Source organism: Wolffia australiana, chromosome 10, assembly GCF_029677425.1.
Source record: "Wolffia australiana isolate 7733 chromosome 10, ASM2967742v1".
NCBI classification, from domain to species: domain Eukaryota; kingdom Viridiplantae; phylum Streptophyta; class Magnoliopsida; order Alismatales; family Araceae; genus Wolffia; species Wolffia australiana.
Window position 1 is genome coordinate 14,811,849 of NC_135844.1, and position 69,775 is coordinate 14,881,623.

Below are 69,775 nucleotides of genomic sequence, written 5' to 3' on the forward strand. Positions count from 1 at the left end.
TTATTTGACAAAATTTATCTCCCAACTCAATGACTTGTATAGGCTGAGTATGAGAATGAGCCATTAGTGTTTATGTATTTTTGTGAACAATTATCCCCCTCACTCAAAGCTCCCCACCCTTTGCACCAAGGACACAAGGTTCCCAGAGTTATTTTTAAATATTATGGTAACTATTTTAAAGGAAACAATAAAAATTCCCGTGAACAGGAGTCCATTTGCAGTTTAACACTAACTGATAAATGCCGTTCTCTCCTTGCCTCTCCCTGGTAATTCCACGTTTCTCGGATCTTTTTTGAAGATCCGTTCTGTATCTTTGCAACTACAGAATACAACTAGAACACTGCAACTTGGATGTTGAGTGAGACTAGTCAGCTCTACAGACAGGCATCAGAAAAGGTATCGTCAAGAAGACAGCATCTATTCTCTAATCGTGCGTAACAGGTAGTCAGGACTTAAATGCCTGTTTTAAGCTACTTAAGGATGATGGCCTTGGACGATTGGCTGAAATCTAGTGAAACAATTATTGTTTGCGTTGAACAAATTATATTATTGGTAAAATACACATTATTCATAATTTTATCATGAGTAATTTACAAAAAATCTGTTGTTCTTTGTTCTTCATAATGTTTATACATTCAAATGAACTCATCTACATCAGTTAATATAATCACTTATTTTACTTGTACGGAGTATTATGATAAATTTAAAGTCATTGATGGGAGAAGTTGACTTAACTGAAGTAGATGGTTGATTTTTCTTACGGTGTGTCATATTTGAAGGCAATAGAGACACAACCGATTCATGGGATGAATTTTCAAAATAATCATTGTCCTCCAGGTATGAATAAAAATCAAATAAATTATCTCATATGCACTTGAATTGCCAAGATCTGGACTTTTAAAGAAACCTTATTGGAAAACATGATTGTCCATTATGAGCCATGTTAAAGAAGCTGAATGGTTCAATATGGAAGGAATGTATCAACCACCCTTTGGAGTCCTACAAATATATTACTAACTGGAAAATCGAGAATTGTATTGGTATATGACTTTAAACATTTTACTTTAATTTTAAACACTGGAAAATATCATCTCATTAAATACAATGCTTAGAGCTTGATACACTACTAAATCATGTTGTTCTCACCCTCCCCCCCTTCATTGGAACACATATACCTGAAATAGAAATGATTTTGGTCCAATAGGTGAATTCAAAATAAAATAAAGGTTTTGCAATATTGATGGGCTACTGGGATGATGAAGAGAATAATTTAGCCCTGTGCGCACTTGAGATGCCTGTTGACCTTTTCACTTTAATTCCAAGCTGGTGGGTCTTGGGTTCTGCATTGTCTCCTTGAGAGCTTCAGTGCCACTTTGTCATTGGCCAGCACACCCTAGTAGTCCCTATGCCAGCTTGGTTGCCAATTTGATCCCGTCTATGTGGGAAACCCACATATTTAAAAAGCATTTCTGCTTATTTCTTTCAATACCTATTTGCTTCTCCCTTCTCTACATTATCTCCATTATCTACATTAATAACTATAATCAATACAATTATTAGATTAAAGTGGTATTATCCATCAAAGGTAAATAAAATAAACTCTTGCCACAATAATAGTTATTCAAATTACCTCTCATTCAGTTCCTGCGTTAGAATTTTTTAAATTATCTTCAAAACAAATCATTCGCCCTGATGAATTAATGAAATGCATATTATCATTAAAACATAAAAATATGTATCATGATTTAGATGTTTCAAAAATCAAATAAATTTATGCACTAAAAAACTTTAACATGAAATGAAAATCATCAAAGACTCTTTACCTGGCCATTGTGTGTCACATACCATTGATATATAACGAAATTTAAGAAAATTTTTTGTTACTTAAAATTTGGGTCATCTATAATGTTGGAAGCTAAGAGGGGGGGTGAATTAGCTTATCTTCTTTTTGTTTACCTAGTTAGCTTTTAAGATTCCTTGATTTGACACTCACCTTCTTTCTCTCGAACACTTAGATTTACTTGGTTCCTCGATCCGCTTAGTGATCGAGTCAATCCAAGGCCCCCCTTCGAGTCCAAATTAGGACTCAGGATAATCTTACTAAGGATCCTCCCTTGTAAGGTACCCTAACCCAACTTACAGAGTTGCTTCTGCAGAGGAGTCTTCCGATGGCACGTCACGTTCTTTGGTGCACGAGCTTCAACCCCGAACCGCCTTCGGGTAGACCGTCACGAACTCTTCCTCGTACGTCCACTTCCCTCGTCACCGTCACGTCCTTGGTGCCACCAACGTCACCTCCCTGCCTTCTTGATCTTCGTCACCTGTTCAGATTAGTGGAAGAAACGATATATCGCTCCCCGTGATTGATCAAAGGTCAATCACCGCTCTCAATGATGTATGAATGATCAAACAAACTAAGATTCAAATGTAATATCAAGATAAATTCTGAAAACCTGTTTCATAAGTACTTTCAAGATCAACAAATCAATTCCTCTTAATCACTTTCAAAAATAATATCAATCCCTTCACTATCCTTCATAAAATCTCATAAAAATCACCACTAACTCAATGATTGTGGAGGAAACTATCACCCTATTCTGTAAATAAATGAATGATGAAAATCAAAAACTTCCCTTATCAATGGAGAAGCACAGCCACACTGATTTCAGGGGAGAAACTTCACAAGAAGCAGCACTTTCTTCTTCAAGAGTAGCACAAGAGAGATATTTTTCAAAAGGGATACCTCAACCCTTGCTCTGAAGGGGTATTTATAGGGGTAAGGGGTAGATTGTAAGTTTCTGAGAATTTCAAAAAAAATTCGAGCTCAAAAGCAGCTGTAATTAATTTTTTATGATTTTTCAAAGTTTTATAGAAAGTTTCCTTAATTAAAAAATTAATTATAGTAATTAATGCTAATTAAAGTAGTTAGGTTTAATATAGGAATTTCAAAAGTCGAAAAAATACGATTTTTAGAAATAAGAAATGATTTTGGAAAGTCAACCGTCGGACCCGACCTTTGGAATAAATCGAATTTCCTAATTCGATTTTTCGGGTCCAAAGTACATTATATATAAATAATTTATTTCTACATTAAGAGATGACTTCTGGCGCAGTGGTAAATCACTTCATTACTGAGGCGGGAGGTCTTGGGTTCAATCTTTAGTAGCGGACCCGACCTCGGATTTAACTGGTTAAATCCGCCCGTCGGGTCCGCCACTAAGGCTAATGGGCTCCGCCCATTTAGGCCTTATTGGGCCCTTCTTAAATGAACTAAAATGCCAAAAATTTATTTAGAAGTCAATTTTGCACTATTTAAAATACTTTTAATTGTTTAAAAAATTTAGAAAAATATTTATAATATTTTTAAAGTATTTAAAAATATTTCTAAGGCTTCTGAAAATAATTTCAACATACGTTAAATATGAAATGACCTTTTAAAATATTTTAAAGTATTAAAATAACATTTTAATACTTTAATACTATTTTCAGAAATTTTAAAAAAAATTTTTCATTCTCCCAAGTACTTTATGATTATTCTAGTTTATTTTATAGTTTTAACACATTTAAAAAACATAATCTTAAAATATTTTAAGCTCTAATTATAAATTAGTTTCTTAATTATAAATTCATGATATTAATGTAATTTAGTGTAAATTAAAACACAAAAACCTCAACATATAATATTATGGGATTTAAAGATATGTGTTTCTAGAAAGGGGCTAGAAACTGAAATATTAAGACTAAGTAGAAATTTTATTTTTATTGTTTGTATCATAGCTTAGAATTTTGGGCTCTTCTGTAGAATTTCAACCATCATCAATGTTTCTTATTTTCCTTCGCCAGTTTTAATTTTCACAACATGCTGCCTCACATAGAGCTTCATATCTATTAAGGATTAATCATTTCACAACTTATGGGATCATCAACAAAGATTTGGGTTTTTGGTTTATGCCATATACAATTTCTAAGCCTTGATTCTGGATCATTATATGACTCCCATTTGACTCCCAAATGAGAAACTAATTCTCCCTTCTTTCATATTAACATATTTATCATCCCCCATCCTTTACTCATTTATACACCTAGGTGTTTCATGACACTAATCATATGGAGATGAATGCTTTGATTTACTATCATCAGAACTCAGAAGAATCATTCATCCATGATAATTACTAAGAAATTATTAAGAAAAAACCTGAGGATTTCCATGGTGGATAAAGATAAACTTTCCATGCTCCATTACTTTGTTCATGCATAAATGCATATGCATGAAACTGAAGAATCAAGATAGGGAAACCAAAAGTTTTAGCTTTTTTGAGAGCAAACTTATCTTGATTTCCCATTTGGAAAATTTAAAGTGATCCTAAAAAATCACATAAATACTATTTTATTGAACACATTCAAATTATATTTAGAAAAATATGACACGGACCTACTGAGAAGAGAAACTTTAGGATATATTTTTTCATTTATTTAGTATACAATTGTCCAAAATTATTTGTATAATTTCACAATAAATAATCTACAGTAAATATATGGTAAAAAGGGTCGACCCACAGGCCTGCATGAATGAAGACAGCAATAAGGAGATTATAGGAGCAGGATGAAAATAAAGACAAAATCAGTTGTTCCAAGTTAGGAATTTTGGGGTTTTTTTTCACAAGATGTCCTAGGATTCTAGAAAGAGATGAAATAAATTGAGTCAGGGCACGACTTGGATAAGTATACTCGTGTATTGGTTGATTTATAGATGTGGGTATGTGGAGAAGGAAGATGAATAATATGTGAAATGAATCTCACTTGAAATAGGAGGAATGAGATGATACACGATGTATGAAATTAATCCAATTGGCTCTTAAAGTTTATCCTGTCCTGGGTTCAAGTATTTTGTCCCTCAAAGGCAGTTTTCAACAGAATAGAGAGGGGCGAAAAAGAAGAAATGACTAAAAAAATACTTACTCAACATTTAGAGAAGCAAGGACATAGAACACAACCTTGTGCTTCTACGCAGCCTTTGATAGGAAATGTTCGAAAAGAGTAGAGATATAACAAAATACCATTTGTAATGAGTACTAATATCCAAAATAGTTTACTTTGTTTTTTCTATTATTTCTTGAAGAAAAAACAAATTAGAAAAAACTTTTTTCATGAGGGTGCCATATCATCAACCAAAACGAAGAAAAATTTATGAATCATGAGAAATTCCCATTCGACTTGGAATACTTATTCCTTTGAATGTCTTACTTCCATTTCAGTAAGGACATTTCACAAAATGCGTAGGATGGATTATTTTATGAATTTCTATTTTTTTAAAAAATATTCATGAATTTTATTTAGTTGGTGATAAGGCTTTTACAAAAATTCTACACGAACAAGGAATCCATTTTGAAGAGTACATTCTATCCTTGACCCAAAGAAAAAGGGTTTGGAAGTTAGATTCTTTGAATGGATCAAGAACATTTTGAAATGATTCCAATTAGGAATCTATATAGCATGTATAACATATCCTAATTAGTGAGGATATCAAACAGAATGTGCTGGATTCAAAAATAAAATCTTTGACTTATTATGAGTAGGTAATGAAGAGTGTGAGTGAAGTAGTGTAGGAATAGTTCCATCTCACATGATGGGTATCCGATCCTGCTTATGTGTCTAGTTTCTTAATAAAATAGAATTCTAAGGGGGATAGGAGTATGCAAATCTTCAAATCCTAAGCACGACATCTATTCTATACAAGACATATTTAGCCATTTTTTCTTTGTTACATATATTTATCTCCATCACAGCTTCATCCTTGCATACCTTACATCACTTCATCCGTGCAACTTATTGATATAGTAACTCATCTCATCTTTATCCCTTACAATTTATGATACATGTTTCTTCCAAGTCAGTCTCTCTCTTTCTCTCTCTATCTATCTATCTCTTTATCTCTCTCTCTCTCTCTCTTATTTTAAAAGTGATCTCCCCATGATACCTTCTTATTTTTTATTAATCTTTCCATTTTTCACTCTTCCTCTGGCCAACCTCATTCGGTTGCCTGATCCTCTTGATGGCACTACCCTCTCCTAAGATGAGAAGTATGATATCATGTTGATGCTCATACACTCCTATCAGATATAAATGAGTAAGGTCACTTTGAATATCATGCATTTAACAAAGTGCTGCATATTACATGCATTTCCTCTTGAATTTGAAAATTTCTGAGGCAGTTTGGCACTAGTATTTTTTACCCCCTTAGAATGTTCAAAAATGCATTATATACGTACATATATAGAAGTGTCCCACATGCTTACATTTGTGCTTCCATTTACTTGGAGAATTCTATTGATGATCATCCTCGGATATTTTTTTTAATTTACCCGTTGCTATCAAATATTGGGACTAAACTATTTATGTAGTATTTAGACCTATACACCATGATCTGTACCCACATTTGGCCCTTCTTTTTTAGGTATCTATCATTTGACTTTTTATTCACCCTTGAAGTAGGTGGGAACGTCATCACCGACATTTTTGTGCATTTTTATTCTTGTGCTTACATAGGACAGTAATAATTCATATCCCCTACTCTCACTTTGAAGGAAAGATTGTGGAGATTCTCTCTCAATGTAGCAATTGTTGAGAGAAAGTGATCTTGTTGGCGAGTGATGTCAGACCCACTTTTTCACTAAGATCTATGTAGTCACACTTCTTCGTGGTAACAAACGTAGAAAGAATGAGCTATCTATTATCATCTTCATTAAGCTCTGTCCTAGATAAGATGGATTGATTTGCATGTCCCCTAGGCTGAATATCTAAATTGCCATGTAATATAATCCTTTTGCGTTCTGATTGATATTTTAAAAAATACTTCTCTCATTACTCTTTGGTTTCAAAGACGAATGGAAAATTCAAGGATAACAGAAGGAAATTGGTGAGACCTATGCATGTTCACTAATAGGTAGTATAACGATTTTTACGTGTTTATTCACATTAAATTTGTTATATATGTGTTATCGAGCCTAAAATGATTAAATCCATTTTGAGAATGGTTTTTTGAAATTTCTGAATTTTAAAAGTATTTTTAGGGATTTTCTGACATTATACTTTGGGAGAAAAAATATTTTTTACTTGGAGATATGATTTGTCCTGAATTTTTTGACATTACATTCATAATGTCATAATAGTTTATTATTTATATTTTGAAATTTATATGTAATTTCAGTTAATGTATATTAACAATTAAATCATGGTGTATATTAAAAATTAATGTAATTTAAGGTTTTGTTTCTGTCGTGGCATGTGTCATCATTCAATTTATCAAGTGGAAACCATTAGATGATGTCTGATAATTATTGGCATCCACTAATCATTAAAACAAAACTTTTATGGCATCGTAATCAGCGATGCCATACTGACATTACATACTAACAGTTTTTTATGCAGATGATGATGTGGAACGATGTTTTTTCTGCACAATAAATGCACAAAAAATAAAAGTATTTATTGTGCAATAAATGGGTGTGCGGATCGAGGATGGAAATTCTTTAAGAAACCAATTTTAAATACTTTGCATAGCAAAAAATGACGATGCTGCATGACATATCACAAGCTGAAATTTTGAGGGCTTCATCTTTGTCTCCTCTATCCCTCCATATGGTTGTACCTTGAAATTAAGCCCTCAATATTTGTAAGAAAATCCTTAAAATTATTTACCCCAAGAGAAGGAGATTGAAAGAGAGTGAGATTATGAAGGTCCATCAAGGATGTTCTTGGTTTCTAAGTACTTGGAGAAGGTCAACAGAGAAATGGGGAGGCTGATCTGCATCATAAAATTGCATCGATCCTAGCAGAACATATGGATCTAAGGCTAGTAGCTTGCCTTCTTTTTATCCTTCATCGACACATTCACTTAGGTAGATCCATATTCATTTCATCTTTTCCATCCACATCTACTATCATCTACCTTTGTCTATCACCTACGTTACATATCATCTACGCTGTCCTGTTCTCATCTTATGCTTTCCCCTCCATTTGCCTAATATACCCTAAACCACTATCTTCCTCCATCTCATTCCTCACTCATATCCTACATCCACTATTTTCCCCTTACATCTTCACCCATCTTACTCTCTCAGTTCCATCCACTATATTCATTTAACCTTTGACTATTTATTAACCTTTGACGTGGACATCTTTATCTTACACCTAGCACCTCTCCTTTCATCTTGCCATTACCATCACATATCTCTTACGGTATATGTATCCCTTCTTATCCGATCCGAATGACTACATATAGATAGTTAAACCCCTAAGAACCACTCCTTATGGAGATGACCCATACTCATCCGCTATCTAGTACATTTATTTGGGTATTTGTTTATTAATTTTATTGATTAGACTCAAATCAACAACAATGTAAAGTTTACTCTAAATTTGAGTTTATTAGTATGTATAAATATTAACTCATTTATTTTTCATCTGTACATACATATATCTGTTGTTAATCATCAAAAGAGTAAAAAATAAATTACATTATGAGGCCTAATTTATCAAATTTAGTTTGTGGGACTAAACACAATTTATTCTCTTTAGTTGAGTCATTCTTTATATTTTCTTGTATTTTTGTTAAATTTTGTGATATTTAAATATCAAATACCAAGTTATAGATGAAAATGGGACTCAATAGTTAGCTTAAGCCACATCTTGGGTCATAGTAGAAAGAGTATATTGAAGGAGAAGAAAATTCACAACTTTTCCCTCACCAGAATAGATGATCATTTTTAAGATTATGATTCTTCACCATATTGTGTAGAATTCATTATATTTAGAGTTTCATATTCACCTACCAGTTGCAATATCTCCAGCACATATACCAAAATCGTGGAGGAATTGGCATGCATGGATTTCCATAAATATATGTGATGCATCAAAGCTGTGTAGCCCAACCAAACAGTCCAATATACTAAAACACAATAACCTTGTCAAGGGTTTCAAATATGAATGTTAAATTTTCCATGACAATAATCTAAGAAAGGTTGTCCAAGTGAAACAACCAGCTCAATTTTAAAGGATCTCCCATTCGTCAAAAAAGTTGTTCCTTGTTTTTAAAGACCCATCATTATTTAAAGATGAGTTAATTGAACAAGAGTTGAATGATCAGAATAGTACAAACGTCTTTTTACAACTATTCAGATTTGTTCATCTTGTAGAACATGATGCATTTAAGGGCAGCACTAGTACACATCCTGGTGTAGGGGATCTTGGAGGTTATGGGACATCAGCTCTATTTGGCAAGAGGCGGCCCTTGAAGTGTCAAACCTTAGAGAAGGTAACGGATGTGCTCGGTCGCCTTATCTGTCTCACTACCTTGTCATGGTATTGGGTTGACACTGATGCATGGAAAGAATCATGTCTATATTTATAAGTCAAATTTTGTGGGCATATGTTGGTGTTTTAAGTTATACTTAACCAACAATATTTTATATAAAAGTTCACTAAGTACTCTATAATAGCTATAGGGTAAGTAGGGAGTCAATACACATTGAGGCAAGACTTGAATTTTAAAATATTATTGAGGTTCAATTTTGAGCAAAAATGAAAAGAAACTAACTAAAAATTTTTACAAGAGTTTTCCTTATTTTATTTGGAGCTAAAAAGAGTAAGTATATATTTTTGGATTTTTGGTCATATTTAACTATCAATGTACAATAATTTACATATTAAAATTTCTCAATTTCACTATATTATCAGATACCACGTGGTTTAGTGAGCGATAAGGCTTATAGGAAAGGAAGGACATGTCTTGATCAGCCCTAACGTATTGGGTTGGAACCAAAACTTATTGAAAATTTGTCATCTCAATGACTTTATAAATTTTAGATGTTTTGGATTTTTTAGAGACCAAAAAATATGTTATATAGTTTGAATTTATATCCAAATCTCAAATTGAACAAATGTTGTGAAATATTATATGTATCATGGGGTAGATTACAGATGGTCGTAATGCCCCGGCTCACTACTCGAGAAAGCACAAGCCCAACCTTGATGCATACCATGCTGGATCGTGTGCTTGTTTCTAAAAACCAGGCCAAAAAATAATAGAATTCAACTTTTCACACCGTTAGCTTGGATTCTGAATTTTAGGATAGCAAAAATGGTACACCATAACCAATTTACGATCGTCACGTACAATGTTCTTCCATTCTCATAAAAAATGAACTCACATTTTTCCCGTGTATTTTTTCTTTTTAATTTTTCTATTTCATGCAACTGAAACACCTAAAATCACCAGATTTGGTATTTTATAAATTCAACCTCACTTTTAAAACATACATGCATGCTTCCATCTAAAAATGCATTAAAATGGATTAAAAATCACAAAATCTATCCATGGATTAATATTTCTCCATCGATAAAAAAACCATATATTTTTGTCAAGTGATCTTGAGTTATAAAATTGAATGTTTGGATTAATATAATTACAAGACATATAGACATAAGTAACCATCTATAGCGAGACAGTTGATGGTGAGATTATCTAATGTAAAAGATTTAAGATAAGGTAATTTACAACTAAGGTTTAGGGACTATCCCAAACTTTATCTAAGTTCAGTTTTCAGTTTGTACCTATCATTCCAATTACCTAGATAGATTTATATATTTTAGTAAACATGTAGCTTAATACATTGTTGATAGGATTTATTGAGGATTTGTGTTTTTCTGATTAAGTGGGCTTACGCTTGGTTCACCTATAAAATTTATATTGAGATAGTTCAAAGTTGATGATCTAGACGAAAGTAATTCCCCAAATGGTCTCAGATAATAGTCCCAACCTGTCTTCAAATACAATAACATTCCTTATATCATGTACGTATTCCCTACTAAGATTTATATTCCCTTTGTATATATTCACAATTTGGTTTTATTTACTTTGAAAATGAAAGAATATTGTATGACTTAAAAATTTCAATCATTGAATTTTGCTTATTATGACAAAGATAATTATTTTTTCAAATTTTATTTTTTACAATATATTTCTATTTTTCTTTGTATTAGCAGTTTTTAAGTTGTGATAACAGAATATTTGATTTAAATGGTACATTATGAATGGATAGGTTCATAGATGCTGAATAGGAGCCCAATGGTGAAATTTAAAACATACCAGATAATAAAATGTGATAGATATATGTAAGTTATTGAATATGAAGTTGAATCAATAAAAAAACACAAACTGAAGAAGTTCATGACTCAATTCGTTGGTTTTTTGGGATCTAAATATTAATAAATCAAAGCACTTAACTAGGTGGAAATGAAAGCATAAGGGTTGTTTTCCTAGGACAGGAGTATCGTAGTATCTAGTATGACTGGGATAAAAATGATTATTAGATGAGGAAAAAATCGTGCAATAAGGTTTTTATCTAAAAATTATAACTATGATTAGTAAAGTTTCTACAATGCATTAATCAACCAGAATACTAAGGTGTGATCACCACTCAGTTAGTAGTAAATTTATAAATACTCCAGAACTAAATTAATGCTGACAGATGATAACTCCATTAGTTTTTCAATTGTGTTAAAATTTAGCACAGTATGCAACAACGTGGCATGATTGATGAGCATGCTCTGGAAGAATCATTGTTACTCCATAGGTCAAATGAGAGAAGCCTTTAAAGAAGTACCATAATCCCCAATACTAGAAGCTTATTATAAATTCTCAATCTCGAACAATTCCGTGTAATTTGATTTGTCAAAGGTAAGGGGCCCCAATTGAGGGTGGAATCAACTTCACCCACTATTGCTCTCCAGTGATATTCACAGTCTGCATTAGTTGGTTGAAGCCCCCCCTATCCCAGTAAACCTGTGGTAATGATGAGAGAAGCTGTTTTAAAAAATAACAATATCTCTTTATTTGATTTTTTTTATAGAATATCAAACAATCACATCTGGTAACTTTTATTAAATCAAATAATTATTAGGGATTTCATAAATGCAATGAAGGATGTTTTTAAGCCTCTAAGTAAGTCCCCCATGTCGATATAAACCAAGATCTTCAAGTGCCACACACCCAACATCAACACAGCTAATGGGGGAGCACCTTCATGAGCAATGCCAATAATCATCGGCATGTATGAGGTCAACTCCACTACATCAACAAATTTAGATGAGTACACTTTAGGGTCCATCCTGCTTTATGCCCCTAAAACGTCTAATACAACGCTAATTTCACTTATAAATAAAATGACCCCCTCGTTCATGCGGTTTAGGGCACGGCTGGATCAGTCCCCAGCACATATATATCATTAGGTAAAAATTAATTCTCCCAAGCCAGGAAAAATATTTAACCAGTAATTCCACCTCTGTATAATTAATGAGGACTCAAAAAAATAAGTCCCCCAGGTCAGAAAAAAAATCTAACCAATAATTCCACCTTTGCTTAACTATATTTTTATTTGGATATACTGTTAATATTATGAACTGTTCTGAAATGAGAATTTGCCAAAGTTCTTCTGGAGAACATATTTAACTCCAACACATAAGTTCGGCCGCATTTGAGTTCATTTTTTCTCTTGGCCGAAAACCAGGAGAAGAAAGAAGACTGTAGAAATGAGAGTTCTGTTCTTGAAGAAGCTTCTGGGTTCGTCGAGATCGACCCATTTGTTCACCATTTCCGCTGTTCTTCATGCGCTGGGCCAGGGACATAGGTGGCCACTCTAGCTTTCATTTGTTCTTTTCAAATGGGTATCAATGAATTGCACGTTTTCTGTTCCATCTGACATTCAAATCTTCGTAAAAATTGTTTTTTTTCTGATTTTGCTGCTCTGTCATTGGAAAATTTTCTCCGACTGTGACTGTTCTTCGGTTCTGTGAATGGGAAAGCTTGAACGTAATAAAAGGGAATATCATTTCATATTTGTCTCTTCTGTCAATAACACTAGTTTGGACGTAGATGTTACTGTTGGAGCTTGATGTGCCGAAATCGGCTATGAACAGAAGTGGGTTTGAGGGAAGCAAAGGAATGAGGTTAGGAAAAATGAAGATATAAGAACTGGAAACAGATTTCGGTATGTTGATTAGCTAAGTGATGTATGCTTTCCAATAAACCTAGAGATACAAGAAGCGAACCAGAAAGTTTCCTAATTATGCCTGACTTATGTGTTATGTTATTCAGAATAAGAAGAAATACAAAATTGAATCAGGGTGTTTGAATTATGACATTTCTGTTACAAAGGTAACCGCTGTATCATGCTGGAAAAAGTTTTATCTATATCTGTGGAGCTTATTTTTCTCAGTTGTTAGTTTTCCGTTCCAGTTATTTAAGCCGACTGACGAATCATCCGTAGCTAAAATTCATTCTCAAACTTGGATAATTATCTCATAGGTGTTGTTTAATCTAACGAGTTCGTTATTTGTTTCTTCTCTGTGATTTTTTGGAGAATTACAGTGCGCATCTACCTCACTGTCATCCCAGGAGTCAGAAACGACTGTTTTCCCTAGGTAATCTTTATTTAAAAATCACTGTATTGTATTACTGCTTTCGAGAAAAACTAGAATAAACTGTTGGAAGTACGTATCTGAGTTATTAGCCCTCTGTTTTTCTGTGTGATTGACATTTCTTTGGAGTTAGTCCGTGCTGAGTTAATCTGGTGACTCGTCTAAATGCATTTCTCAATTTATGCATTACTCTTACTCTTTCTCAACTTTCTTTTATAAAAAAGTGCAATAATTTTCATTATGTTTTTGATTGAAAATTTTCGCTCAAAATAAAGTTATTTTAAACTTTATTGCTCCACCTTATGAAATATCTAAATAATGTTGAACGAGAAAGTTTCATCTTCTTATTGATTACTAAGGTACAAAAAAGTGGTTGGAATAATTCGGAGAAAAGTATGAGGATGACACAGATCTATTTCCAAAGGTTAAATTGGTATATAACCAAACCGCGACAGAAGAGAAGAGTTTAACGTTCAGAGGTTAGATTGGTATCCAAAATTTTCAGTCACTGCTTGAAATTAAATATTCAGGGCACCGTTTGAAGAATGAATGTTTATCTTTGGAAAAAGGGGTTGAGCACTGTGCATTACTGGACCTATTGTTGACATTACTGTCTCCTTTCCTTTCTTGTATTCTTTCTCTTATTAGCCCATTAAGGGCTCTATCTCTAATTCGCCCATTAGGGCTCCCTATAAAACCCCTTGTAATCTCTTTGTTTTATTATCAAGAATTAGTTTCTTGTTTATATGGTATCAGAGCCCTAACCCTAATCCTAATCCGAGTTCCTGGGTTCGACCGTGCGCTCCGATCTCTGGCGCTTCTCCGTTCGCCAAGATCTCGCGCTCCGGTTGCACCTTCGTCCGCCAAGATCCAGCCTTCAGCGCTCCTCCGGTTGCAACCTCCTTCCAGCCGTGCTGCCCTCTTCCAGCGGTGCGCACTCTTCAGCCGAGCGATTCTTCGGCCGCGCAGCCTTCTTCCGGCGGCGCAGCATCCTTCCGGCGGCGCAGCCTGCTTCCGGCGGCGCGCAGGCCTTCGGCCGCGCACAGCCGACGGCCGCGCAGCCTCTCGGCCGCGCACAGCCACTCGGTCCGCGCAGCCTCTCGGCCTTCTTCCGACGGCTGTTCAGTCCTTCAGCCCTTCGGCAGTAGTTTGTGACCGAGCTGTCTTCTGACCGGGGCTGTCATCTGTTTCTGCGATCAAGATGACGAACCCTGCAGTAGTTGATTCTCCAGAAGCTCAGGCCTCCGACGTGACGCCAGCATCGACTCCACCCAGCGTGGGCCAAACGCCAAATGCTCCGGAGGCGCCTCTTGAGTCGGGGAATCGGTCGGCTTCACCGGGACCGTTTTCTCTGCCTCGGATGCCTCCAGATGGGATGTTCACTGGCTTCAATCTTCTTCAATGGCGCCAATATGTCCAGATTACTCTCAAGGGGCGACTGATGCGTCATTTACTTGAAGACGGGCCTCCCAAGACGAACTCCAAGTACTATGACTGGCTGGATGTTGAAGGGGTGGTCCACCGATGGCTTCTGGACAGTATTTCACCTAGTATCAAGGGTGAATTCCTGTCTCTCGAGTCTGCCCGGGCTGTGTGGGAAGCGGCCCTTGACAGCCACTCCAAGAAGCATAATATTGCCACGCTGTATGAGTTAGTACATCGGGCTGTCAATCTGCGTCAAGGAGACAGGACGGTCATGGAGTACAGCAAAGAACTCATTTCTCTCTGGAATGAGATTGATCACTACATGCCTCCGGACCCTCACTCGGTGGATCGCAAGTACACTCTTCAACTTCGGGTTTTTCAGTTCCTTATGGGACTTAACCCGGAATATGAATCGGTACGGGCTCAGCTCATACACCGGGAGAAAGAGCTTTCCTTCAAGGATGCGCTCCGCAGTGTGAGAATTGAATAATCACGCTTTCAGCAGACCCAGACCCCGGCTTCAGCACTTGTAGCACATTCGTCTTCCTCCACGCGTCCCTCGATGACGACCACACCGACTGGAGCAGGAGCTTCGCCTCGTGGTCCGTCTACTCGGACTGAGGAATCCTCCAAAGGTGATCCTTCTCTTTTCTGCAATTACTGCAAAAAGAGGGGTCACTTGAAGGAGACATGCTTTAAGCTTCAACGGAAGCGAATGCAACAGAGCAATCTCGCTACTGTCGCCCCTTCTGTCAGCCAAGTGCCAGCGCCTGGTCAAGTGCCTATGCCTTGTGGTCTTCTTCCGACCAATGCTTCTCCTCCCGGCTTTACACCTGAAGAAGTGGAACGTCTTCGGCGACTGCTTGATCCTCCAGTCGTGGGTTCTTGCTCTCTAGCCCATGGAGGTACGTCCACCATTCCTTCTACACCTCCGTCAACTTCTGGAAACTCTCCATCATCATCCACTTGGCTTCTTGATTCCGGTGCCACGGCTCACATGACACCCAATCCTCGAGCTTTTGTGACTTGTGAACCTGTTTCCGGCTCCTCCAAAGTTAAAACGGCTTCCGGAGATCTTCTCACTGTGGCTGGGATTGGTCGCGTGTCTCTCTCTTCTTTGATGAACCTCACTAAAGTCCTTCATGTTCCCCGTCTTACTCATCATCTTCTCTCTTTATCTCGCCTTGTTCGCGATCTAAACCAAGATCTTACATTCACTCCTAATACCTGTTTTTATCGTGATAAGGTGTCGGGGAGGACGATTTCCATTGCTGAGGAGCATGAGGGCCTCTATCTTGTTCGATCTCCTTCGCTCCCCCTTGCTGTTGCTGCCGCTGCTGTTTCCCTTTCGGCATCTCATGAGCGTTTGTGGCTTCTCCATTGACGTCTTGGCCATCCGTCTTTTGCTACTCTTTATCGTCTATTTTCAAAACTCTTTCAAGGCCATTCTGTGGACCGCTTTGTTTGTGACGCTTGTCGAATTGTTAAACATCATCGTACTACGTATCCTATTTCTTCTTCCCATTTGACGACTCCTTTCTCTCTCATTCACACCGACGTGTGGGGACCATCCCCTGTTCATAGCACTTCCGGTGCTCGGTGGTTATGCAATTTCATTGATGACGCTACTCGTTTCACGTGGGCCTATCTATTGAAGAATAAATCGGAGATATCTCTTGTTATTCCCCAATTCTCTTCTCTCATTCAAACCCAATTCTCTACCTCCATTTGTCGCTTCCGCTCCGACAATGCCAGAGACTATGTCAACTCCACGTTAAGCACTTTCTTCCAAGAAAAAGGCATTATCCATGAAACCACGTGTCCATACACACCCCAGCAAAATGGTGTTGCAGAACGGAAATTCCGTCACATCTTTGAAATGACTCGGAGCCTTTTATTCCACATGCATGTGCCAAAGTATTTTTGGGGTGAAGCTGTCTTAACCGCCATTCATCTTCTCAACCGTCTTCCGTCTCGCGTGCTTGATTATTCTACTCCCATTGACTGTCTCCAGCATTCCTTCCCAAACATTTCTCTTCGAACCAATCTTACCCCTCGTGTCTTTGGGTGCGTTTGCTTTGCGCCTAACCACCATCTTGGTCGTGACAAGCTTGATCCTCGTGCCATCCAATGTGTATTCGTCGGCTATTCTTCCACCCAAAAGGGTTATCGATGTTATCATCCACCCTCTCGTCGATTTATCATCACCAAGGATGCTACCTTTGACGAATTCACTCCGTATTACCCCTCTTCTAATCCAGTTTCACCTTCTTTACCACCTCCGTCAGATCCTCTTGAATTTCTTATTCTCCCTCAGACATCTACGTCTTCACCAGTCTCCAGTCCTTCCCCGTCTATTCCTCCCGACGAGCCTCCACTTGCTATCCCCATGAACACCTCGTCTTCCGGTCCTCTGCCCGCACCAGTCTCAGCTCCTCCTGTCCCTTCCGTGGATCCCTCTCCTGTCCTTACCGAAGATTCATTCTCTGCTCCATTGGATCCTCCTGCAGCTTCCCCATCGGATTCATCGATTCCTCTCTCTTGTGCTCCTTTACCTATCCGCCGTTGCCCGCCAGAGAAACGTTATGGTCTCACTCTTGCTCGTCGCAAGCCTCGTGTTCCTCCTACTCCCGTAGCCCCCTCATCCTCCTCATCCAATCCTCCAGAAAATCCCTCCTTAGCCCTGGTGTCTTGCCCTCATCCTTCCCCATTATATCCATTAGAAGCATCTATCTCATCTCATCGCCTCTCCCCATCCTACCATGCCCTTCTCACCTCCCTTGACGCTACCTCCCTTCCGAAGACGGTGGACGTTGCCCTATCGCTCTCGCATTGGCGTCGGGCTATGGAGGAGGAGCTCCACGCACTCGCTCTAAATGATACATGGGATCTGGTTCCTCTGCTGCCGGGCAAGCACTTGGTTGGCAGTCGTTGGGTTTATGCTGTAAAGCACAATTCCGACGGCTCTATTGAAAGGCACAAGGCACGTGTTGTGGCGCAAGGGTTCACCCAACAGTATGGCATTGATTATCAGGAAACGTTTGCCCCTGTAGCCAAGATGAATACTGTCCGGATCCTCTTGGCCCTTGCTGCAGATCGTGGCTGGATATTGCAGCAGTACGATGTCAAGAACGCTTTTCTTCTTGGTGACTTGACTGAGGAGATCTATCTGGCCTTACCTCCTGGATATGCCTCCTTAGTGCCGTCTACTCCGAGTTCGGTTGTGTGTCGCCTGAATAAAGCGTTGTACGGCTTGAAGCAAACTCCTCATGCTTGGTTTGGCCGTTTCACCATGGCCATGAAGCACCGGGGATACCGCCAGTGTAATGGAGATCACACCCTCTTCTACCGTCATTCCACGTCAGGGGGAGTTGCTATTCTTCTTGTGTACGTGGATGACATTATCATCACGGGTGATGATACGGAGACCATTACTCAGCTGGGTATGTATCTGTCTTCGGAGTTTGCTATTCGTCATCTTGGTCCGTTACGGTATTTTCTTGGTATCGAGGTGGCTTATTCTTCAAGTGGGATTTTCATCTGTCAGCGGAAATATACGGTGGACCTTCTTTGTGAGCCTGGAAAGGAGGACTCCAAGCCTATTTCGACGCCGATTGATGCGAATCATCGACTTGGTGCTGATGCGAATGAAGATCTTGCTGAGCCCGGACAGTATCGAAGACTTGTGGGCAAACTGATTTATCTCACCCACACCCGTCCCGACATTGCCTATTCAGTGGGTGTTCTTAGTCAGTTTATGCAGAACCCTCGAATGAGCCATCTTCATGCTGCCCATCGCCTCCTTCGTTTTCTGAAGGGCACCATTGGCCGTGGACTGTTGTTTCGTCGTCACAGTGGTCTGCGCCTAGAAGTCTACACCGATGCCGATTATGCAGGATCTGTGGTTGATCGTCGGTTTACCTCTGGGTACTGCACCTTCTTGGGAGGCAATCTTATTACTTGGAGGAGTAAGAAACAGAAGGTGGTCTCCCGATCAAGTGCTGAAGCGGAGTTCCGTGCCCTTGCGCATGGTCTTTGTGAAGCACTTTGGATTACCAAGCTTCTTCGTGAGCTACGGTGTCCGGTTTCTTCTCCTGTTCAGCTGTTCTGTGACAACAAATCAGCTATCAGCATTGCTCATGATCCCGTCCAGCATGATCGTACAAAACACATTGAGATCGATCGACATTTCATTAAAGAGAAGCTTGAGTCGGGAAATTTCTGCACGCCATATGTTCCATCAGCTAAACAGCTTGCAGACATCTTCACCAAAGGGCTTCATGCCCCTAGGTTTGAGAAGCTCTGTTCCAAGCTGGGTGTGGAAAACATCCACGCTCCAGCTTGAGGGGGAGTGTTGACATTATTGTCTCCTTTCCTTTCTTGTATTCTTTCTCTTATTAGCCCATTAAGGGCTCTATCTCTAATTCGCCCATTAGGGCTCCCTATAAAACCCCTTGTAATCTCTTTGTTTTATTATCAAGAATTAGTTTCTTGTTTACACCTATGATTTTTGCTATAAGAAGTATCTCCTTCAAACAAAATTTCGTTGGATATTCAATGAACCGTAGCAAGAACAAATGCAAATATTGATCCTTAGTTTGGGTTTTTATTGCGTTATTCTCTCAACGTAAATTTTATAGACAATTTGTATCAACCATAAAATGTCATTTCTTTCTGTATCTTTTCATCTTATTAATGGAAAGATGAAAATTCGAAAGTAATATCAATATCTCGACCTTTATCTTCATTTGTGTAAGTTTTTCTTTGGTTTCTCATCGGTCCTATCTTACACCTAGACCGTCCTGGAGTTAACTGGTCTCTTGCCGGAAGAGGCATAATTGTGAAGGACAAAGTTTTCCAGAATCTTTCATCTTCTGACCTTCAAAAACACGGAGCAAAGGCTGTAGGTGAATGTTTGATCCAGACGTCTTTTCCATTCACTATCATTTTTTTTCTTCTTATTTTAGTCATTCTAAGGAAAATAATGTGCAATTCGTAGCACCTTTATCTGGCTTCCCGATCTTTGTAAGAGGAGATGTTTACGGCACAACTTCCACTATTTCCAAACCTCAGTTCATTAAACTCTTAAAACAGGTACTTAAATTTATAACTTCTCCTGAATTTAGCTATTATTTAATCATTTTCTTTGACTCCTGACATCATTTGTGAAAGGATTTTTTTTCTAGGAACCAGATTATCTGTTAGCTCCCTAGTTGCATATCTGATAATGCGCCACTGTGTTGCATTTGCCCACTAACGTAAACCCCTGTACATGAGGGCTGAAGTAGGATAATCACCTTATAAGCTCAGAAGAGAGTCCGCAGACTCTAGGGAGAGGGCATCCTATTGAATTACCGCGCCTTATCTGTGTTCATGCTAGTCAACTATGTGACTGTGTCCTTGTACATCATCATCACTCTAAATGTTTTCAAAAAAAAAAATCACTCTAAATCCATCCCACACCCTCTCTGCACACTCCTTTCATTGGGTTTCATAGATGATTTTTTCTCTGTTAACATTATATATCTACGGTTTCAGGTGACTACACACCTTTCTGCTGTTTCAAATATATTCCTTCAAGATGGGGCAATGGCCTCACCGTTAAAACATGGTGCAAAAGTTCGTGTGATAAGTGATTCTCCATCTGCAGCATTTTCTCTCTCCAAAGTTTTGTGGAATATTTCTGATCGGGCTGTTTCCCGCGATTCATCCCCATTGACTGTTTATGTAGCTACGTCAATCAGGTAATCAGCTAATAGTTGCAAACCCTGCCTGTTATTTATCTCATTAATGTAGGTAGAAACTATGGGTTTTATGGCTGTCTTCAGGTTTTTCTCCATAGCAGTTAAGATTTCGTTTCCCATGGCAGCTTATTCCGTTGCATCAATGTTTTTTCTGATCGCTTGCTGCTTTTTCAAAGCTGAAAAATTCTGCTGAGTCCTCAGAAGGGTTTGTCATGTAATTTCCCTATCTTTCTCTATGGGAGGAAATCTCTAGTATAATTGAATCTATTAAAAGAGTATACCGATTACCAGTGGGCCATGATTCCGTCCGCTCTCTAACTCCTCTCTGGGGCTCTTCAATATTATTTTAGTTTCATCCTAACTTCTTGCCCTTTAAACTACTCCATTTTATGATATGAGTCTTGCTTTAAGTTTGTATCTGGGAAAAGGGAAAAAGAGGGGTCAAACGGAGGTAGGGATTGGACCGGAATGAGCCACCCAAAGGCGCAGGGTTTGAGAAGACTAGAAGAGAACTGATCAGCAGGGTAGGGATCAGACTGGAGTGGAGCCAGTTGAAGTTCCGATGAGGTGATCACAGGACATAAGGGACCACTGAACGATCAAGAGGAAAGGACGGAGAGGGAGAGGGGAGATGTGAGCCAAGTGGCAATCTAACCTTAATTCTCGACTGCCCTCCTAAAGGGATGCCTAAAAGTATTTAAAGAGAAGGGATTAACCTAACCTAAAAAACCAGAAGACCAAATTGCCCTTAATGGTAAAAAATGCCAAAGACACTTCTATTGGCGTAGGATTGTATCATTTTATCTGTTCTTTAACTATGCCCTCTTTTTCTTAAAGTAAAGACTGGGCCCTTTACTTCTCTCTCTGTGTTTAATATTTCAGTATCCTCTCGAATTTCAGTTCCCACCCTACATGGCATGTTTTATCCCTTTCTCTGATCAATAAATTATTAAAGGGACCTTCCTTGTTTTTTTAATGTTGAAAATTGCATAAGGATACTTGTATCTTATTTAAAATCGTCAATTCCTTCAAAGCATAGCCCAAAAACGGGGGAGATTGTTGGGCTGGGGTTACAAACTAGCGATGGATTTATAGCTGCAGACGTGGAGAGATCCTCACTTATTCTATGTGGCAAAGCATTTGCTGACATGGAGGGCATAAAAGCTGTGCTGACTGCTTTATCTTCCCCTGTGATACTGGCAAGGGGAGGGATTCCTCTTTCAGGGAGGTGGGTATCTCATTATCTCTATCATTACTCCCGATCTCTCTCTGTACATCTACATCTACATCTATATCCACATCTACACCCACATCCGCATGCACATCCAGATCCACATTTACATCTATATCTACATCTACATCTATATCTTTATTGCCATTACTTATCTCTATCTCTCTTTATCTATAACTCTATCATCATTTATCGCCTCTAATATCTATCTATCTTTATCTATATCTCTATCACTACGAGTCTCTCTCTATTTATCTATAACTTTATTGCTACTTTCTTCAAAAAACAATTTTGCTGCTGATTTTCTCCAAAAAAACATGAATTCTACTGATTATCTATATCTCTCAAACTTCATCTATTTCTATCCATCTCTTTCTAAAAAAATATGCATAGCGTGTGGATTATCCTTGGGTATGTCTGGGGTGCCCTTAAAATTATGGATATGCACAGGGTCCTGATTTTTGGCGACCATGTGGTTCTTCTCTTCGCCTCTGACGAAACCATTGAGGCATCGTCGGCCGCATTTGGGAGGAATATGATGTCAGCAGACTTGGGAACTGTTCTCTGGCCCAACGGAGTCTCTCACCTCTTCCCAGCCTCAGACAACCGCAACGGTCCCACCTCCAATCCTTCCTCACTTGTCTTTGCCTCTGCCGACAGGTGAGCAGTTGACTTTTCATGCTGTCAACATCAATGTATTGATATATTACTACAAGAGCACCCAAGAAATTAAGGCGCTGCATGGCAGGATGAATGTGTCATCATCATCCTAGTTCCAATTGTGTGATGATGACAGCTTTGTCGTTGTTAGTGTCATCCAGATGCAGACGAATGAGGAGGATGATGGTGACTTATGATCGTCCTATTGTCATCTTCAACATGAAAGAGAACGTTGCAGCTTGGGGGCTGGTGAGAGGGTCAGCTTAGGAGCCGGAAGCAGTGGCAATGGTGACAAAGGCAGCAGACCAGTAATGATGGGAAGAGATGGTGATGGCAGGTGAAGTGGATTCGTCTTATCATTGTCATCATCATCATTGCCCACTGCTAAGGTGGATGAGGATGGCAATTTCTTCATCGGCATCCTAGTCGTGGATGAGGGATGATGAGAATTACATCATTTTGATCATCCATGTGTCATCGTCATTACGGATTCGTCATCATCAGGGTCAAGGATGATGATCCCTATGGAAAATAGAGAAAATTGTGAAATTAGAGCTCTTTTCTAGCGTTGACTTTACGATCTTTTCTCTGTGTTTGGTTGGTCTTGTTTGCAGCTCTGGGGCAATTCCAACTGTGGCCCGTATCTCTCCTGGTCAGGCAGCATATCATTTCTTGGCAGGCTACCAGGAAGGGAAATTCGTGCCGGCTTTCTCATTCAGGCCCTGCCCAATTTCCCCTGTTCACCTCGCTGAAGCTCTATTTGTGCGGGTGAGCGGTTAATATTACTCGGTTACAGCATTACATTTTTTGAAAGGAATTCTACCCATATTTTTTTCCGTTGTTTCTAAAATGTTGTCCACGAAGGACTCTGTTTTTTTGCGTGGCAGTTGATCTAACTGTTGTTTGGCAAAAATAAACTTTATCTCCTCGATTCAAATGCCTTTTTCCTAACTCTCTTCTCGTCTAAGTTGGCCTGAGAATATCTCTTATTACAAAGAAAAATTAAAAGCTAGAGGGGTAGAGGAAAAATTAAAATATATCTCTTTTCCCTTACTCTTATCTCGTCCACGACCTATCTATTTTTTCCCTTTCTAATTAACGTTTATGAGGAAAGATTTCTGCTTTAATTTTTGCTTTAACGTTTAGAAAATTTGCGTTAATACTTTTGAACAATCTCAGTGCGTTGACTTTGATTGAAATCCTTAACACTCCATCTGTTTTTGATCTTTCATTTGATGAACGGTGACCTGGAGAGATGTACGATTGCTTTTTTACGCCTGAAAAATTTATCTAGAACTGTAATTTACGAATTTTTCTCTAGAATTTTGGATCCATCTAGTTTTTTATTTTTTTCTTTCTGTGATAGTTGATAGAAGGGAATATTCCATCTTTCGTGGTGAACGTCTACAGAGGCGGAGACCGTGTGTCTGGTACATTGAGGATTAGCACATAAGTTCTGTTTTTGGTTTGAGATTAATTACTTTTTCATAATACAAGCAGCTGAGTATAATGTTATTAGATGCCGATTTAATCTAAGAAGAAGTTGTTGATGAGCAGGGGAAGAACTCTTGAGGGCTGTAGAATCAACGTTGAATTATGACTCTTTGGAGCAGTGGGAATCGGCATCATCAGATCCGAAAGGTGAGAAGAAAATCTCTGTGGTGTTTACCCTGTTTGTCTCCGTGTGTCTAATCCGTGTGTCTAATCCGCATGTCTCTCTCTTCTGTTTAGTGGAAGATTTGAAGGATAAATACGAGCATTTCATCTCATCCAAGTTCCCTGGAATTTGTGAAGAATTCATCTTCTAAACTTCCCTGATTCCCAGATCAGTAAGTGATCTCTCTTTCTCTCTCGCTCTCCACTCTCTCTGTCTCTTCGCCTCGCTATTTCTCTCTCCCCCTACTCTCTTTATCTCTCTGCCGGTCTCTCTACATTCCTCTCTCTCCCTCCCCTCTTGCTCTCTCTCTCTCTCTATCTCTCTGCCTGTATCTCTACTTCCCTCTCTCTATCTCTCTGCCTGTATCTCTTCTTCCCTCTCTCTATCTCTCTGCCTGTATCTCTTCTTCCCTCTCTCTATCTCTCTGCCTGTATCTCTTCTTCCCTCTCTCTATCTCTCTGCCTCTCCGCCTCTCTGTTTCTCTCTTCCTCCCTCTCCTTCTGTCTGTCTCTCTCCCTCTCTCCCTTCACACTCTCTTTATATCTTTCTGCCTGTCTCTCTATCCCCCCCTCTCCCTCTCTCTACCTCTCTATCTCTTGACCTCTCTGTTTCCATCTCCCTCCGCTCTATCTCTATATCTCTGCCTGTCTCTCTACCTCCCTATCTCTCCCTCACTATGTCTCTATCTCTGTGCCTCTCTGTTTTTCACTCTCATCCCTTCCTCAATTATCCTCTCTCTATCTCTCCCTCCATTAACCCTCTCTCTCTTACTCTCTGTCTATCGGCCTCTTTGTTTTCTCTCCCCATCCCTCACTCCATTACCCCCTCTATCTCGATATCTCTGCCTGTCTCTCTACCTCCCTATCTCTCCCTCACTATGTCTCTCTATCTCTCTTCCTCTCTGTTTTTCACTCGCATCCCTTCCTCAATTATCCTCTCTCTATCTCTCACTCCATTAACCCTCTCTCTAACTCTCTGTCTATCAGCCTCTTTGTTTTCTCTCCCCATCCCTCACTCCATTACCCCCTCATCTCTATGTCTAAACCCCCCTTTGCCCCTCTCTGATATATATATATATATCTCCCCCCTCCATTAAGGATGGTCGTGGGCTCGACTCAGTTTGGTTCTAGCAAAACCTAAACCTCGACCTGAAGTTAGGTTTGTTGGCAGTCTCAGCCTGGACAAGTTGACTAATTCAAAATTGAAAGTCAGTGTAAAATTTTTAAAAACTGCTTGTCTGCCAACAAAAAGTTAAGAAAACATTATATTATAAACTATGAACATTATTACAATAATCAAGTCATGTCGTCTGCCACTTCGTAAAGTTTTGTGTAGAACATCCATGTGGGATAAAATTTATTGATTCTCATGTACATTTTCACTCTTATGTTTTGAAGCATGGTAAACTTGAAACAAATTAAATGAGTTTATGTTTTCTCTTTTTTTGGGCTAGATGGGAAAATGAAGAGTTAGAGAGCTGAAAACAATGAGACTGAAAAGTGAAGAGACCAAGGAATGAGAGAGGAAGGGAGTGCGAGACAGTCAGTCTATGAAAAAGTGAGAGAGATGGGAATATATAGAGTTAGAGAGGGAAACAGTGAGTTTGAGAGAGTGAGAGTGTAAGGAGAGAGTGAAAGTGGTGTTAGAGAGGAGGGGAGAGTGAGAGAGCTAGAATCATTGAGAGTGAGAATGTGAGAAAGAAAATGAAAGGGAGTTGGAGGGGGGAATGAGTTGGAGAGAGTTAGAGGGAAGAAAGAGTTAGAGAGGGAGAGAGTGTGAGGGAAAGAGAAAGATTGAGAGGGGGGAGAGTGAGAACGAGAAAAATTTGGAGTGAGAATGAGAGGAAGATTGAGAGGTGAGAATGAGGACAATAAAGGCTGAGAATGTGAAAAGAAATTACAAAATGAGAGTGAAAGAAATACAGTAAGAGAGGCAGGATAGTGAGATGAAAAGACAGCAGGGATGAGAAAAATTTTGAGAAAGGGAGACAGTAAGAGGGAGAGGGTGAGAGACTGAGGAATGAGAGATTGTGAGAGATAGAGGGTGATAAAGGAGAAGGGGTGAAATATTGATAGAGCAAATTAGTGGGACTAGAAAGGATAACTGATGGGTAGAGATAGAGAATGAGACAGCATGAAAGAATGACAGATTGAGAGAGTGAGAATGTTATAATGGATGCAACAGACAGAGTGGGAGAAGGAGAAATGACAAGAGACTGAGAGAGTGAGAATGCAAGGAATGAGAGATAGAGTTAGAAAGGAGGGGATAGAAAGAAGGAAATATATGGACATGAGGAGGAAGAATGAGAGGGGAAGACAGAGGCAGTGGCAGCAGCAGTGGAGGGGTTGGCAGTGGATCTGGGTTCAATTAGGGGGGAAGGGAAAACACTGTCTATCATATCAATATTATTTAATTTAATAAGAAGATAATATTAATGATGGTTTAAAACTAACTTACAATAAGTCCTTGGTCTGGTGATAGTGCAAACCGAAACTGGACCAAAAGTTTGGTCAGCCCTGAAAATGCTGACCGTTGGTCCATTCCAGTCCGGTTCGCCTGAACTTTGGTCAGAATGTGACCTCTACACTCCATTAACCCTTTTTTGTTCTCTCCAAATCTGACTCTCTATTTCTCCTCCTCTCTGTTTTTCTCTCTCCCTCTCTCCATTATACCCCTCTCAATCTCTTCTCCTCTCTGTTTTTCTCTCCCTCCCTCCATTATACCCCTCTCAATCTCTCCTCCTCTGTTTTTCTCTCTCCCTCCCACATTACCCCTCTTTCTTTCTCTCTCACTCTAAATCTGCCTATCTATCTCTCCTCCTCTCTGTTTTTCTTTCTCCCTTCCTTCATTACCCCTCGCTCTCTCTCTCTAATCTGTCTCTGTATCTGTCACCCTATCTGTTTTTCTCTTTCCATTTATCCATTGCCTCCATTACGCACCCCCCTCTCTAACTCTGTCTCTTTATCCTTCAGCATGTCTCTGACTCAAGGATCTAATGGGATGGGGATGCTGGCTAGTTTGGGATCATTTTCGTCTAGTCCCAAACTTTCCCCTACAAAAACGTCCAGTCCAGGAACCGTCACATTCATAACCTTCCCGTCCATAACCATCCTGTCTGGGAACCATCCTTTTGGGAAATGGACGCACCCCTGGCATCCTGATCCCGTATGACATCAGGAGTGGAAAATGATAGGCATTAAAATTCATTAAATTTTTAGTTTTATAAAAAAATCATAAAATGAAATTTGGTACATTCGTCTTGCATCCTGTCCAACACCTGAGAACAGGAAAAATTTTTTGTCCCAAAATGAAAAACATCATCCTGTCCTTCTGGTGGACAAGTTTATGTCTTGTCCAAAGTCTGAGTCCTTGGAGGGGACAATATAGTCTTTCTCTTCCCCTCCCTCCCTCCCCACTCTCTCTATATCTGTGTGTCAGTCTCTCTAACTCTGAGTCTCTGTTTTCTCTCTCCCTTTCCCTCTCATCAATCTCTCTCTCTCCCCCCCTCTCTTTATCTATCTCACTACCTGTCTCCCTCCCTCCCTCTGTCTCTCTCTCTTCCCGGTTCTCTTTATCTATCTCTCTACCTGTCTCCCTCCCTCTCTTGCTGTCTCTCCCTCTCTCTGTCTTTCTCTTCCCGGTTCTCTTTATCTATCTCTCTACCTATCTCCCTTCCTCTCTTGCTATCTCTCTATCTCTCTGCCTCTCTACTCTCTCCCTCCATCTCTTCACTCTCCCTTGTCGTTACCTCTATCCCTCTTTCTTTGTGAATCTATCTCTCTCGGTCTTTTCTCTCTCACGCTGTCTCTGTCTCTCTCTCAACCTATAACTCAGTCTCTCCATATGTACCTTATGAACTCCACAGATAAAAATGTCATAACTCAACATCCAAGATGAGGTTAATAAACATATCAAGTCAATCAAAACATGTAGTGTATCAAGTCCATAGAACCAATATAGCACATTATCTCAAACCAATGATAATAGTTCTAGCCTTGACGTTAATATTCCCAACTATAGTCATCAAACTGACTCAAAGAGATAGGTCAACATGCTTCAGGGCTAGAACTATTATCATCTCAATATGATTTTAAATGAGATAATGCATACAGTTTAAATGAATATGGTACAGATCATGGTGCAACATCCATACCATAATCAAAGCTGTGGTATGAGTGCAACATCCATACCATTATGGTGAGCATATGGTTGAGTGCATATCTTTCAATTAACAATAGGAAAACAAATGTCATGTATCAAAATTTATGGAGATGGATGTCTCTAGAAGATATTAATTATAGCACAGCTCTTTTTGAGGAAAATCAAAGAGATTTGTTTAAATCAGGCTGATAATTGCTTCAATCATAAGTAATTAAACACATGGCAATATAATTTTTAACCTCGGCCACGCCGTATCTCTAGGTGTAACTATAATATGCAAATTATTAACATGATACTTTCAATTTTTTTTCCAAAATATAACTAATAAAATCATGATAGTATGAATATGTATAGTTAAAAAAGGGGTGCTACACATCATACTGTAAGAATGTTTGACAAAGACCTATGTTTATAACGGTCGTAGTCAGATGAGTAGGTTAAACTAGGAAAATCAAAGGTATAATACACTAGTTAGTGTAACCCTATTTATGCAAAGCAACGTAACTGATAAGCTAGAAATAAGGGGTGAACTATCTAATTATCTAATTGTTTTTAGTGAAATTCTTGATTTCACTAGTTTTTGTTATTTTTTTTGTTCCTAATGTGCATGTGGAACAGTTAGCTCAATTCGATAATCACTCATCTTAATCCTAGTAAGGGTTTGTACATGCCGCTCAAGCCAAGCAATTTAGACTTTGAGACTAAGACCAGGAAGAGAAATCAAGAATTTCACTAAAAACAATCCCAAATACACTAAAATTCAAATACAAAAAAATAAAAATACCAAATAAGATTGATCAAGGCTGTTTCTCCCCTCTTTCTTGCAGCTATGAAAGAGCTCCCCCCAGAATGACCTCCTCAGCTCGAATATTGGTTTTTAACTTAGGTTAAGTGGTTAAAATACCCATTTAACCCCCACTACATAATTAATTTTCATCCATCGACATAGGCTTGATCTGATTGAGCCAACTATATAGATTGAAAGAGGAGGTCAAGACGAGCAAGCCCATAAAATTTGAGCTCAATCTGACTTCAGGATTAGGAGTAATTAATAAAATCAATATTGACCCATCTTAGCCGTTGGATCAATATTTCATTTATTTAATTTAAATTTTGATGTACCAGCAAATTCGTGTCAATTTCTGATTGGCTGGCACATTTGTACTGAAATTTGGCACCTCCTCTCTCGGCCTGCCACGTACCCTTGGGCTGGAGATAAGAGAATAAAACAAAAAAAAAACAATACATTTCAATTTGCACTTACCTATGCGTTTTTACCAACGACACCCACTCAGGCATCACCGCGTCAGCTCACGTGCATGCATATTTTTATGCACAGCAGGGGCGGTGCACTTACCGCCCTCAAGATATGCCGCTGCCAATGCATTCAATCTGTTATATTCTTTTCCAACGAACTAGATCTTGCCACATGGCTCCACAAACTCAGTTTCTTGAAGTTTTGCGCAAAAGTACAAACTGACACTGCCCAAAAGTAATTAGAAACATGCCCCTCAGCTCTCTCTCTCTCTCTCTCTCTCTCTCTCTTCCATATTTCCCCAAAAAAACATAGAAAAAAATCCAGATTAATTTGATAAGACTCTAAAATTATTTTTAATTAGATATTTACAGTTGTAGCGCACGAACGAGAGATGTTTTAAGGGTATATTTGCAACCAAATTTTAAACAAAATCACTCCGACTTTAGAAATTTCTTAAAATTCCTATTTTCCTTGTAATTATATCATTTTTCTTTTTAAAAATTAATTTACTTTTCTAATAATTCCCAAAAAATACAATAAAATGCTAGAAAAATCTCAAACATTCACCCCCATATTAATTAGTATTAAATTTAGCTTTTAAACATGCCATTTCCATTTAAATATAGTTATTTTAACTTAAATAAATTCCATAAAATTCACGACTCAACAGAAAATAAGGAAAAAATCAGAATTCACTTGGAATAGTAATTAACATGTAAATATATGATAACAACCCTATTTCAAACTCTTTAAATGGATTAAAAATGTGCTAGTCACTTGAACTAGACAACAAATTTAGGGTGTTATCAGTAACATGCACCAATCATATCACCTTTAGGCTTATACTTGTGCTTGACAACTAGTTGGGGATACAATGCTTCCATCTTACACAATGATTTCATTTGAAAGGGGTGCATCGTTTGTAGATGCACCCCCTCCTGCAACCACAATTGATCCTTTCTTTAGTGCATTATCACATGCGATGAATAAATTGACTGAGATGACTAAAAAAATGTCAACTATAAAGCTCTGATGCCCACTCCAATCAAAGGGGAAGCGAGTTGAATCCGCTGATCATCTACCTTCCCGACGAATCCTAGGAATCTGGGAGAAACATCATCGAGCCACCAACACAATTGAACCATGTACACATTGCTAACACAACAGAGGAGGTACAAGCTGTGTTGAGCCTACAAAGGTGTAATATATTAGATGAGCCTTGTAAGGATCATTAGAGCCGTAATAATGCGAATGTGGAAAAAGATAAACCTATCCTCGAATTGTTCCAGACTATATCTCTGATGACGTGGAGGCATGATAGGTTGATTTTTTAGTGTTTTAATTTCATCATATAGGTCTGAACACACACTTGATCTCATCCATCCTCCCCATCCATCTAATTACTATTCCTCTCTGTGGTCTGACCCCGTACTCTATACCTGGCTACTCAATGTTCAAGGTGACATATATAAATATTATTGTACAATATAATTATATATATAAGAGAGTGAGACAAGAAGATGTATGGAGAGGATGGGTGAGATGAAGAGAGTGTAGGCGAGTGAGATGGAATGTTGTGAGGCAGTAGTGCGATGATCATGAATTCTCAACTTTCCTTTCAAAGATCTGCAAATTCAAATTCTAAGTGGATTGATCATATGTTAAAAAAACGTTATTTTGGATTTTTAAAGGATAGGATAGGAGGTAAGGATGAATATGGATTGAAAATAAATCCCAATTCTAAGTAGATGATATCATACCTTTTATCAAGTGACACTCCCCATGACTATCAATCTTTTGTGAGCTCCTACATTTTGCCTGGACCTTGACGTGTTGCATCAGACATGAGGGTTGACAAGAAGAGGGAAGACACTCACTTTCTCAAGAAGGAAGAACTTGATTTGGACAATCCTAAGAGGACGCAAGAAAAGCACGAGAAGACTAAGTCTTTGGCCCTGTTGATAAGATCAGCTCCAGTGGGTGTTTAGAAGTTGAAGAGGTGAATCTTCTCTTAAAATTTCAGCCAAAACTGCCTTTGAGTAATAGAAGATATTTTCGCTTGAAATTTGAGTATTTATAGCTTTCCATTTATGTGATTGAATTGATTTGGATAAATTGGGGAGTGTAAGATTTGATGGCCCCAAGTTGCATTGCACCAGATTGCATTACGTGTCACGTGAAAGTTGGTCAAGCTAGTGGACCAGTGATGGGACCTTCAACCTTCAGATTGGTCATTGAATGTTTGGGTTGATGTGTGTCATCCAATCATAATCCTTGCAGGCTCTATGTGGCCTCATGACTAATGGACATTGGCTCCCAATCATTAGATAGACGCCGCAATCATGGTCCTACATGATGTGGACCGGTTCCACATGATCATGTGGTCCAAATTGCCAATGAAATTCAAACCTCTAGATGTAAACATCATATCCTTTGATGCCGGACGTCGTCTCAACGGCGTCCGACCGTCACCGAGGGTAGGAACTCGGTGTCGTATCACTAACTAATCGATTTACGTCCACGACGTCAACCGATGGATATGCGGAGAACAGAAATGCATGTATGACGATAACGAGGATGATGGTCCGACTATGGTACGTGCAATGCGCCGACAAGCTATGAGAGCCAATCCGGAGCGGGGACGGGGTCGCCTAGCTAGGTTGAACCAGCCCTCCAAGTCGTCCGAGGCGGGTCGAGGGCGCGCACGCCGTCGAATGGGGTAACTCCCACTGGAATGCTCACACGCGTCGGGGCGTCCCGACTCGTACCGGACAGGTAAGACGCTCGTCTTTGTTTCGTCGTACTCTCAATCTGTCTCACTCACCTATCTAACCCGAGCGCGGTGGAGGCAATACGAAAGAATACTGAAGGAAATAAATGACGTAAAGGGGCGAGTGAAGCAGAGTACCTTCGTCGCGCTGGCGACGGGATCTTCGTACCAACTGGTTCCGGAGGAGGGAGTTGTCGGGGGCGCCGGAGGTTGACTGGTGCGGAGGGGCGGCGGCGTCGGTGTGAGCGGAACGGGAACCCCAGCGTCGCGCGGATCACGGACGGCGGGCACGTCGCGAGGACGGTGGCACACGGCCAGGCGCATAAGGCACCGGTGAGCACGGCCAGCGGGCGCTGCAGACGGCGCACGATGCACCGGCGCGCGCGCTGTTGCCACGCCGCGCTGGTGTTGCACAGCACCAGCGGCGCAGCGGGCGAAGCGCTGCTAGGACCGGCGGCGCCGGGCGGGGCGACGCACGGCGGCAGCGCTGACGGCACGGCGCGGGCGCTGGCGGCGCAGCGGCGGCGCGCGTCGGCGCGCGGCGCGGCGCGCGGCGCGGCGCGGCGCGCGCGATCGGCGCGCGGCGGCGAGCGCGGCGGCGCTCGAATGGCAGGTGGCGCTCGGGGCGGCGCGCGAACGGCGGCGGCGGCGGCGTCTCCCCTTCCTCCTTCCTCTCCCTTTCCTTCTTCTTCCCTTTCCTTCCTCTCCCTTCTCTTCTTCCTCTCTTCTTCTTCTTCTTTCTCCTCTTCTTCTTCTTTCTTCTCCTCTTCTCCACGACCTGACCCTTCTTTCGCAAAGTGCAATTCTTCAAAAATTAGGTCAAGGTAAGGGAAGCGCCCACCTCTTCCCCTTATATATGGGTGAGATGGCCCTTCCTTAGTCCAATAACACAAAAGAAAAAGGAGAGAAAATAAGCAAGAAAATAGGAAACGGGCTTGTCAGGCCCAACATAAAAGAAAAAAGGGGAAAAGGGTTCCGCCTATGGGCCCTTCCCCCGCTACACGACAATACGAATAAAGGGAAAAACTATAAGATAAAGTAACCGACTGTAACGGTGTGCTCCGGTGGTCGGCGTCTGCGTCATGCCGAGTAATGGAATGCGGGATCCCGTGTTGCTGCGGCGGCTCGTCGTGGTGGCTGGACTCGTCTCGGTGGCGAGCTGGGTAGTGCTGGCTCCTCGGGTGCTGAGTCGGGGAAGTCCTGCTGCTCCTCTTCTGCTGGCTCGATGACGACCGGTGGTGACGCGCCATCATCCTTCACTTCATGTCCATGCCACATTAGTCATCCCTTGTGCAATGCGCTACATGTCCATGCAATGTGTACCACCTGTTGACTAATGGATATTATGTGACCGTCAAGCCAATCACACTACCATGTTTATTTAAGTTCATTTAATAAAATATTTGCGTTCATTATTATTCCGTGTAATGTTTATAAATAAGTCCATGAATACGTGCAATGACTTAGTGAATTATGATGAGATTATAATACAATGATCACTAGTCTTTAAACATGCATTCTAAATATTACTATTTGATGAATAGTCGATACGAACATTGAATTATCCGGATACGAACATTATGAGTTACTTAACTCATTGAATTATACGAACATTATGAGTTAAGTAATAAGTAACTCATGATTTGATTAGTTGATACTACTATACGATAAATATAGCTGATCTTGTGGCTATTAGTGTGGCGACACTAAGGACAAATAGTGGGTGCTCTTTGGAGAAAGAGTTCACTGAATTGATCCATAGGAATCCCTGAATGGTATTATACCTAAACATCAATCAGGTTGATTCAAGTCACGGTTGTATAAATGATCCGCTGACCTGAGACACCAAGGACATCTCGTGAGTGGACGACTACGTTTTGACTATGACTTACGAACCTCTAATCATGGGATTCAAATAAGTTTTAGATCGGATGTAGCAAGAATGGGACTCAATCATTTATGGAGATGATTGAGTGGTCAAGACGGGATCATCCGCCCTTAGTATAAGAGGAGATTGACTCAAGTAAGATGATGCAGAAAACCCCTGGCCAGGGTAGCGAGGATGTTGGAAAAAGTGTTCTCTAATTATCCCCGTTACGCATCAGTACTAATTGAATGATACATAAGGATTTGACGATAAACCATACCCTAAGTCGTTTGAGAGTCTTGCACAGATGATGTATTATACATATACGGTAACCGATGACGGTAAAGGTTCCATGAGAGACTTCGAGACTACTCGGCATCATCTAGAGCACGAGGTGTAGCTCGGCACCCCACAAGCAGGAAACTTAACATGTCGATTAGGTTGAATCGATCATTATTTAATTAATCTATATGTTGATATATATAATTAATAAGGTTGGTCAACAAATGTTATTGGGCCACTAAAGTTATTAACTAGAATGATACATGGGCCTAGATGTGTAATATTTTGGACGACAACATTAAAGCCGATTAAGGTACTACCATAGGCTGAAGCTAAATATATGCCCAATACAAACTTAGTAAAATAGGCTATCTGCTTGAAGGGGTGTCAAGTGACGTGTTCTCGGAGCTGTCGTTGATCAGTCTATTTTGTGATACCCAGATCACCATTCATTTTGCAAAGGATCAAATGTTCCATGAAATAGAAAAAACACGAATATGTAAGTTATACTTTTGTATGTGATTTATTCTTGAAAGGAGATATGTACACTGTGGAGATTAATACTCATGAACACCCAACAGCAATGATAGCAAAGATGTTTGCACTGGAGCTGCTACTGCCAGACTCAGAGCTGTAGTCTCTACAGGGGAGAATGTAAACAACAAGTGGGAAGACAAACGACTAAACTTTTCTCTATTTTAGAGAGGACCAGAAAAACCAAAATATATTCTGGGTTTTTACACGGGCGCAGTAGCAGACTGGTTGTTCACAAAATCTTCACTTGTTTAGCCTCTCACCTTATAGTTTCCTAAGCAATCTTGCCAGCTAAATTTGCTGGAAAGCCTCTCCTGTGATTGCTACGTGCTCAGCTTCACAAGAAGAAAGCGCGACAATGAACTTCAGCGAATGATCGTTGATCCCAAGAAGAATATCGTCCCACTTTAATCACTATTTAAGTATCAAATCAACGCAGCTCTTGTACGGACCTTTTTGTAAGGTACTCCCAAATCATGTCCTCTTCACGTATCTGAGAATCCACTTTAGGAACGTCTTCTCCATAGACCTACTCAACGCTCCAACAGAAAACATAAAAAATTCCCAGGCGTGAGTTAGATACCTGAGTTTCCCAATAAAACTTCTGAAGAGTGTAGGATCTGCCGGAGGTGATGGTCCTTTGCTGTAATTCACTCGGACATCAGGTGGGTTGGATGAGAAGTTAGCACTCATCATCGCATCTTCAAGTGGGTTGGCCGTAGAGGGCCTTTCAGAGCTTGTTGAAACATAGTCCTATTTTACCTTTTGAAAGAAACCCTCTGGTTGCTTCATATAGAAGTCCTCCAGAATCTCTCCATTCAAGAAGGCTGACTTCACATTAAGATGATAAACCTCCCAACAGGAATGAAATACAGATGAAATTAAGCTTCTGATTATTTTAGGCTTCCTGGAAGTCAATCCAATCCACCTAAGCATCACTATTTGCCAACAGATGTGCCTTTTTTTAATGGTCTCCTTGTTAGATCCACCTGAGGCTGATAGCTTTGCATTGTTCCGATGACGGACATTTTTCAGCTTAGTATCAATGTCTTCAATTCCTAATTCTGGTATTCAATTTTTTACTTCTTAATCAGTGGCACAACACGACCACGTCTGCAGATTTTTTTGGGAAATGCATGTCATGTAATCTTTTGTTCCATTTGAAATACGATGTATCTTGTACTCAGTGACAAGGAGAAACGTGATAAATACGATGTGTTCCATTAGATTCTTTGTTTAATCTTCGTCCTCTTCGTTTCTCTCCTTTTCTCCTGCATGCATTCTGCAGACTCCTGTTGTGGATCAACCAGTTTTCTACTTGGCCTCAATCAACGTGGGTTTTACTTATATTCTGTGACTTTGAATTTTTAATTTTGACTTGGACAAAAAATAGTGAAATTGGTTGATCAAGATCAAGAGGCTGAGACAAGATCAAGAGGTTCCCCAGTAATTACCCTTAAAATAGAACACCAGCACTTGTAAGCATTAAACATTTCTTAATCTCATCTATGAACATAATTTACAGCTTGTATCTCTCTCTAAAAAAATCAGGTGGACTAGTCTTCACCCTCAAATCGGAGGGGAAAGAAACAGCCCTCAGAGGCCACGAACCCTTTAACAACATGTCTTGTTAATTCTGTCCGCTATATCCGTGCTTGGTCCAAACCTCTCTGGAATAACACAAGTTTGAAAGAAGACACTGAACAAAATGTTCGGCAACTTTCTAACTACAGTATGTTCAATCTATGGCCAAAATTTAAGCGTGATAACAGAAGTCCGCCGCCGCTTTCTTTACAAGCACACTCACCCAGCAGCCGCCCCCGCCTCCGCCAACCTCCCCCAAACTCTCGTTCTCTCTCTAGAGATCTATAGAGAGACAGAGAGAGAGAGAGGAGAGAGAGAATATACACCAAGAGAGAGAATATACAGCAACCCAGGGCCACAGATTTCCTCAGTACGCATGCACCACGCGTGGCACCTCGGGCGGCGCTACGGCGACGTTATCTTCTTCGTCTTTGCCGGCTTCCTCAGCGTCCCAGAGGAAGTGGGCGTACGAACCCATCACGTAGCTGCATCAAAAGAGAGAATTATCGTCAGTCATTGAAAGAATACATAAAAAGACGAGAAATTTACGTGAAAAAGAAGGATTTGGAAGGTTTTTTTACAGGGTTTTTTCTTACCAGTCCTCGGGAGAGGCCTCGACGGCCCTCTCGAAGTAAGCTTCGGCTCTTTGTTCGTCGCCGTGGGCGTCCCAGACGAGCTGGCCGTAGAGAGAGAGAACCTCGCCGTCTGCGGGTGTGGTGAGGATTACCCTGCCGTAGCACTCCTCTGCGCCTTCGTAGTCCCCTTCCTGTTTCACAAACCCGTTGCCATCAATTTTCTCTCTCGACCCATAACATGTAGATTGCGAGAAACTAGGAGAAAAAACAAGAAGAAGATGCGCATGCAGATGAAGAATTTCGAGGAAGCCGGAAGAGATTAAATGGAACCAAAAGAACAAGAAGAAGAGTCTAGAACAAGTTAGAAGAAACCAGAAACAGAGGAAGGAGGAAGAAGAAGAAGAGGGAAGAAGGAAGAAGAATAGCCTAGAAGATGTAGGAAGGAACCAGAAGCAGAGAAAGGTGGAAGAAGGAGGGTCAAGAAGAAACCAGAAGCAGAGAAAGAAGGAAGAAGAAGACTCTAGAAGAAAATGGAAGAAACAAGAATCAGATTAAGGAGGAAGAAGAAGAGTCAAGAAGAGGTCAGAAGAAACCAGAAGCAGAGGAAGAAGGAAGCAGAAGAAGAGTCGAGAAAAAGTTAGAAGAAATGATAAGCAGAACAAGGAGGAAGAAGAAGAAGAAGAAGACTCTAGAAGAAGTTGGAAGAAACCAGAATCAGATTAAGAAAGAAGAAGAAGAGTCAAGAAAAGATTATAAGAAACCAGGATCAGATTAAGGAAGAAGAAGAAGAGTCAAGAAGAGGTTAGAAGAAACCGGAATCAGATTAAGGAAGAAGAAGAAGAATCAAGAAGAGGTTAGAAGAAACCAGACGCAGAGGAAGAAAGAAAGAAGAAGAAGAAGAGTCAAGAAGAAGTTAGAAGAAACCAGAAGCAGAGGAAGAAGGAAGAAGAAGAAGAAGAGGAAGAAGAGGGGTACCTCGTGGAGGTAGCGGCCGTAATTCCGGAGAAGAAGAGCGTTGCCAGGATCAGCCTCGAGCATCTCCATATAATAAGCCCCCATCTCGCTCTTTCCCTCGCCAGCCCCGCCGCGGCCGGGCTTCCCCCCGCCGGACCCCGCGCCGAGCCCACCGCACCCCGCGGCGCTCCCCCCGCCGGCCTCCTCCAACATCTTCTCGAGCTTCCTCCGCGCCTCCGGCGGCGCCGCCGCGCCCCCCACCTCCGCCTCCGCCCTCCTCGCCTGACACTTCATCCTCCCCTCCACAAAACTCCTCAAATCCGCCGCTGACTTGGCTCTCTGCAGCCCCCCCCCAACTCTCACCCCCCACAACGCGCTACTACTCGAGCTCCGCGTAAACATCCCCCCCACTCTCACCCCCCCCGACGCCGTTCTCATCAATCCCGCTGCCGCCATCTCCCCTCTTTCTCAGCGCCTTTCACCGTTCTTGCACACAAGAAGAAGAAGAAGAAGAAGAAGAAGAAGAAATTGAAATTTAGAGAGATGTAGAGAAGTTTGACGTTCTGGGTAGAGAGGAGGAAGAAGAAGTGATATATATAAGACGGAGAGTGGGCTCGGCGTTGAGAAGGGCGAGTCGAGGATCAACACGTTGATAGTTTCACGTGGAGCGGAGGGAGGGAGGAAGGTGGGCAGGACACGTGGCCGGCTGTGAGAGCTCGCTGGCACGTGGCTAGGGCTTAATGGACGACGAAGAGAGCGCCACGTCGGACTCCGGGGAAACCGGAGGGGGTAGGGTTTTGCCGCTGCTTGTTTTCGGCGGTGGGAGGGATTGTTGCCCGGATTGCCCTCCGCGCTGGCCTTATTTGGAAATGGGTGCCCCCGGTTTCTCTTGTCTGCATGGGCGGAGAGAGAGAATAATATCGATGGAGAGAGCGAGACGTGGAGTGGAATAAATATTGATATAGAGAGAGCGATAGATGGAGATAGCGGTGAAGAGAGAAAAAGATCGATACCGATGCAGAGATAGAAATATAGATATATAGACGTAAAGAGAGAAAAAGATCGATATAGATGAAGAGGGAGAGATATAGATTTAGAGACGTAAAGAGAGATCGAGATTGATACAGACATAGAGATAGAGATAGAGAGAGGTAAAGAGAGAAAAAAATCGATATAGATGAAGAGGGAGAGATATAGATATAGAGACGTAAAGAGAGATCGAGATTGATACAGAGATAGAGATAGAGATAGGGAGAGGTAAAGAGAGAAAAAGATCGATAGAGATGAAGAGGGAGAGATATAGATATAGAGACGTAAAGAGAGATCGAGATTGATACAGAGATAGAGATAGAGATAGAGAGAGGTAAAGAGAGAAAAAGATCGAGAGATATGAAGAGAGAGAGAGAGAGAGATAAAGATGGAGAGGTAAAGAGAGATTGAGATTGGTACAGATACAGAGATAGAGATAGAGATGGAGAGGTAAAATGAGATCGAGATTGATACAGATACAGAGATAGAGATAGAGATAGAGAGGTAAAATGAGATCGAGATTGATACAGATACAGAGATAGAGATAGAGATAGAGATAGAGATTTAGAGAGGTAAAGAGAGAAAAAGATCGAAAGAGATGCAGAGAGAGAGATAGAGATGGAGAGGTAAAGAGAGATCGAGATTGATACCGATGCAGAGATAGAGATGGAGATTGGGAGGTAAAGAGAGGTCGAGATCAATACAGGTACAGAGATGAGATAGAGATGGAGAGGTAAAGAGAGAAAAAGATCGATACAGATATAGAGATAGAGATAGAGATGGAGAGGTAAAGAGAGATCAAAATCGATACAGATACAGAGATCGAGATAGAGAGGTAAAGAGAGATCAAGATCGAGAGAGAGAGATAAAGAGATATAAAGATCAAGAGAGAGACATAAAGAGAGATAGAGATCGAGAGAGAGAGATAAACAGAGATAAAGATCGAGAGAGAGAGAGAGAGATAAAGAGACGAAGAGAGAATGAGAGATAAAGATCGAGAGAGAGAGTAAAGAGAGATAAATATCGGGAGAGAGAGAGATAATTAGATGAGGAGTTGGAGAGAGTGAAACAAGGGAAAACTAGCACAGGGCAGAAAAGACAGGGTTTCTGGTTTCTCGGCAGTGAAGTGGATGGGTACCCACAGTTCTGGACAATAACTCCGAATCCGGGGGCATCCAACAACCCACGGTCTCTTTCTCTCTCTTATTCTCCTTCTCCCTCTCTCTCTCTCTCTCTCTCTCTCTCTCTCTCTTCTCTCTCTCTCTCTCTCTCTCTCTTCTCTTTCTCTATATATATCTCTCTCACCAATATGTCTGCATTCGATGAGACTGCATCTGGGCCGAACACGCGGTGCAGTTGTTAGGGTGTCGTAGTCGAAGAGATCGAAGAACATGACAAAGCCCAGCTGCCTTCAATCTGACTGCAATTCGTGGGAAATGATTACCGTCTATTTTCTTTTTTTAATCTCTCATCGTCTACCAACCCACTAATTAATAATTGTGAGATACCGCGATTCCTGGAGACAAACTCCGTCTCTCTCTCTCTCTACATCTGTCAGTCCACATCTGCGCATGATAAATTTTTTAAGAATGAATAATTATTAAAAACTTAACCAACGAAAATTTCACGATGTTCTTTGCCCCTCTGTCTTTCTCTCTCTAAAGATAGGAAGGTGCACTGAACCTTGCCGCGCAGAGGAGCACTGCAGAGGAAGAAACAAAGACGAAATATTCGTGGAGGAAAGCAGACAAAAAACAAGGGAGCAGCGCCTTGAACGATAAGAGAGCGATGGGCAAGTTTTGTATTTCTCTCTCTAGACCTCTCTCTTTCTCTCTCCAAGCCCCCTGCTAGTCAAACTGGAGAACGCACGGTCTCTCGCTCCCTCACAATCGTTGACTAAAATAAGATATTTGGCAAGTGGAATCGAATCGGATGCTGATACTGACCCTCTTCTTTCTCGTTCTCTATTTCTCTAGAAAAACCATGATTCTAGAGAGAGACATGGAACATTTGAGAGGGATCACCTCTCCCAAGGTATCATCTTTTGTCCGAACTGCTTAAGAGGGACCAAGTCCAGGTTTTTTTTTGTGCCCCTGTGCTCATCAGTTTGTCATTTGTAAATTGAGATTCAGATAGAGAGAGATATAAGTTAGAGTTAGAGAGCTATATAGTAAGAGATATAGAGATAGAGATAGAGATATATAGTAAGTGATATAGGGAGAGACAGAGAGAGGTAAGAGAGAAATAGAAAAAGAAGGAGATAAAGATAGATATAGAGATAGAGAGAGATGGAGATAAAGATAGATATAGAGAGAGATAGAGATAACGACATGCATAGGATAGAGATACAGATACAGATAGATGGAGATCAAGATAGACATAGAGAGAGATAGAGATAACGACAGACATAGAGATCGACATCCAGATACAGAGAGATGGAGATAAAGATAGACATCGGGAAAATAGAGATAACGACAGACATAGAGATACTGATGCAGATACAGATACATGGAGATGAAGATAGATATATAGAGAGAGAGATAGATACATGACGTACCGGACATGTTATTTATTTAACATATTGAGAGTGTGAGAGAAATAAATCCTTCACTGGGTCAAGGTTTTGCAAGTATTTTTTAAATAAATATCTGGAAGCATCGTTTCTAATTTCAGGATTTACTTGAAATTTTTAATATTCCAAATTGGGGAAGGAGGCAGATATGGACGCACACGTGGCGCTTCCTGAAGATTCGTGGCTTTCTACTGGGCTATTAACTGGAGTAAGAAAACAGCCGGCAGCGCCCATGTATTTGAAATATTTTATAAACATGAAATTTTATTTTGGGTGAAATAATTAATAAATAAAATTTGGAAAAAATTTCCTGGGTCATGGGCCCACTGATTTGATATGTTACTGCTACGTTGACGGATGCGACAGCGACGACGACGACGGCGGCACGGATGCCCATGGTCCGGGCAGACGGATCGCGGATTGGCCAGGGAACAGGTAAAGGCTCAAAGGTGGACGGCAAGCGATGCGCGGGCAGAGACGGGACAATGCACTAACTACATGCGAGTGGCGTGCAGGCCGAGACAGGGTGACGAGCTCACCAAAGGCGATCAGTGCCCGAGATATAGACACGAACCTGCTACAGGCAGACAATGCGCGAAGAGGTGTCTTGGTGCGGCGTCTATAGGAGGTGATCCAGAGGCAACCCCCACGAAAAAATAGAATAAAAGGGAAGGGCCTTTTGTAGGATTTCTGGTGACACTTTTGGAAGGCAATTCAAAGGAAAATATCCAAAAAAAGAATGTAAAATGCTATGATGATCTAGCCATTCTAATCTGCCAGTATGTTCATATCACTTAAAAATTTTGGATTGATGGTCTTGTCTGTTTCACATGAGCAAGCTGGATCCCTGCTGTAATTTGGTTGACTATTCAGGCTCAGATATTAAATCAAAGTCTATGGCCCAGTATGACATAGTAACAAGGACATATTGATTTATCATTTTCTAAGGCCAACTCCCCACCGTCCATCTCTCTCACTCAACTAATTTATACTTTTAAAAATCAAATTTTTATTGATGTTCGTTTGGTTTTTAGGACAAATGATTCACAATTGAGTATATCTTACCATACTGTTTGGAAGTCCCTCCAATTGAACAGTAGTAACAATTATTTGAGAGAAAGAATTCTCACTCTCTACAATATCTCTCTACTTAAAAAATAAATCGTACGCCAAATGCAGGAATTGTGCCCGATGAAGACTTATAATTTTCCTCTAAAAGTTAGTCAAATGTTAATGAGAGAAGACCAATTTTCTATCCCTCTATGTCTTAAGTAGTGTAGATACTGAAGAAATTGTGAAGATAGTTTTCCATCCACTGATTCTTATTCAAAGAGAAATAGCCTGAAGTCCCAAGCATCTTATAAAAGAGATTTTCTGTAGGTCTTGTAATATTCCATAAAGTTTCCCACCTAATGATTCATGTTTAAATTCTCATAAATATTACACTCTCTGACAATATATATCTCCAGAGTGATATAAATTGAAGCCCAAAGACAGGCATCATGGTCAATGAGAAGATCCAATTTCCCTTCCCTGGAACTGAGGAAAATGTTGATGACACAGTACCGTAATACATTCTTCTCAAGAACGTACCGAAGACGGGCCACTAATAGAATACCGGAATGAGCCACACAGGCGAAATAGGTGGCATGAGTGACACAAGCTAAAATGAAAGAAAGAACGAATGGGAAAGAGTGAGATCGGCTGCTCCGGCATGAGGCTGGTGCGCAAGAGAGGCCGGTAACCACAAGGGAGGATAATCAATTATTGATTCTTCTCTAATTGTATCTCATTTCTTCCTGATCGCCGTTAAAATCTCGTCAATCCTCAAACTTACCAGTTGTTCTGGATTGATTTCTGTGAACATCGACTTACCGAATATTCTTTTCTTGATTCATGATGGAGATCAATATTTGAAATATCGACTTACAGAATACCACCAACCTTCTACCCATCTTCCTCCTTTTTTGTGGCGTAATATAACGGGTGGAACTATACATAACAAATGACACTGACAAAAGTATGAAATTACGCAAAAAAGTCAAGTGGAGAAAATGTCCACCTATTGATTCTTCTTTGTTGTGGAAGCAGGAGTATATGTAGATGTTGAAGATGGTGACGGCGACGACGAAGATAATGATGATGATGATGTTCTGATGATGAAGAGAGTGGTCTCAAGCAACATGCTGCAAACGAGCCCAAGGATGCCACCCGCAGCATTCTGCAATATCAAACCCCACGTCATCTTAACCATCTATGCCAGTAGATCATCATTCCAATCATGGTAATTTCTTCCATGACTTCACAGGAAATAAAATTCGTGAGCTAATACATAATTTCCGAGGCCATGGATTTCCTGTTTCCAAGGATCAGTTTGTTCTCCGATAAGCTTACTTAAACATAAATCAGAGAAAAATATACAACGTCACTAATCAATTTATTATAAACGAATCTCCTTAAAAATCGTTCTTGGTTTTTAACCGTCATCATAGGACATGCATGAAATGTGATTTTGACATTTACCATCACGGCGCTGTGGTTAAATAATGCTCTGAATGCGGTGAAGCCTACCAGATATCCAGTAAACATCATCACCACAACATGAACACCTGAAAATCAGAACCACGCTCAGCAAATGTCTGTTAATATTTTTTTCTTTCTGAATTCAGAAACTAGCTTCTTTGTAAATATAACTAAAACTGTTTTTATAAGAAATTATTGCATGACAAGGATGGTAGTAAGAGCATATACAATAAATGGGTGAAAGAATCAACCTTAGTATTCCCACATTCGCATTACAACTAAAATAGAGATTTAATTCACGTAATGATGAATCATCATCGTTCTTCTCAAAGGATGATGATGATGATTCATCTTATGAGAAGGACAATGATAATGATGAATTTATTATTGTCATCGCACTTCGTCCCCAAATTGTTGGCGGATGACAACCATGACTTGTCATTGTTCTCTATTTTTACTCTTTTAGATGGCAAGGGCCAGTGACAAGTTCTCATCAACCTTGTCATTCAGATAGGATGACGATGATGATTTTATCCTCGTCATCTGGCTGCTGATGAGGATGAATTTTCATCATCAGCAATCCCAACTCCATACATTTAAGGAATTATTAACTAATACAATCACTCCTCTGAAGACAGCATTCAGATTTATTCAAACCTTGAGCTTCCCTAATAAATGAGGGAATATTTATGACTTCATCATCAGTATTTTATCATACACTGCCAAACTTCATAGATCCTCATGACCAGTATTAACATCCTATCAAACTTACCAAACCCTAATTGATCTTTGTAGGAGGAAAAAGGCTCAGAAGGCTCTTCCTTAGGCACAATATCTTTGATTAGCTCTCTGTAAGCCTTCCTCTCTGCCATGGCTTCCAATTTCCTTAGTCTCTCCTTCAGCTCTTCACTCTGCATACGCAACACAGTAAAATCAAACATTTTAAAATGCCACAGCATTGATATCTGGCGGCCAACTCTCCTTTTTAACTTTATTACCTTTTCTCTTATTTTCAAAAAAAAAAAATTACCTTCTCTCTTGGCTTAGGGCTCTGGAAAACAAAATGACAGCCAGTCAGCAGGCGCCTGAGCGACGGCCTCGTCTGTGGAGATGACTTCAGCCATATATCTCTCAGTGATTTATAGGGAATAGACTTCTGGTTTAAGAGATTAGAGACAAGCTCTTGAAAATCAGGAGAGAGACGAGGCTCCCTTGCCGCTGCAAGGAGGAATTCATTGATGCCTTGATTCATGGCTATGATAAGACCTGAGTCCATCTTATTTTTCAGCTATCTACTACTTGAACTTCACCGAAAAATAATTATATCAACAGCATTTTGTCCTGAAATTTTGTAAAGGGCAACACAAAAGACAGTTATCCCCCAGGTGGCCGATTAGTAATAAAGCTATGAAGAGAATAAATAATGAGAAATGAATCAACGGAAAATTCAGAAAAGAGATCCTTTACACTGAGGAAAGAATAATTTCCTTGACAAAGAAAAGTTTCCACCAACATCGGGCAATAGGATGGCACAGGTTCAAAACTTAAGGATTAGAACAATTGTTTAGTTTTCACTTTACATGGCCTAATTGGAGTCTCTAATTAGAAGATGTTTATAATTAGCTTATTAGTCTCCTCCATGATGGCAGACAATAAAGCATTCTCTAGTCCCAAGGTTTGGGTTTTCAGTATTATGGTTAGTAAATCTAGAAAGCCAAGCGGAAGGAGGAGGAAGAGACTCTCATTAGAAGTTGCGAGCGCTCTAGGGAGGGAGAGAGACCCTGCAATTAAAAAAATTAGGGTTCCACATTTCCCCCAAAACAACCCTTCCCAGGTAAGAATTACCTCGACGCTAATCCCAACCCTTGTGAAGTTGCGGCCAAAGATAGCCTAGTTACCTCCTCCTCCTCAAATTTAAATACTCATTCCTAAAATCGACGAAACTAAACAACAATTTGAAACGGATAGAATATTTATACAGAAAAAACTTTATGAGAATCATTTGGATAACTCAATTTCACGACATATCCCTATCCCTTCGAGAAGCTGAAAAATTATTATGATTTATTGGTTCCTAAAAATTTCTACCAACCAAACCACGTAGAGGGTTGAGAATTACAATTTGTTCCAACCGGAAACAAGAAAACAACCCAACAGAGATCTTTGAATGCAATAAAAGGATCTGAAATCTGAGTCCAAAGAGGCCTGCGAAGCTCACCGTGACGCTGAAGAATTTGGCGTGGCCGATCTCGCTGATTGAATCGACTGTGCGCACAAATTAACAAATTGAAGAAATCCAAATTGATGGGTCACGCACTATACAATACTTCTTGACAGTGATTTAAATGCAAGAGACTTGTTATATATATACATTGATATATCTTGTCATTGGTAGGTGAAGAGAGTGATAAAAATTAAAACAAAATTAGGTATTAGAGGAAAGGGAGAAACTGAAAGAAAAAAATTATCACAACATTCTTAAATTCTCACAAGAAAATTCTCTTTTAGTGATTTGATAATGTAAGTAGTGAAGGAAGGTAGGAGATGAAGATGGATTAAAGGATTGTTTTACAGTCCCTAAGCCTGTAATGTCTCTCTCACTGATTGACCTCATTAATAGACAATTAAAGATGCCTATTTAGCCCCAACTCTATTTAATGTGCAACAAAAAAATAAGAATTTAACTTACATAAATGACTTTTAAGGCCTTAGAACTCCAAATTCCTTGCATGAATGGCCTATGCTTCCATGGCTTGGCATAGTCATCCTTCTAATTTTCTCTTGCCATTAATACTTCTCTTGGAGAATTCTTATTGAATGTGTTCTTCAAGTTTTTCTCCTTCATGTATTGATTTTTTTTATTTTTTTCTCTTTCAATGATTCTCTTTTCTCATGTATATACGACAAATCAAGTTAAAAAAGGATATTCTCTTGTCAGTTACTATTTTCTATGATTTGAGTTGTTCAATTAATACTCTCAACTACTGTAATCCAATTTTTCCGTAGATATGACTAATTTAAAATCTACATCCCCATCCCATTAAAAAATATGGATTCATCTAAGTTTTTTTCTTAGACCATTCAGCTCACATTAGTATTCAATAATCATTTTATTTTAGAATGTAATGATAAAATTCAATGTCATATTTCTTTCAAATTTAGTGTACACATTATTTCTGAATTGATGATTATATAGACTCACAAATAAAAAATGTTTTTTTCTCTAAAGAACTAAACAGCCGCCCAATTAGTCATTCATCATAGAAATTTATCCATTTTAATGTTCTTGCAATATCTAGTTATCCATTTGAATCTCTCTCAACTATCTTTCAAGATCAACACACTGTAATATTCCAATTCAACCTCATTTATACTTCAACTGTTATGTTCTATAGACTTGATTGACAATCCGAAATGATTTTTAGTGGTGGAAATAGTATAAATCAAATTTTAATTATACTATAAAACTTACATGATCATATGACCTTACATGGAACAGATTCCACTATCACTTGGTTCCTTGGATGAGTTTCTTCAAGTCGTTCATGTGTCTAGCCTCTAGACACATCCACACAATCTCCAGAGCATTGGGTCTCATCTTGGTTCTCTTCAAGGCCTCTTGAAAAACAATCAAAGTTTATCACAAGGATTCATAAAGTTAACCACCACTCAGAGAAAATAAACAGTTATCATGAACCAACAGTTATCTCAAAGTCAAGGTGTCACAAGGTATCTCAAAGACGGGAGCAATAGCTTGATTGTTCTGATGTTGAATGGTCTTGATTGACGTTGATCTGAAGCTCCAGGAACGGATGTGAATAAGAAGAGGAGAAGGTGTGGGAAGCGGATATAATGGGAGTATAAGATTTGGTCGGCACGAGAAGATGTTGACGTGCAGCGTGAAAGGGGTGGAGATGAAGTGTGGAAAATGAACATAAAAGGTCGATTGGATGAGGCATGCGAATGGACGAGATAAGAACAAGGGAGAAAATGAGAAGTGAGATGGACATTATGGAGGTGAATGAAGGAGTGTGTTCAATGAGGTCAAAGGTGAGATGTTAGGAAAATGATGAAGGAAGATAAGGTATGGAGAAAGGGAAGGAGGAACCCATGAGGAGTTGATCGATGTTGAAGACTAGATGCCGCAATAGGCATTTTCATTGCCTTTATCACCAGAGAATCACTCTTTTCTCATAACAAAATTTCACAAAAATTCTCAAACAAAAGTATTCGTACATACAGGCTCATATCTCTTTTAAAGGAAAAGAAAATATGCATTTAGAGAGCAAATAAATCGTGGACGGTTTAAGGGAAAGTGGTAGAGAAAAGAGGTGGGATTGGTGTTAACGTGGAAGAAAAGCCGTGGGAGAAAGGTAAAGGAGAGTGGTTAAGAGAAAAGTGACTTTTTGAAGTTATAGAAAAGAGAGAAAGAAATAAAATTAGAAAGGGAAGAGAGTAGTGGAATACCCAATGCTAGTAGGTGGTTAAGAGGATCAGAGAGCCGATAGAAAGAAAGAGAATAGATGGAGAAGAAAATTCAAAGAAAATGGCTGAGTGAGGAGAGAGAGGAGAAAAATCAGAGGAAGGGGCTGAGTGAGCAGAGAGAGAAAAAGAGAGTGAGAGAGAGAAGAAAAGTCAAAGAAAGAGGCTGAGTGAGGAGAGATAGAGAGAGATAGAAAGAAAAGGGAGAGAAGATGAGAGAGGGTAATGATAAACATTTCACATCAGATGATCTTGCTGAAATTATTTAAGGACAATCGGCCAAATTATTGTCCATCCAATTTCCCTTCATCTACGATGGAATGGCCATGTCACCGGAGAGTTTGCTAGAGGAGAGAGATGATTGAATATTAGGCCCATTGGATAAATAAGCACCATCCAATGGGCTGGGTCTGTCATTGATATTGACGGTCCAGATATAAGAGAGAGGAATTGTGACAAATGGTAAAAAAAATTGCAGCCATTCATTGATATTGATGGACATTTCATTGATATTGAAGGGCATAGATTTCTGATAACACACATATTTAGTGGGTTAATATGACCATATTTACATATTTACTTGCATTAAATTGATTAAATATGTGTGTCATCAAGCCTAAAATGACTAAATGTATTTTTTGACATCACATTCATGAAGATTCGTTTTTATAAGTAGCAATCCATATCTTTTATAATTTGTGGAGTAATATGTAATTTAATTTGAACTAATTAAATACTTTTGTGTTTAACCTTTTGTGTGCAACATGGGGCCATTCAATTCATGGTTAGAACATCTAATCACGGCAAAAAGGGACTGTTATGGCATCGCAAATTATGATGCCACAATAGCCAATCATTGACTGATGCCTTGTTTTTTTTTTAATCGAAAAGATGACATGGATAATGAACCCAAAATTAGGCATGAAAATATACACACCTTAAGGCCATTTTTGCATCATTTTGTTCAGCTTACTTCATTTTGGTATGAATTGTGATTGCATGCATTGAATTTGCCTTTGGGTTCAAACAACACATTTTAATGTAATTTATACATATTCTGCATGCCCATAAATTCTCATTCATAAATCAGCATGAAATTGATGTATAAAATTTTATAAGAAAGGATGTTGGCTTCGAATCTCTCCTTCTGGGGTTAATCTTTCTCATTTTTCCCAATTGTAAGCTAGTTTGAGCCAACAAGGATGATAAGTGAATTGCTGTCCAACTGATGCTATGTATAGAAATATTAGAAGAAAGGATGCTGGCTTCAAGCCAACCTAGCCAGAAGCTTGTGTCATAAAGGGCCTATTTTAAGATTGACGGACTTAATCTCAGCCGTTCATCCTTTTAAAATAAAATCAGACGTTGATATTTGATACTTATAATTTGATCTCCTTAAGGTTTTTGATTCATTGTTGGTTTTTTTCTGAAGAGGATGGTGGTGTAACCCGATAGACCAATTAGAGAATCCATCGCTGCTTAGGGCCCTAACAAAGCAGATGGCGTTGCAAAATGGGTTACACCATAAGAGGTGGGTTCACGGGTGCGACATAATCACATAAACCAATTCATTTCCACACACACCCCTTAACGGTCCCATCAGCCGGCTGGTGGAGGCCGGCGAAAAGAAGCCATAGACGAATCCAACAACATCAAGAGAGTCGTTGGATCAGGGACCACTTGATTGAGCATCAAGAGGGAATCTTGACATCTCAAGATCTCTTGTCGCATGAAGAACAAAACGGTGGAGAGTCTTTCGCCTGCTTCTCAGCTCACCCCAAGTTGTGAAATCCTTGTAGGAGCTTGGGAAATTCAGGATGGTGCCAGAAAAGGTTTAGGAAAATTTCTCCAATTTAATCCCAATTTTCTCTTATAAAAGAAATTAAAAATACTTTTTAGATATATATTTTTTATATAAACCATATTTATATAATTCTTAGCCACCCATAAACATAAAATAATATATATATATTTACCTCTTAATCGCATTTGTATCCTCCTATTGGTCTTGATCATTGCAAAAAGGTATTCACCTCTTAATCATGATTATTTGTGCAAAAACGTATACGAATAAAAATGGTTAGTTGTGTGAAATTGATTAAGAGGTAAATATCTATATTAATGTGGATGCTCCTATTGGTCTTGATGATTGTGAAAGTGATTACGAGTTAATCATTGTGGAGGCTCTTGATTGGTCGCCATTCGAGGAATCAAATGGCGGCACATGGCGGACACATTTTAAAGCCAAAAATACCTTAATAATTCATTATAAAAATAATCCTAAGTCATAAAAATATAATGAATAAATATTTTGACTTATAAAATTTCATATCTCCATAAATATAAGGTCAAAAATATATTCTGAATCAGAAAATTAAGTTCTTTAATAACATGATATCAGAAAAATCCTTACAAATACCACTAGATCCACAAAAATCAGAATATCACTCTAAAAATTATTTAAAGGTTGGCAACACACATTGATAATTAATTTAAAACATTAAAATGTGTAAATTTCCCAGAAATAGCTAAATAATTTACATGTTATCACCTCACACCTTTGGCAAGTAAGATCACTCTATTAAGGGTAGTGGTTTCTTAGTGGTTGATGTCTGAACAAACTTTCTTCCTACTTGAAAATAGAAAATATGCATTATTCACCTTCTGTCTATGCACAGAATATCAAGTGTATATCAATGGACTGTGGGTGATGATGGTATTATCTAAATATGATTGATGAAAAAAGAGAACAGGTGTGGTTCAAATTAGGGTGGGTAAAGGATAGATAAATAATACTTAGATAGCTTATTCCCAAAAAATGATCAGAATAAACCAGAGGGGTGTAGGAAAACATGATGATGATAAATAATATATGTGTATCCACCTAAGCATGGGATGATAAAAGAGATGATTAACACATCCTTTGGATAAAGTAATTAAATTTCCTTTCAAAACAAGAAACCACTTCCCTTTTTTGGTTTGTTTTTTTGTTGTTTATTTTATTTTTATGGAGGATATGCTAAAATAGAAATAAATTATATAATCCATCCAATACTAGTGACAAAAATAAGAAATGGATTGAGAAGATGCAGAAGAAAATCAAAGAGGAGGACAAAAGGAAATTATATCATCAAATAATTGTATCCCTTTGAGGAAGAAGAAAAATAACTTGGGAGTAAAGCATACCTTAAGTAATTAGGGGTGATGGGGAATATATAGGTTCCTAATGGGATAAGCAAGAATTGGTAAAACAGTGTAGGGCAAGCTATGGAAAAGGGGTGAACGGCTACATATATAGGTTTCAAAGATAAATTTCAGATGGATCAAGGAATGGTAATTACATGCTTTAGGACCTGAAGAAATGCATAACCCTATCAAAAAAAAAAATTCAACCACTCAGTAACCAAGACAGATAAGTAGGGTTGACTCATAGAAGGTGGAGGAGAAGTGGGGTTCCATGCAAGTCAATAGTCACTCCATCTAGGACTACAATACTTCAACCCTGTGATTTTCATGTTTTTGAGTTGCAGAGAATAATTCCACTCTATTTTCCCATTGTAATTTCTTCCCTTCATGTTTGCTCCATCCCCCATCATCATTCGTGACTCATTGACACATTGTCCAAAATCATTGTCTGTACCATTTATAATGTATTCATGATATTATCTAGGAGGCTAACTTATCCACACGTAATCTCCTGTTCAAAGATAAATGGACTTCCTAAGGAGGGGTTATAATATTACTCAATGTTCATAAAAAAATTTTATTACCAAAATTGGACTGATGGATAAAATTTCAAAGAAAGTATGTCCACTTATAGAACAACTCTCTGATATCACACACATATTAGTCGGTTATGAAAATATGTCCATTCTGTTATGAAATTTAGGCATTAAAAATAGTTATATTTGTGTGTTATCAAGCTTAAAATGATTGAATTTATAGAGTGATATTCTTATTTTTTAGATTTAATGGTATTAAAGAATTTTCTAACATTATATTCTTAAAGAGAATAATTTTACCATTTGTAATATATTTTTATGATTTTTTTAACTTTATATTCATGGAGATATGAATTTTCCAAGTCAAAATATATATTTATTATATTTTTATCACTTAGTATTTAATTTATAATGATTTATTAATGTATTTTTTGCCTTAAAACGCACCCCGATACATGTTGCCAATCAAAAAGCATTCGCAATGATTAGCATTTAGATAATGGGAAATTATGGAATCGCAAATAGTGATACCATAATTCCCCAATCCTTGACTGAAATTTTTCATTTACTTTATTCTCAGTGGTGACATGGACAAATAGAAAAAAAGATGGGATTTAAATCACAATAAATGTGGTGCAATAATCAAGAGAGAATGGAAAATAATCATGTGCATTCAAAAGACAATATTTGTGGATGTACATGTGTCATCCACGTGTGATGTGACCATCGGTTTAAAACATGTGAATGCTGAGTTGTCTTTTCTGTCAAGAATAACACACAGAAGCTTGGCATTCAAAGGAATAAAGTAAAGAGAGAGAGAGACGATGTGGGATGCGGCATGCGGCAATGCACTACACATCACACAAAGGTTGCATATTAAAATACATTTTATTTTGTATTTTCCTCTACGTAGTGACTTCTGGAAATATATGCGGTCGGCAAGCCAATCACACATTCATATATCGTTCCATGTTCATTAAAAGAACATATTCATTATAGTGCATGTGTGATACTTAAATGAAGTCCATGAAGACATGATCGGACTTAGTGATTTATGATGAGATCTTAATATGGAGATCACTAGTCTTTAAGCATGTGTTCTAAATATTCCTATTCGAAGGATACTCTAGAAGGACATCAAAATATCTAGATAGAATGATGGAGGACCATCCAGTCGATCACGTCCCGATCCGTGGCCAGCCACGTCATGAAGCCCGAGCCGACGTGAAGAATCTACAGTTCCACTACCAAGCTTGAGAAGCGACATCGTCTTATCGCTGCGCATCGTGTATCTTTACGTTCTTTATTTCTTTCGTCGTCTTTGGATTATCGGCCTCCCCTCGTAAGTGTTTTATTTTAATTATGTTTAAGTATCATCTTTAGGGGGGAGAAAATCCATGTTGGGCTTCTTCTCCCCCTAAAGCCCAATAGGCCTTCTCCTTAAAAAGGGGCCCAATTGGGCCTCCATAACTACGGCTTCCCATCTATAAAGAAGAGGGAGGAGTGGACGTGGAGGCCAAGAAGTTATTGTGTTGAAGATTTCTGAATCCCGTTCAGTTTTAGTTGGCAGTTACTTCTTTTTTCCTTTGTTCATCCTTTGTTCTCTGAAGATGAAGAAGAACAAGAAGATCATCAAGGAAGAAAAGGGGCTTGTATTGTTGCACACTCCAGATCTTGATTTATTCTTTAGCAGCTACTTCTTTCATGTACTTTTTGAAGAAGTAGTTGCTCTTCTCCCGTATTGCTCTCTATGCCAGTCCTGATCCAGGTCGACGATCAAGTGCCAAACTCCAGGTCAGGGATCGACAATTCCTCAAGAGTTTTCTCTTATGAACAGGGCCCCGATTCTGATCTTCCGGTGTTTCCTGATGCCTCCGAGATCCACCTGAAACCATCTTCAAATCCCATTAATACTCTTTGAAGACTCACAGTCGGCGAGATCAAGTCCCACCGTTTGCTATTATCACTGCGACCGTACTATCTTCTATGCATGATTGGTGATTGCATTTTCCAAAAGCAGCGATCTTCCGTGGCAGATCGATATAACGCCATATAATTTGTGGCTCACGGAACCATGAGGACTTGTTACTTCTTTCACAACCGAGTCGTTCGGTACTCGAGTTGCTATCAAAGTTATCAGCTGATTACGCCATCTCCTTTGAACAGTCAACTGATCAGCACAACGGTGTCTGATCCTTGACTGTAGATAAAATCTGCTGTATTCGCCTAGAGCTCCGTGGGCGCTAATGATCATTGAAAAGAAAACTTCTATCAACGCGACCAAACTCCTTTCCCTTCATCAGTGAATTCAGATCGCACATTCCAAGATCACTTCTTCTTCCCACTTATTTTTTTGCAGATTAATTAGCTTTTTCAATTCAGGTCATCGACTGTTCTTTTGCCTCGACTGAATTAAAAGCTAGTTTTAGGACTTAGCCACCATATCTATTTTTAGAGAATTTCTTAACGGTGTCGGATCTGAACATCCACATTGTCGGTGTGGACGCTCTTCGATGAGATCGTTCCCCCACTCATCATCTTTCAGTCTGCTCACACGGGTTATTAGGAACTTGCTCGTGACACAACCCGCCACGTGCCAACCGATTGGTCTGTGTCTCACGTCATCTGGCGATTATTGTATTTCTTGTTATTATTTCTCAAATCTTATACATTAAATCCACGTAATTACATTGCATTTAGAGCCCACCCATCCGAGCATAACACGACGTGTCAACTCCGACCATTGTGTACATCATAGAATAGCACTATCTAGCCTCACTCATATGATGAGTATGGTTGTTTATGTAGCCATTAGTGTGGAGACACTAAGGATAGATAGTGATTTCTCTTTAGTGGAAAGAGTTTACTGAATTGAACCGTACAAATTCCTGAATTGTATTATACCAAACTCTCAATCATGTTGATTCACGTCACGGTTGTGTCAGTGATCCTTAAACCTGAGACATCAAAGACATCTTGTGGACGGATAGTTGTACTTTGACTCTGACCTACGTGTCCCTAATCATGGGATTCTAAATAGTCTTTGTCCAGGTGCATCAAGAAGTTCACGAAGATGATTGACTGGTCAAGATGGGATCGTCCACATATAAGATGTGACAGCTCAAGGAAGATGATGCAATGAAGTCCTTGGCCAAGGCAGTGAAACATCAGAGAAGGGTTCTCTAATAATTTTCAAATGCAATAGTACTAACTCGCATGACCGATTAGGGTTTGATAGTTGACCATAGCCAAAGTTATCCAAGGAGCGTCCAAGGAGCGTCATGGTAACTGATGACGAACATGTTCCATGAGTGAATCAATACAAATTCCTTTGTATCTTCTATAGCACGAGGTGTAGCTTGGCACCCCACGTGTTTGAGACTCAACCTATCGATTGGGTTAAATCAATCCAACATTAATTAATCTATATGATGACATAGTTATTTAATTTGGAAGGCCAATAAAGGTTAATGGGTAGCTCGAGTCGTTAACTAGACTAATACATGGGCCTAGAGGGTCCCACGCAAATGGTCTTTGGACATCAAAAGATATACTTAAAATTTGGGAGTTTTATGAAAATACCCACTTAGTATAGAAAAGGGAAGGGCCTGAACAAAATTCACCCAGACCAGAATTTTCTACAGGCCTTCCCCTTCTTCTCCCTTCTCCCCACACCTCCTCTTTACTCCCAATGAGATCGAGAAGGTGTAATGACAATGACGGAGCGTGAACAGAGTTCATATGGTGAAGGAGGAGATTCAACATGTTGAGGATCAGCTGGATACATCTAGAGGTTTCACACGTAAGCAGCTCAATTCGTCTCGCTCTAGGATACAAGAAATCATGGATGTGGTGCACAGGTTCCTCGTTTCAATGTTTTGTTAATGTCGTTTGATTCTGTTAAGTCTTCCGATGTGGATCATTTTGATTTGTTCATCCATTTCAAGTCATGTGGAACCCAATAGTGACACGTGGCTTTCTCAGAGCGGGTGATCACATAAGATGAGACAATCATGCCAATGGATAATAGCTGATGATTGAACACCTCAGGCGCCAACCGGAAATGAGGAAGCGCAATTGCCAATGATGACGGGAGAGAAAAAATGTACGGCCGAGATTGCTCCAACTTCAAAGCTTGATATCTGATGATCCAAAAGTCTGATTGAGTTGAAAATTTCAGGGATGCTTTATGTTCACCCCCTTTCCATCTATACCCACTAATCTATACATAGAGGTTTGGGTCCCTGTCAAAATCATCCTTAAACTAGATTCCTACTCATGCGGGTTGATTGAAAATTAATGAGACTTGGAAATCCATCAACCATGTTCTTGGTGTCCTAGGTGTGTAGGAAGAGGCAACAGAGAATAGGGGGAGCTTGCATTCACTCATAAAGTGACATGATCTTAGCAGAACGTAAGGATCTCCATCTCACTTTACGTTGTTCTTTCTTTGCATTGTCGCTACTCCAGATTGGTTTGATTGTCATGTCTCACCATCACATCATCTCCATATACTCTCGAATAACATCGTATCACCTTCACATTACCATCTTGTCATTGAATTACTCGTCATATACCTTATACGACTCATTCTTTACCTCACTCTTGTCATTCTCTATGTTTTTATCCGTTCATCCTTGCATTCTCTTGATCTTCTCAAATCTTAATTATTACTATCCACTATCTACTATCATTATCTCATTAATAATACTAATTATCCCTATCTCGCCTTGCATTTTCTTGTCACTCAACTTCGTATGTTATATGTATCTCATCTCAACACAACAATCATTATTTTAAGAATATCAAATCTTTAATCACCATTCCTTGTGGAGATGATTCATAATCATCACTAGTTAATTACTGAGTGAGTAAAAATTTATATTCTTATTGAATAATATAAAAATACTAATGATGAATCAAACCTTAATTCTTTATATCATCCATCCCCTCTACTCTTTCATGCATGGGCCTTAATGCATAAGAAATGAGTAAATTCAAGGAATAAAATATTATTGGCTATTTCTAGTTTAAGAAATATCCTAATTGTTAATACTTAAGAAATGAATTTTAACTTTCACTTCAAATAAATCTATAGGCAAATTTCAGAAGCTATTTCTAGTTTTAAATAGAGATACTTTTTTGTAAGAAAAACTCTGATAACTATATAAAAAATATTTCAGAAGTGATTTCTAGCTTTAAATGGAGATAGAGTCTGTAAGCCAACTTATAATATCTCTATATGCAATTCTGCAGCAAAAAGTTAAGACTTTAGTGCAGTAACAGAATTCGAAGTTGAATTATTTTTTTAGAAAACAACTAAAACATTTAAATCAGTGAAAAATTTCCAAATTGAATTCATAATTTCTCTACAGATGATTTTCAGAAAATATTTTGCAAATTTATTGAGTACTTTTTCAAATTAACTGTTATGTAGGCTTTCAACACAATGAATAATTAAAATTTTGGATAAAAAATATATTCAAATAGCTGATTGAATATCAGAGAATATTGCACTAACTTTTTTTAGTAAATTAAACAATGAAGATTCAGTATCAAAATTAAGATTGTACTAAAACTCAGAAGTGATATGTCAAAAGTTTCTTACAGTAAATGTATGAACAAATGATTTTTAACAAATAAAATCAGAAACAATGGGAAAAACATAAAAAAATTAATGATCATATCACACTCTCCCTTTATCATTGAAACTAGATTGCAGAAGCGAATGTCATACCATAAACTTCCAAAACTAATGGGACCTAGAACCAAATGACTCAGACTGTTGTTTTAGAATATTTGCATAACCAAGAACACAATCTTTCAGGTCAGTGCTTCATAAGATTTGCATTACCAGAAGCACAATCTTTTAGGTCATCACTTCAACATATTTCAGGACCAAGAAATGAATCTCTCCTGTCTTTGCTTCAAAAGTCTTTTAGAACCAACAAAAGCAAGCTCTGAGATAATTGCTTCAAAATATTTTCAGAACCAAGAAACCCATATCTCAGTTCATTGCTCAGGTCATCCTCTGAGGACATTGAACCAGTAGGCTTTAGAAACAAGAAATAAAAATTATCAGGACATTTCTATTCGTGATGTCTAACTTTGGAAAAAGGAGAAAGCTAGATAATCTATCATGACTCAAGAGAACCCCTTCTTATTCGTACATATTTCTCTCATATTAATCAATTAAATTTTTAATAAAATAAAAAATTAATGGTTATTGAATGATTCTGTTTTCAAACTGTTACCTGAATTATCATTAAATCAATAATGATATGAATTATAAATTCAAATGGCTTAATAACCCCCAAAAATTTGAAGTACCTTACTCAAAATCATATATTCTAATGTGTTCTTCTAGATTATTTCCTGAAGGTTTCAATTTATTCATCTACCTCCTCACAAATGTATTTTTGGATTTAGAAATGGTAGATTGATAAATGGATGAGAAGGATGGATGACACTGACTAGATGTCCTGATGAGGAAATGGGAATTTAAGTGATAGGAACTTCCATTTGATATTTATATTTCCCTTGGATCAAGGTAATTTGCTGCTAAAGGATGATCTGTTCCTCTTGTCTTTAAGCTTCAATCAATGAGAAAATTTTGGCAAAGTTTTACAATTCCATTTATGCATCAGAGAAGGATGGTAAGAGTATTAGAAAGACAGAATTACCCTTCAAATATCCACTCAATCCTCTTTCTTCTATGAATCCTGAATCAGAAAATTCTGTATTATAACCAAAATCTGGAAAAATTAAAATATCCCTCTAAAACTATACATAATCATTTTCATCCTGTTAAGTTTCATAGGTAACCATCCTAATGATATCTTTTATAAAATCTAATGAAGAAAACATAAATTCCAATTGAAGGTGAAGATGAATAAATCTGAAATTGACTTTAAAAAAAATTCAAAATCTAAAGAGAGAAAATAAGGAAATAGTTTCTGAGAAATAAATTAGAGAAAGCAGAGGGAAACTAATATTTCTGATCTATGAATCTATGATGTAGAATGAGGTGGGAAACTTCAGAGAACAAATTTTATGATTTTAAATATTGATGTTGAATTCAAAAAAAGTGCTCTCAATCCTCAAAAATCCTCCAAGGGAGTGTATATTTTTCCTATGCCTTGGATTTTTGGATAGAGTCTTGAGGGAAATTAAGAGATCAAGAAGAAACTTACAAGCAGAGGGATAATTTGTCTTCTCCATATATGATGCCCTTATTTTGATTGCCGCTTAACCTCTTCATTATTTTCTCTTATTAGAAAGATACTTTTCTCTAATAAAAAACAAAATAAAATAACGAATAAATAAAACTTATTATGGGGACAATCTGCCATTTTAGGGACAAATTGGGCTATGTGGTGAATAGTTATGGATCGTACGGGACGTGGACGATGGATGGGACGGGACAATCTTCGTCCCGTCTGACGTCCAGAATCAGTCCAAGAACGTGGACAGGATGGTTTTTCGTCTGAGACCTCTGGACGGGACGGTTTTTTCATCTGAGTGGACAAAAACTGTCCCATCTGTCTGTCTCGGGACAAATTCCAGTCCCGGTTTTTGTGTAACCTCGCAGACGGGATGATTTTTTCGTCCTGGGATGAAAAAACTGTCCTGTCCACTCGTATAGTTCCAGATCGTTCGGGACGTCGAAGATGATGGAAATATATGTGGCCGGCAAGCCAATCGCACATTCCACATCGCGTTTGATGTTCATTGGTAGAACATATTTATTATAGTGCATGGGTGATGCTTATAATGAAGTCCATGAATACATGATCGGACTTAGTGAATTATGATGAGATCGTAATACGGAGATCACTAGTCTTTAAGCATGTGTTCTAAACATTTCTATTCAAAGGATACGCGAGAAGGACATCAAAGTATCCGGATAGAATAGCACTATCTAGCCTCACTCATATGATGAGTATGGCCGTTCCCATAGCCATTAGTGTGGCGACACTAAGGATAGATAGTGGGTGCTCTTTAGTGGAAAAAGTTCACTGAATTGATCCGTACGAATCCCTGAATGGTATTATACCGAACTGTCAATCAGGTTGATTCACGTCACGTTTGTATAAGTGGTCCTTAGACCTGAGACACCAAAGACGTCTTGTGGACGGACGGTTGTACTTTGGCTATGGCCAACGAGTCTCTAATCATGGGATTCTAAACGGTCTTAGTTCGGGTGCATCAAGAAGTACAGGAAGGCGATTGAGTGGTCAAGATGGGATCGTCCACCCTCGGTATAAGAGGTGACAGCTCAAGGAAGACGATGCAATGAAGTCCTTGGCCAAGGCAGTGAAATATCGGAGAAGAGTTCTCCGATGATTTCCGAATGCATCAGTACTAACTCGGATGATCGATTAGGGTTTGACAGTTGACCATACCCTAAGTCGTCCAAGGAGCATCAAGTGGATGAGGGATTATACATACACGGTAACTGATGATGAACAGGTTCCATGAGTGAGTCGATACACACTCCTTTGTATCTTCTAGGACACGAGGTGTAGCTTGGCACCCCACGTGTTGGAGTCTCGACCTATCGATTGGGTTAAATCGATCCGACGTTAATTAATCTATATGATGATATAGTTAATTAATTTGGAAGGCCAATAAAGTTTATCGGGCCGTTGGAGTCGTTAACTAGACTGATACACGGGCCTAGAGGGTCACACGCAAATGGTCTTTTGGACATTGGAAGATATACTAAGTTTTGGGGGTTTTTTATAAAAAATACCCACTTAGTATAATTAGGGGAAGGCCCTGAACGAAATTCACCTAGGCCAGAATTGTTCAGGGGCCTTTCCCCTTCTTCTCCACTCTCCCCACACCCCCTCTCCATCCCTGATGTGATCAGGATGACGTAACGACGCTGACGGAGAAAGAACGGGGCTCGTCAACGAGAAGGAGGAGATCCGACGCGCCGAGGACCGCGTGGATATGTCTAGAGGCTGCACACTTGAGCAGCTCGACTCGTCTCGCTCCGGGATCGAAGAAATCACGAGTGAGATTCGTGCAAGGTACGCTGTTTCAATGTTTTTGTTGATGTCGTTCGATTCGCAAAAGACTTCCGCTGCGTATCGTTTTAAATTTATTCATCCAAGTCAAGGCCCCTAGAACCCAACAGAAGATGGATGGTACGGGACAAAGATTGTCCCGTCGGACGTCCAGAATCAGTCTAGAGACGCGAACGGGACAATTTTTTCGTCCGAGACCGCCGAACGGGACGGTTTTTTCATTTGAGTGGATGAAACCTTCTCGTCCGGTCATCGGGATGAATTTCCGTCCCGGTTTTCATCCAACCTCGCGGACGGGACGGCTTTTGTCCTGGGATGAAAAAACTGTCCCGTCCACGTCCCTGCACTATAGTGGGGATCATGTCTGAACGTGGATGGCCCCACTAGAATTCGCCATTTTGGATCGAGGACCAGTCAGCCTGGACTAGGCCCGCATCGTCAGTCTGCCATTTTAGGGTGGATAGGTCGGTCGGGATCATGCCTGAAGGTCAAACAGGAGCGGGACCGGGACCGGTTTAGTCAACCCACCCTCACCTTTTTCGTTCGTGCTCGACTCCCCCCCTCCCCCCCCCTTCTCTCTCTCGTCTTTCACACCCCCTGTCTCTCTATCCCCTTCTCCCACCTCTTCCTTTGTTCTTTTTTATTTCCTTGTTTTCTTCTTCATTGTCTTTTTCTCCTCTTCCAGTTTTATTTCTTTCTTTTCTTATTGTTATACTTTCATCCCACCTTCTATTATTATTCTTTTTTAATAGTTTCACCTTCCTTTCTTACTATTCTCTTTTTCTTTTCTTCTTCTTATTTGTTATTAATATTTTTTCATAGTTGTCTCTTCTTTTTTCATCCTCCTTTTTCTTTTTTTTGTTCTTGTCTTCCTCTTTTTCTTATTTTTTTCTTCTCCTATTCTTCCTCTCTTACTCTTCTATAATTCTTCTTTTTAATTCATCTTTTTTTCTTGTTTCCTTCTTTTTATCATCTTATTTTGGTTATTTTCTATTCTTTTTTTCATACTTTTTTTAAATTTTAATCTTTGACTTTGACATTGATTAGTCAACATGACTCGACCAGAATTGGATCGGGACCAGATATGACTGGACCAGAACCGGACTGAAACGTTTGTCCTTGCTAAAAATCAGGACTGGACTGGAGCTAGTAAACCCTAGGCCCCACCCTGGAACGACCGATAGTCCAGTTTATGGCTTAAAAATCAGAGCGAATATTTAACACACATAAATGCATAATTTTACAATGCATTTACAGTTTTACATTGTATTTATGGCCATTTGTTTGTGTTTGAGCGCTTGAATAATGTGTGTCGCTTTCTAAATAAACTCTTTCTGTTTTTTGGTGACTTGAAGATGTTTAAATCAAAAATGGGCTTAAAGGAAATGAAATGAAAAACATATTTAAATGAAATGGTGTCTGATATTATTTTGGAGTTTTCCAGAGGTTTTTGGCATTCAATTTTTTTAAGCGAATTTATTTAGTTTGAGTGTTTACATTTTGAAGGGGCATTTTTTATTATTTTCAACATTGTATTTCCTTACTGGTTATAGGTGATATATCTCTTAACTAGGCAAATGTGTGGGGGGGATTGGGGGGGGGGGGGGGGGGGGGTCTTGATAAGCAGGTAGAGATAAGTTCATTTTTCGATGCCAAACAACCTGAAATAACTAATCGAGTTTGTGTTCATGTATGGTTCATTCATGAGCCTCTCTCTCTATCTCTCACTCTCTTGGAAGCTAGTGTCATCTACACTCTCTCCTTGCAATCTACCTGCATACATGTGTAGGGTGGAGGCAGGCCTGAAGGTGACCAAACTAGGCATCCCTAGCACCGCCATTTTTAGGTAGCCGGTCAACGTCAAAGTGGTGGTGTGCCATGGTCCAGACCAGGGCTCGATCCAAGGTTGAGGCTGGGAGAAAAAGAACCGTCCTGGGGCTGCGGACAACTTAAAGACAAAAAATTGATGTGGAAAAAACCCATTAAACTACCTTTTATCTTTTTCTTTTTTAATTCCTTTTGGAAATATTATTTATTTAATTTTTCATTTTTCTATATAAAGCCCTCCCAGAGAACAATTATTCTGTTACAAACGGAAGTATTGATGCCAAGGCTGCTTGTAGTTCTTGCCATTGTGTCAAGTTACCTTGTAAAACACTATCTCCGCTTTCACGTACTAACCTGTAGCTATTGTGTCGTCCTCCTTGCCTCGTCTTCGTCTTTGAGATCAAGGTCATTGTCGTCTCCATGGCTTTTGTCAACGCCTCTTCCCCGTCATTGCTGTCTTCCTCATCTCCTCTACCACACATTCCCCACTCAGCCTGCATCATATTTTCTATTTTTCTCCCATAAATGTTCTTAAATTTCAATTTAATGAGTTTTTTGTATGACATGTTCCTTTCTTGTATCTTGATGTTTTGGTTACCAAATCATACCAAAATATTTTCATTGTTACATATAAATGAATGATAAATGTCCAAGATAATTTTAAAGAGATAGAGAGAGATTAAATATGTGCACTATTTCACGCTAGTGGTTACATAATAAATGTGGTCACAATATAATTCGTGTGATTTATTACATCATTTCTTTAAGCATCTGAATAATGTTAAATGATACATGATCAACTATCTATGATTTCATGTCTACCTCTGCTTGACTATGCAAACAAAAAATATTACTGAAAATTTTATAGCATTATATGAGTATAATTTTTTTAGACATTGGGCTTTGATGACATCAAGGAGGTAGTGGTAGTTATGATAAAAAATACTCATATGTATTTTATCTAATGGACATATTATCCATATTTAAACATGAATAACTTTTTGGGTCCTTATTTATTATATTTATTGGTTTATGATATTATGTTTGGTTGTGTGGTCGTGATCTAGATGAAACAAAAAGTGATTCCTTTAGCAGCAGATGGAACACAATTAAAAACAATATCAACAAAAAAATTGAGCAAATTGTCGAGACATAGATTGTATCCGTGATTTCTGCAGTCCTCGTGTGAGGTGTGTCAAACAGCTCAAGTGTGCAGCCTCTAGACATATCCATGCAATCCTTGACATCAAACCTCCCCTTTCCTTGATGAGCCACGTTTATGATCCATCATTGCCAATTCAAACATCTCAATCACATCCAGAATGGAGAGGAGTTAAGGGGACAAGGGAGAAGAAAGTTAAGAGCCTTGAATGATTCTGGCCTGGGGTGAATTTTTTTTGTGCCTTCCCCTATTTATACTGTGGAATTTTTTCATAAAACCCCCAAACTTTAAGTTATTTTTTCTGTCCAAAAGACCATTTGTGTGTGACCTTTTAAACCCATGGATCAGTCTAGTTGATGACTCTAGTGGCTCGATAATATTTATTAGACATCCAACTTAAGAAACTATATCATCATATAGATTAAATAATGATGGATTGATTTAACCCAATTGATAGCTTGAGTCTACAGTATGTGGGCTGCCAAGCTTCACCTCATGCTCTTGAAGATACAAAGGAGTGTGTATCAATTCACCCATGGAAACTTTCTGTCATCAGTGACCATGCACATATCGTCACTTAGACGACATAATGTATGGTCAACTATAAAAACCTAATCGCTCATCTGAGTCAATATGCATGTCTTCAAATATCATCCAAGAACTCTTCTATGATATTACATTACCTTGGCCAAGAACTTCATTTTATCATTTGCCTTGAGTTGTATCCTCATATACCAAGGGTGGATGATCCCTTCTTAGCCACTCAATTGTCTTTATAACTTTTTGTTTTACTCAAACTAAAACATTTTAGAATTCCATGATTAGGAACTCATAGGTTCCAGTCAAAGTAAAATGTTGCGTCCACAAGATGTCTTTGATGTCTCATGTCTAAGGATCACTTACACAATTGTGATATGAATCAACCTGATTGACAGTTTGGTATAGCAGCACTCAAGGTTCATGAGTATCAATTCAGTGAACTCTTAGGGTCTCCACACTAATGGATATAGGACAAGCCATACTCATCATATGAGTGATATTAGATAGTACTATCGCATGTGGATATTTCAATATTTTCTTGAGTATCCTACGAATATAAATATTTAGAGTACATGCTTAAATAGTAATGATCTCTTTATTATGATCTCACCATAATTTACTAAGTCAGCTAATGTATTCATAGACTACATTATTAACATTAAATGTGCACTATATCAAAAAAAATTATTAATAAAAATGAACAAGGTGTAGAATGTGTGATTGGCTTGTCTGCCACGTATATTTCCATCAGACTCACCCTACATAATTCTCTTGAATCAAGTCGATTATTGTTCATATTTTGACGGAGTTTTATTGAAATAATATATTAAGTTCTTGATTCAAATGGGGAATAAGAAGAAGCCTAAGACACAACATGGACCATAAGATATGGCCCAATACTCAAGGATGAGTTAAAACCCAAGTTAAATTCATTTGAACGCCAAGACTAAAGGAGGAAGTTTTCTAGAACTACTTCATAATTAGATTTTCAAAGATGCTTAATTATTGGATGATGGATGATATTGTGGATCAAGGCAGACTTGAACATAGATCAACACTATAAGTTTTTGGAATCAGATCAAAGGACTAAGAAAATTAGGGCTCATCTACTCAAAATCCTCTTCCTACTCTTTGTATTCCATCCTTGAATTATGTTCCGACCCATAGTATGTGGCCTTAGTGATTCAGTTTTCTTGGGTCCAATATTTAAGATATAGATTTAGAGAGATTTAAAAAGAAAAAATCATACTTTTATGTTGTAGAAAGGAAGAAGAAAAAATTACCATATCTATCCATTGTGGTGGTATAACAAGGTTCGTATGTCAAATCTAATTTGCATGTGTTTTCCCCCATACTTTTTTACAGATTATCCATCCAAAATCCAGATATGCATAGAGTTTTCCAACACATACTGACACTCAACTTTGACACTTTTCAGCCACCAAAATAAGTTCACCTGCGAAGAGCAGCATGGTGATAAAATTTGACTGCATCAAGAAATTATGCACATTTTAATGCCAATTTTGAGATCATTTTATCTATATTATCCTCATATTTATAGGAATTTTAATCTCATGCATTAGATGAATCAATTGGTAAAAGTTACACCTTTTAATATAATGTGTAGCATAATTTATCTAACCCCTAATTTGTATTGAAAATATGCTTAAAATATTTAATGATTTTTATCCTCATGTCTTTAGTATTTTCAGGAAAGAGATAAAAAATAGAAATAAAACTATGGTTTATGAGCAGAGGTGGGCGAGTGCAGCCGACCACAGGCAAGCCACAACAGCAGTCAAGTCGGCAACAATCAGGCGAATGTAGAGGCACTCAAGCCTGCCTATAGCTGACGAGAGCCACTACGCCTAAGTGGCTGCAACATGGCCAACACGGAGGGCCCACCAAACAAACAAATCACAAAGACCAACAATGACGGGGCATGTTGCTGAGGCAATGATGGGTACAACGATTAAGATGGGTCCACAGCTGCAATTTAATCACAATCATCAACCCATCATTACAGAGATAAAAAATGGTCGATGTGCAGAGATGTCATTCACCACCTGAACCATTATCCCTGTCGTCCAGCCGGCGGTGGCCAGCGACCGGGGACAAGGGATGACCCAACGGCTCGAGGAAGTCATTGGATCGAGAGAGAATGAATGAAGGGTCAAGAGAGAAGCTCTCTTGACCCTATAGATATGTTTTTTCTTGGTGTATTGAGCTATCTTCTGATCTCTTGCCCCATCAGTGGCGGGGGATCCATCCGGCAACCAAACGAGCAAGGGAAAGGAGTGACACCTCTCTCACTGCTCTAGAACTCTATTAATATAATATTGCTCTGTCAATGGTGGGGGAACACCTTGCCCGCATCAATGGATTTTCCTCGATTTTTCACATTTCTCTGATGATTTGACCTTATAAAAATACATAAAAATATTTTTTAAATATTAGACCTATATAAGGCGCACTTTATTAATATATTCTACCTATAAAAATATAGTATTATAAATATTCAGTCTTAATTAGTGTAATTAACCCGAACTATACTTTATTATTATTTCTCTCCATATCTAGTTAAATAAACTCCTAAAAATTAGATAATACATATTCTCCCACCTATTTCTCTTAATTTTCACCTCGTAAAATATATAAATATTTCTCTAGCTCACTAATCTATAACTACTTAAATAATCTCTCCCTGTCTATCAAAATTCTACTCCTATTGTACATTCTTCCTCTTACCTCTATCAATTAACTCATTACATCTTACAAAGTATAAAATCACTCTTCATTATATAATTAAGTCTTAATATTCATTATCATTATACTTATCTCTTATCTAAAATATAACTTACGATTGATTAAATAAATAACCTCCTATCTTCTATCAATAGTATCTGTGTTTTGTATATCTTATTAATCTTCTCTAGTTCTTCCACTATCTACATGAACATCACCCATAATTATAATACCCATACTTATTTTCAATTATCTTACTTCTTTATTATCTCTAGTATCTATAAAAAGATACAAATAATATCTTGTGTTCTCTTTCTCTCACATCCTTCACTATTCATTACTATTAGGTATTATCTTAATTCTCTCGTACGTTAGATACTACCTCCCACTTTCCCCACCTACTAATTACTTATATTCTACTGTATTCAATATCTTCATTATTATTACTACCCCTTAACTATTACACTATTGAATGCACCTCTAAAGGCCAGTCCCTATGGAGACGACCTTGCTCTAACTATACATCTGGGTCAGCTTCTATAGTTTAACAAATTTATTTGATTTAGACGATTTAAAATTACAAGGGCATTAAAAAAGTAATATACAAATTGCTTTCATCACAGGGCTTAAAATGGTCGCACGCAAGTCACAAAATTGGGTTGAGTCAGTTGCTAATGAGTTGACTCATCCAAAAAACTTGACCAAACTAAACCAAACCAAATGCATGTGGAGCATTTTTAACTTACCCAAACTATTTTTCATTCCATAAATCTGGAAAAAAATCTCTAAAATTTAGATAAATTACCTTAATATTTATTACTGATGTATTAATTAATTTGTAAAAATTTGCCTTCATTTTATTTCATTTTAAATTTAAATTATACCTAAAAATCTGAAATATAAACAAACTTTTAAGAATATATCTATTACAAAAGTCTGTCATATTCTATATGCTCTATGTGATTTGAGCCTTACTCCTGCTTTGTGATTAATTAATGTATTAGAAATCTTTCTTGTTAAACTCGAACTTTAAACAATTATTAACCAAACTTTTCATTTATTGAGTCTCGATAACCAGAGGTATCTTTCAATCATGAATTTAGGTTTTTTCATTCACATTTTTTCTGGTAGCAGGAACAATTTTATGGATTCACAATGGAAAATACTTAATTTTATTAACTGTTTTGCTTGTTTTTTCGTATTCACCAGATCAAAGAAATTATCTCTTTTTATCAAAGTTTTGTGACAATAGCTGATTCCACATAGAAAGCTTTTTTGAAGATATTATTGATCAAGAAGGTATATGTCTATCTAAACAGGAAAAAAAATAAGATCATGGCTGAAGCTTAAGACAAACCATCATCAACATCAATTTTTAAGAAGCAGTAATTTTTAAATCTAACGACACTATGATAATTGAACTTCCAACCTTTTTTGTTGTGTATTATAGAACCTTTGGACTTTTTAGATTATTTTCATATTCCTGGATTTTATGATGAAAATAAATACACCTATGAAATATATTTATAGTTTCTCCCATAGTCAGGATGAGTCATTAAACTATTATTTTGCCTCAAACATTTTGGGCCAAAACAAAGGCAATTACAGATTCAGGAAAAGGAACAGTTCATTTGAAAGTAGCTGAAGAGAAAGTTAAGCTAGAAATTGTCAAGTTAATGGGTAACTGTAAGGAAACTGAATAAGTACTTAGAACATGTGCACTCTTAGAGAATCAGGGGGATCAAGGGGATGTCTGATATAGTTTGGGCCTTTCATGGTCATAGAGAAATTCCTTCTCATGCATGAACCTAGGATCTTTGTAGAAGAATGATCCAGTCTTTATAGAGGGTGAACGTAGGTTAAATCTTCACAAGGTGTATTTTTTCAAGTAAACTATGAAATGGTTGGACACTGGTATTATTTTTCCTTTTTCTGATAGTTCATTGGTTATCCTATTAGA

At 38.7% G+C, this 69,775-nt stretch overlaps 3 protein-coding genes across 4 annotated transcripts; 1 reads left to right on the forward strand and 2 right to left on the reverse strand.

The window, feature by feature from the left end:
* Positions 1-12,538: 12,538 nt before the first annotated feature.
* Positions 12,539-24,391, forward strand: LOC144708510 (uncharacterized). Of its 2 annotated transcripts, none has more exons than XR_013582795.1 (11): positions 12,539-12,686; positions 13,427-13,475; positions 19,694-19,808; positions 19,901-19,995; positions 20,440-20,645; positions 21,685-21,873; positions 22,327-22,536; positions 23,151-23,304; positions 23,903-23,989; positions 24,094-24,177; positions 24,268-24,391. XR_013582795.1 is itself a non-coding variant. In XM_078581880.1 (11 exons), exons 1-11 carry the CDS (start codon positions 12,589-12,591, stop codon positions 24,342-24,344), a joined length of 1,341 nt encoding a protein of 446 aa, XP_078438006.1. In that variant the 5' UTR covers positions 12,539-12,588; the 3' UTR covers positions 24,345-24,391. The 2 variants fall into 2 exon arrangements, 1 of the variants encoding a protein (XP_078438006.1); XM_078581880.1 differs by having other exon boundaries at positions 23,903-23,966.
* A 12,150-nt stretch (positions 24,392-36,541) lies between these two features.
* Positions 36,542-38,634, reverse strand: LOC144708302 (uncharacterized). Its single transcript, XM_078581550.1, has 3 exons — positions 38,200-38,634; positions 37,246-37,415; positions 36,542-37,134 (listed from the first exon to the last, which is right to left on the reverse strand). Exons 1-3 carry the CDS (start codon positions 38,632-38,634, stop codon positions 37,017-37,019), a joined length of 723 nt encoding a protein of 240 aa, XP_078437676.1. The 3' UTR covers positions 36,542-37,016.
* Positions 38,635-43,650: 5,016 nt separating this feature from the next.
* On the reverse strand, positions 43,651-46,656 carry LOC144708822 (ER-based factor for assembly of V-ATPase). The gene is made up of 5 exons (XM_078582263.1): positions 46,521-46,656; positions 45,333-45,643; positions 45,075-45,213; positions 44,303-44,388; positions 43,651-44,000 (listed from the first exon to the last, which is right to left on the reverse strand). The coding sequence occupies exons 2-5, from the start codon at positions 45,576-45,578 to the stop codon at positions 43,842-43,844; spliced, it is 630 nt and encodes a 209-aa protein (XP_078438389.1). The 5' UTR covers positions 45,579-45,643; positions 46,521-46,656; the 3' UTR covers positions 43,651-43,841.
* Between the last annotated feature and the right edge of the window lie 23,119 nt (positions 46,657-69,775).

What these genes read in the sequence shown, in the direction of transcription:
- LOC144708510 (XM_078581880.1), top strand. Translation starts at nt 12,589, where the DNA reads ATGAGAGTTCTGTTCTTGAAGAAGCTTCTGGGTTCGTCGAGATCGACC. An exon ending in GCGCTGGGCCAGGGACATAG is followed by an intron (nt 12,687 to 13,426) that starts GTGGCCACTCTA and finishes GGAGAATTACAG; the next exon opens with TGCGCATCTACCTCACTGTC. An exon ending in AGGCGGAGACCGTGTGTCTG is followed by an intron (nt 23,967 to 24,093) that starts GTACATTGAGGA and finishes GTTGATGAGCAG; the next exon opens with GGGAAGAACTCTTGAGGGCT.
- LOC144708302 (XM_078581550.1), bottom strand. Translation starts at nt 38,634, where the DNA reads ATGGCGGCAGCGGGATTGATGAGAACGGCGTCGGGGGGGGTGAGAGTG. An exon ending in ACGGCCGCTACCTCCACGAG is followed by an intron (nt 37,416 to 38,199) that starts GTACCCCTCTTC and finishes TTTGTGAAACAG; the next exon opens with GAAGGGGACTACGAAGGCGC. An exon ending in GAGGCCTCTCCCGAGGACTG is followed by an intron (nt 37,135 to 37,245) that starts GTAAGAAAAAAC and finishes CTTTTGATGCAG; the next exon opens with CTACGTGATGGGTTCGTACG.
- LOC144708822 (XM_078582263.1), bottom strand. Translation starts at nt 45,578, where the DNA reads ATGGACTCAGGTCTTATCATAGCCATGAATCAAGGCATCAATGAATTC. An exon ending in GCCCTAAGCCAAGAGAGAAG is followed by an intron (nt 45,214 to 45,332) that starts GTAATTTTTTTT and finishes TTGCGTATGCAG; the next exon opens with AGTGAAGAGCTGAAGGAGAG. An exon ending in TTAACCACAGCGCCGTGATG is followed by an intron (nt 44,001 to 44,302) that starts GTAAATGTCAAA and finishes TTGATATTGCAG; the next exon opens with AATGCTGCGGGTGGCATCCT.